This window comes from Equus quagga, chromosome 6 (assembly GCF_021613505.1).
Source record: "Equus quagga isolate Etosha38 chromosome 6, UCLA_HA_Equagga_1.0, whole genome shotgun sequence".
Classification (NCBI taxonomy): Eukaryota; Metazoa; Chordata; class Mammalia; order Perissodactyla; family Equidae; genus Equus; species Equus quagga.
In genome coordinates, this window is record NC_060272.1 from 89,299,517 (window position 1) to 89,352,142 (window position 52,626).

Here is a 52,626-nt window from a genome sequence, read left to right on the forward strand (position 1 = left end):
CCCATTTAGGCTATTTCAGCTCAGCCAGGGTGAATGCAGAGACACCTCACCTGAGATGTTTTTAAAGTGGGTCACTCTGGATTACTCAGAGACTCACACTAAGTGAGTATGGCTGAGTCACAGCCCAGTTGCTGTGAACTGTCATTTATACTTGCGTTCTGGTTAAATGTTCTGAAATTCTAAGGTCAGAAGACATTTTGGGGAGTGGAGACAACACTATAGTAGTTCTCAGCGGGGGAGGGGCTGAAGAGGAGAGGAAGATGCTCTAGATCTGAAGGGTTCACTCCTGTGTTTCTTATTTCCAGTTAAAGCTGACTACATGATGGAAACACCAATCTGTGGAGAATAGCTTTTATTTTTCTCCCCAAAGCAGAAAGTTCAGTATCTGTACTTAGAGTTCTGTTGGAGAAGTGGCTGAACTCAGAGTTGATCAGGGATCCAAGTGCAGTTCAGTGTTGATGGCTTCAACAATTCACAGCAGGTCTTCAAAGAATCCAGGCTGTGGTACCCTCCTGGGATGACCTCCCCGGGACCTGTGACAACAGTGCTGGTAGAAAGTAGAATGAAACACTTAGCTGAGCCTTAGAAGATGGAAACAGTAGATGAGCAGAAGATGACACATTAAAAATAGCATAGGACAGGGAATCTAACTTCCCCCCTCACATTCAGCTTAGGGTGAGTTAAGGACAGAGGCACCAAAGAAATAGTTTTGACTCTCAAATCCTGTTTGGCCTCAGGACTCCCCCTATTTCCTCCAGAATAAACAAAGAAACTATAGAACTAATCCTTATAAAACACTTGCACATTAAGAAGGGAAAATGGGGTGCGGATATTAATTTTGCAAATAGAAACTGTACAGGGAAGGGGTGGCCAGCATGGGGCACTGGCAGCCCCTCATCATGGCCCATCACCGTCACCGTGTTGTCAGGACAGCCTGCATTGCTTGATCCCCTTGAAAGGGAGGCAGCACCTAGTAACTAGTACTAGAGTACTAGTTAAGGGCATGGGCTCTGTGAGCAGAAAGACCCTGATTTTCTTGGGTCTTTCTGTGTTGACTGTGCTTGCACTCCTTTTGCTTGGGTAAGTGACATAGCCTCCCCAAGCCCTGATTTTATATAACGCTTAAAAAAGCAACAGTGCCTAACTTACACAGTGTCTGCAAGGTATGAGAGAGCTGATTCACACCAAGTGCCCAACACACAGCAGGGGCGTGTGAAATGCTTGAGTGACACTAGATGGCTATGGGTCCTAGTCTTAGCCGAGAAACGTCTAAATGAAAGGTGGTTAGAATTGCCACAGAGGTTCTCATATTTAAATAAAGTAAGAGTCATGAAGATTAAAAATAAGTGGATGGGGTCTTTAGGTCTGATTTTTAAATTAATGATGGATATAAAGAATTTATGATCAAGAATACAATACCTGTTCAATAAGCTCTGGCAACACGACACCACATCGGTTGTGTTTTGAGGTAAGCCGGAGGCGAAGGCATTCTCTAAAATGTGATGGCAGTTGATGTCTACAGGAGTGCTGGAGAGGATGCCTAGAAGTGGAACAGAGCGCCACTGATTTTATTAATTCATGAAGTCACTGACGTCTCCTTCTTAGCTTGTCCACCACGCTCCACACATTTCAATTCACAACGTGCTTAGCACAGCTCTGCCTCTCAGGTCTCTACGCAGCATATGCTGCATATAAAGTTGCAGGCACCGCCCCCTGAGAGCTGTGGGCACAGGGACACAGGACACAGTGGAAGCAGTACCTGCGATGCAGCCCATCATGAAGGAGGCAATGGTCCCTGCAATCAAAGCTCTCAATGCCACTGCAGTGATGTCATCCCTTCTGAAAAACGCTATAAGTGCTGGGAAATATGGAAGCAGATATGAGAGGTTAATGTTGAAGCTTATTGATTAGAATTCCAAATTCCCAACCTCTGACAATTGTTCTGGGGCTGGAGTCTCAGATCAGCTGACTTTTCCTTTTTTTATTCAAACTTAGTTGGGAAATTCAAGATTCACCAGCTTAGGGATGAGTTCCACATCCAGAGAAGTTCCCTGGTGTGGGAGGAAAAGCAGTTTGTCCACACCGACCGGCCCAGAGGCTTCCATTCTCTACAGAAGAAACAAGTCCTAAGGTTCATTCAAAGGGTGCACACGGCACATTAAGGGCACAGCAAGGCAAATGCAAGGCAAGGGAGGATCCCAAACATCTGCAACTCATCTGTCACCATCCACATCTGTGCTCACAGCAGACATCACACTAATCACAGCGTTTTCCAACTTAACTTCCACTGGACCTCAGAATCCTTCTCCACGTGGCTGTTATAAGTCTACTGGAATTGGCATGTGAAGTGAAAGCCATGTGTCACCCCTGGCTGGAGAAGCACCTGTGCATTTGGGCAAATTCTTCCTGATGTTAGCTTGGGTCTACACGGGGAACTGCATTGCAGAGCAGGGATAACAAATAGACCCCAAAGGATTTACTGTTCTAGCAGCGCCTTCTTTTCCTGACATGAATAATGTGACAGAGCAACATGGAGATCTGAAGCACATTTACAGCACACCTGTTGTTGAAGAATATTCTTGTTACTTACTGAGAGTCTTGATTGCTAATCCTAGGGCATTGGCTCTGCCAAAGCCACAGAGAGCGTAAGTGGCAATTGTCTCAGAACGAACCTGTAAATTAGCATAAAGACACAGATGCATACATGGTGTGACCCAGCTTAGTAAATCCGACATCCTAACTGGGCTTCCTATTCTGACAACAGAATCAATAGTGACAAATAAGTGCACGGTGCACGGTGTCAAACATCTGTTGCAAACACCTGTCCTAGAATCTTTTTTCCATTTCCCCTTGAATTTCAATGGAGAGAAAGGGGCTGTGTGGATTCAGAGACTCTCTACAAAGCACTTGGAATTGTATTCTGAAGTCAAGAGGTGCTGCCCAGGCCAGATGGCTCTTTCTCAGGGTGAGGGACTGACAACAGAGGCTTGGAAGAGCCAGGGCACTTCACTGTTCACTGGAGGCACACCCAACCTGGCAAAGGCACTTTCACAATTGAGGCAATTATTATTTTCCCCCAAATTTTGAAAAGTCTATGATTTAGGGCAGAGAACAAACCAGGCCAATGCAACATTCAAAACTGGTGGTGCCTTTTTGTCTTTCACTAACTGGATTTTTTAAAGCTGCCATTCAAGACTCAAGTGGTCATGGTAAGTTTTTGTTGAGAAAGTGCCTGTTCTTTCCCTGGTTTCTGAGAACTCCTTTGTTGATGTTTTCAATCAGCATGCATATAGCAGGCAGGGAAAAAAATATTTCAAGCATTTGAGCAGTCCACTGTTTCTGGAAAAGCTCATCCTCGTCCCCTGTTCTGTCTAGTGCTTTTCATTTAGTTCTATTGACTTCAAAAACAGGCAACTTATTAGGAGACCATGAGGAGGGAGAGGGCATGAAGTGCTCGAGAGTCCTCTTTCTCCTTTCTGGGGATCTGTGGAGGGGGCACACAGATGGGGCCACGTAGGGTTTTATAAGTAGAGGGAAAGGAAGCTGGGATGATTCCGCTTTGTCTTTGCCCATAAATGTGTAAGATTCCATGGTGGAAAGAACTGCTCTAGGAAATTAATAGGACATCCTACAGCTCTCCTAGCACATGAGCAAAGATGCTGTATGTACAGGGACGGTCATTGTAGCACTACTTCCAATAGCAAAAAAATCGATGAGTGTTCATCAACAGGGGAATGGCTAAAATAGATTATGGTGTGCTCATACACAGAATACTGTGTCACAGGCACTGGCATGGAAAGTCATTTGAGATATGTTATTAAGAGCAAACAGCAAGGCTAAGAATAGTGAGCATAATACGGCACAGAGAGAGGAGATAGTGCCAGAGAAATAGGGAGGATGACTCACTTTTCCCTCTATAGCTTTTTGTACCTTTTGAATTCTGTGCCATGAAATGTATTACATGCAAACAAACATGCAAAGTATGATCTTTAAGAAAGAGAAAATGAAGTAATAAAGTGCAACACACACATTCTGACCTCTTACCTTTAATGGATACCTTTAATTTAATGGATAACACGGGGTTTTTGCCTCATGTACACTTCACTCTTACACTTCAGTCACTTGGTACCTTTTCCAGGAGACTACTGGGACACCCCCACCACTTCTTGGTTGGTAAACAAAAATCGCAGGGACCATCCCCATTTTGTTGATTAGAAATAAGAAATTCGGAAAAACAAAATGCTTTTCCATCGTGAGTCATCAATTACAGAAGCCACTGAGCTCATATTCCTAAATGTCCTCTGTGCACCTGCCCCTGGTTGGGCTCACCCCCAACCTGAGTCAGCTCTACTGGCCTGTCTCTCTCCTCTTACTAACCTGCTCACAAACCTGCTCAGCACTGCCAGACCTGTGAGCCTGCTTTGCTCATTAACAAAACTACTTTCTCCTGGCAACTGGCAGTTGGGGATGAAAAACATTTCACTTAATTGAGCCTACGGTTTACTTTTGGCAGGGAAGCGAGCTGCTTTGTGCTCACATCCAGACAATGAGGACATTCGGCCAAGCCCTACTGCGTGGTCAGCTGAAGAATGAACATTTGAGAAACAGGAGACCTACAGAGCCACTGTGCACATCAGATGCATGGGTCAAATGCCCTGATTAGAACATACAAATCAACACTCTCCTGGGGTGTGCTGTTATTTTGTGTAACACGTGGGAGTAAATGTGGATGTTTGGTCTTTGGGAGGCTGGAGAGTGGGGGCTGTTCAGAGGTGGGCCATCTCAGTTAGAAGCTTGGGCAGCATGCTTTCCCTCCCCTTTCCTTTTAAAGCCCAATGTGGACCTAGGACAGTAATTCCAAATGGATTGTTTCCATGAGTCATAGTGGTGGTCAGAAATGTTCACCATTTCCCTGGGAGTTTCCAGGTGTGATAATTCTGTTCTTTAGGAAAATAGAAGCTGGAGAGTCAGCTGCAAATATGGCCAAGGAAGAGCCTCACCTGAGCTCCCTTATCCCATCCAAGGCCAAGGGGACATGAGCATCTCCTTGCAGGCTATTGACCTGAAGGCCTGACATAGTTCTAGGGCGCTTGTCTCAAAGGTTCAGACCACAGACCCTGTGCTGCTTCTCTTCCCTCATCTACGTGGAGAGCAGCGATTGTGTCTCATTACTTTGTTAAGATGTCCCGGCACTAGGTTGCATTTGGGAAGTCTCTCAGAGTTCACAGAATTCCTTAAGCTGAAAGGAAGAGACCTCCATGATCATTAGACTCTGAGCCCCATGAGGGCAGAGGCCTCATCACTTGTCCAATGCTGTGGCCTCAGTTCCTAGGTACATTGCACACAGAAGGCATTCAATAATAGTTGATGGATTGATTCCAGTCCCAGCTCATATGACTCTGGGATTGGATCCATGGTGCTCAATAGTAAATGATCACAGTGTAAAGATTAGTTATGCTTCTACACACACACACAATTATTAATTTAATGTAACTGAGAATTATGAGGTGCTCTGTTTATTATGAGCTCCATGAGCTCTGAGATTTGGGATCTGTTTTGTCCTTTGATTTATCTCAAGTGCCTGGCCTCACAGAGTCACCAGCAACTATTTGATGGGTGTATATATGTGATAGAGAAGTGCACTGAAAAATCAACCTATTTACTCACCGACATATATTGCTGCACACCATCCACAAATTTGGGTCCAGCCTCTTTCCTTAAATACACCAATTTTGAGAGGTGCTCATAGGCTATAAATTCAGTGAAGAATGTCTTATAACCTATGAGTTTGGCAACCATAAAGCAGTCTTGCCAGTCTACGCCCATCATGAAGGAAACGGGCATGAAGATGTAGGAGCATATCATCTACAAAAACCAAAAATAAATACTTCATTAGAGTAGTGATTTGCTCCCATTCTTCTGCCTCACCCTCACGACAAGATTGTTCCCACCCCTCTGTCTCCTGTAGACACAGAAATCCCTTCACATGCCCTTGTCCATCTTCATCCATTAGAAGTCAAAGCAGGAATTGGGTCATTTGAAATAACTTGGATTCTCGGGATGGAGGCAATGACTGTATGATGGGGAAATGAGGGTGATGGGAGACAGAATGAGCTGTGGGAAGATAGAGGATACATGATAGGTTTGTGCTGGTGTAAGAGCACATTAGAGGCAGTTAGGGAAGACGATTCACAAACCTATTTTATTTTTAACCAAAGATGGACAGAAACTAAATGGAGGACAAATGTGATAGAATGTACCTCAAAACTCAGTTGTGGGTAGTCAAACATGTTTCCAAACCAGGACAGGGCTGCATTCACAAAAGACACTAAGGCCAGGAAGGCAATCATATTCACAGCGATGTTTGTCACCAGAAAGATGGATGTGAATGCTCCCTGTGATGCTGCTTCTAGGAGATTCCTGGAATCACTTTATCAAAAAATAGCAATGGCAGAATTAACAAGGAGTTGTCGGCGGATGGACATCACAGGTGTAGATGTGGGGTAATCAGAGCTCATTCGGATGGAGAGACAAACACTCAGGCCCATGCCTTGGTCAAAATCCTCACCTGGATTCCATGAAATCATGGCAAGATTTATAATTACTGAGTGTAGGTGATGGGAATATGGGTGTCTAACCATTTTACTACTCGTTTAATTGGGGACATTTATAATTTAAAGATTGGGAAAAGATAAAAATACTATAGGTTTTAAAAATGACATTTAATTAAAAGTAGCTACCAGAGAATATTTGTAAAATATTCATGGTATAAGAACTAATAATTCAAGGAAGCCCTGAATATCCATCACCTAAGAAATGGAAGGCCACTCTCACATTTGAGTCCCCCTGCCCCCTAGCGCCCTTCCTAATCTCATCCTCTTTTATCTCAGAGGTACCTGGCTCCCTAGAAGTTGCTTATTCCCTTTCTGTTCAATTTCCATGTATATCTGCATCTCTAAATAATGTGTTGTGTAGGTTCACACATTTGCTAACTTTATAAGTGGAATCACACATATTCCATGTATATATTCTTTGACAACTTGCTTTTTCATTCATGGTTATGACTTTACCTCCATACAAACAAGGGGTGAATCTCAGAAACATGCTAGTTGGTGGATTTTGTTATTTAATGAAATACTTTTGAACATCCTAAGTCCCTTAGTCTTTTCCACCCTTTTCTCTTTGTTTTGCACAGGGCAAAAGAAAATCAACTGAAGAGGGGTTAAGGATACCTATATCACACCTTCCTTCTCTATTATATAAGACACTTCCAGAAATGGTCATCCTGTGGTTTTGCAGCAGTTTTAAATCAAGGCCAAATGAACACTACACTATATTTAAAATAAAATATCTACAGTGAAGTCAAGGAAATGTAATGACATTCAGGTATTTAGAAAGGTTTTCAGCCAAAGCAATCTTGAGAAAGAAGAACAAACCTGGAGGCATCACACTCTCTGATTTCAAACTATAGCACAAATCTATAGTAATCAAAACAGTATGGTACTGGTACAAAAACAGACACAGAGATCAATGGAACAGAATAGAGGGCCCAGAAATAAACCCCTGCTTATATGGTCAATTAATCTATGACAAAGGAGGCAAGAACATACAATGGGGAAAAGACAATCTCTTTGACAAATGGTGTTGAGAAAACTAGACCGCTACATGCAAAAGAATGAAATGAGGCCACTTTCTTACACCATATGCAAAAATAGATTCAAAATGGATTAAAAGCTTGAATGTAAGACCTGAAAGCATAAAACTTCCAGAAGAAAACTTAGGCAGTCAGCTCTTAGACATTGCTCTTAGCAATATTTTTATGGATCTCTTTTCTGGGGCAAAGGCAACAAAAGCAAAAGTAAACAAATGGAATTAAATCAAACTAAAAAGCTTTTGAACAATGAAGGAAGCCAACAACAAAACGAAAAGGCAACCTACTGAATGGGAGAAGATATTTGCAAAGGATATATCCAATTTGGGGTTAACATCCAAAATATATAAAGAACTCATACAACTCAATAGGACACAAACAAGAAATCCAATTAGAAAATGGGCAGAGGACCTGAATAGACATTTTTCCAAAGAAGACATACAGATGATCAACAGACACATGAAAAGATGCTCAACATCACTAATCATCAGGGAAATGCAAATTAAAACTACAATGAGTTATTACCTCACACTTGTCAGAATGGCTATTATCAAAAGACAAGAAATAAGTGTAGGTGAGGATGTGAAGGAAAGGGAACTCTTGTACGCTCTTGTTGGGAATATAAATTGGTGCAGCAAACATGGAAAACAGTATGGAGGTTCCTCAAAAAATTAAAAATAGAACTACCATACAATTCACCAGCTCTACTTCTGAGTGTTCAAAGAAAATGAAAACACTAATTCAAAAAGATATATGCACTCCTATGTTCATTGTAGCATTGTTTACAATAGCCAAGATATGGAAATCAACCTAAGTGCCCATCCGTAGATGAACGGATAAAGAAGATGTGGTATATATATACACAACGGAATATTATTCTGCCATAAAAAACGAAATCTTGCCATTTGCGACAACATGGATAAACCTAGAGGGTATTATGCTAAGTGAAATAAGTCAGATAGAGAAAGGTAAATACTGTATGATTTAATTTATATGTGGAACCTAAAAAATGAATAAACAACAAAACAGAAACAAACTCATAGATATAGAGAACAAAGTGGTAGTCACTGGAGGGAAGGGAGGTGGGTGAAACAGGTGAGGGGGATTAAGAGGCACAAGCTTCTACTTATAAAATAAATAAGCCATGGGGATGTAATGTACAGCATAAGGAATATAGTCAATAATGTGGTAACAACTTTGTATGGTGACAGATGGTTACTAGACTTACCATGGTCATCATTTCATAATGTGTATAAATGGTGAATCACTATGTTGTACTCCTGAAACTAACATTGTGTGTCAACTATAATTCAGTTAAAAAAAAAAAAAAAGGTTTTCAAGTGTTGAAACAAGACTTTTTGGAGTGAAGTCTAATAGTCATTGGGAAATTAAATTCACTTTAATCACATAATTCATTATGCTCTCTGTCAATTTTTTGCTGTTTTTTGAAAGTGAACCCGCTCCCCTCCAACCCTCCCCCGCAGCTTGTATAGTCATTAATGAGGTGAATGTATCTCACTTACCCCATTTCCATTTTCATGGCATCCTTCAGGGTTGTTTTAGGTGTTTCTGTCTCAGGCCAAAAGAGTTTAGCCACAGCCAATGACGTGGGCGCTGACATAATTAAAGCAGTTAATAAGTGTGTGGGTGAAATCTGTGATTTTAGGAGAAAGAAGGCCAACTTAGGTTTTGCTTTTCTGTTGTGTTCAGAAAGAGTGGCCCAAAAGCCTTACTAGGGAAGAGAAGGGCAGGAATTGCGTCTATGCCAAAAAACAATGTTTCTTTGGAGGCTTGGAGGAGCTCAGGGAGCCAAGCTGACATCATCATGAGAGTCAGAGGGAGGGATTTGTGTGAACTGACCACACCCCTGGAGAGAGGCACAAAACCAAAGTCTGATTATTTTAGAAGAGAATTAATCCTGTGCTGTAGGAGCTTTCACAGATCCCTCCACCTCTGTGCCGTCCTTTGGAACGTTCAAACAGTCCCTAAATCCCATATTTCATTACATCATCGGTTTAGACGGGGATGCCTGGGGCTGCAGGCATGGATACAACCCTCTCTGTCTTCCTTCTGCTCTTCTGAAAGTTTGTGCCTTTACATAACACTCCTTTACACACAGTCCCTGTGATCTGTAACCCATCTCTGCTCTCCTCACTGCAGGTCTACTTAAACTCTCTCCCCTCCCCTCCCCACACCCTTGTTGTTTCTGGATTCTCTTCCCTATCTTTTCAGAATTCCAGAATCAGCACCCCCTCCCCACTCCTATTCCACCCAGCACATTTCTGCAGGTGGTGTTCCCACAGTGGTGGCAGAGTGGATCATCTGGGGATCCAGTGACAGCGCTTCCCAATTCTGTGGCATGAAAGCTGCCATAGAGAAACAAATAGGAGTAGCTGGTTTCCAGTATAAATTCAGTTACAAGAAAAGAGCAGTGATCTAGAATTGGCCCATGGGTCATTCTTTGCTGACCTCTGGTTTAGATTGCCTTTATTAGTGTAATAGGGGTTTTTTTTTTTGTTACAAATTTATATTTTCAGCCAAAGTAGCCTCATAATATGATTGTGTTCTGCCATGGTTGGATATGATTCACATTTAGGTGGCAGGGATATAAAAGTGAAGCCCCAAAGCTCCTTTGGGCACTTCATTCAAATGCCAAAGGAACTGTGACCAGCCATATAGTAAAAAGGACACTCTTTCGGCCTCCTTAACCAGCAGCAATGGCAAAGAAAAAAAAGAAATGACAATAGCAAAGAAAGAAGAGGTTGTATTTTCTAAAAGTTGATCCCCAAATATTCTTACTCCAAAAGATATGTATGGGCCTAAGATATTTCCAGCCATGGTAGCGAACCCAGTGGTCATGATTGCATGGAGTTCAGACTTGGTGGCGTGTCGTATACACTGTCGGACCAGCAGTGGAGACTCCGTCTAGAAACAGAGAGTGAGCAGATTAAACGTTCCTTTTTAAGTCTTAGGAGGGTATGCCAATCTACTCAAAATTCCATCCTCTAAAGTGGTGTTTCTAAGAGAGGACCTCAGACCAGCTCATCAGCATTACCTGGGAACTCTTTAGACATGCAAATTCTCAGGCTTACTGAATCAGAAACTCTGGGGGTGGAGCCAGCAATCCTGTTTTAACAAGCCTTCCAGGTGGTTCTGACACATGCTCGATTTTGAGAACATCTAGGGTGTAGATGTCTGGGTCATTTGAACTCTAGGTCAGTGTGTAGACAGAATCACATGTAAGTTTGCAGTGCGCAAGGCCAATTCACACATGTCCCCCACTTAGCCTGGGACTGGACTCTGCCAGCTGGGGACACTTTTCTAAGGTTGGAACACCATTGGCCAGGTAACTCTGCCCAGTGGCCTGACCTTGAGAACTGGGGATTCCCAAGCCTCTGTGGCTTCTCATCTTCCAGCTTCATCTCAACAGACCTTAAACCTCTTTGCTGATACCACAGGGAAATAGACAGACAAGCATAAAATAAATAGCAAGGACGGGTGCCCAGAGGCCTTTTCCTAACTGAGAATCAGAGACCCTTCTTCCCATTGGGTGGAAATGAATCAGGTAGAGTGGAGTTGTAAAGGCTTGAGTGCCCTCAAGGAGGGCAGGCAGCCTGCAGCCTGGGGCTCTTCATAAATAATAGCTGAACTTTTAGCATATTAGGTATCAAATTGAGCATGTGTGAAATTTTGCAATTTTCCCCTCAGTATTTCTAATTGTTCTGTAAGTGTGAATGTGTTGAGCGTCAATTTATAGACTGAATAGGAATTCAGTACTTGAGCCCTCTTACCCCACAGGAAGGAGTAATTAATCAACTCAGGATGGTGCCCTAATTAGTCCAGAGAGATCTTACAACCGTAATTATAATAATTTGAACTCCTAGGGAAGGAAGCATGGGCCCTGCTCTGAAGCCTGTGCTCCAGGTTAGCAAGCTGGGCTGGCTGAGAAGGTTCAGCTGCCTGGAGCAGTCGTAAGCCTGGGATCCAGGGCCATGTGTTTTTCTGGGTGACTATTTTTGCTTCAAATCCAACTTCCTAAGGCAGCCGTGCTAGTGAGCACTCACACTTGGTTTCCTTGGTATGTGACTCCATTCTGCCTGAAGCTCCATGTGCAGAGTGATGAGGATGATTATTACTATTTCTCACTCATCCATCCCATAGGAATGCCACTGTTTTGAGAGGTACTCCTTTTGCATCATATTTCTTTGCTTAAATGGACTTCAAGCAAAAGAGCATTTAACCATGGGATGGAATGGGGAGTGAAAATGCTTTTGCTCATCAGCATTGTTCCTCAGGCTCAGCAAAGACAGACTGTTGGCCAGTTCAGACAAGTTGAGAATGAACTCAGGTATCTATACAGCTGCACGGTCGTTGGTGGGAGCCTTTCCTGGTCTCTTTCATTGCCCCAGCCTTACACTACAGCAGGTGAGGCTGCCTGCTACGGGTTTGCAGGCTCGAGATAGTGGTGAACTCCATGTGAGTGAATGAGCTGCTCGCCTCTGAAAAGTGGGCCAGAGGCCTCAATAAGTCTATAAACTCAGAAAAGACTGGTTGAGAATTTATGCATGAGAAGTCCGATGCTTTGACAAAATGTCTCAATCTTTCCTCCTCTCCATGAAATTTCCAGAACCCCAATGCTGCGTTCATGCACTGAGATTCTTGGAAGGGATCTCTGTCTCTCTCTTTTTCTCACTCTCTGGAACCTGGACTTTGTCAATGTTGAGGGGTCCTTATTTTAACAGTCTTCCCTCTACACTAAAAGAAATAAAACCATCATATTTTTTTATGTGGCTTTCTGGAAAGTGTATCCATTTTAGCAGGTGTTTGTTTTGTTTTGTGATATTACAACTTACATATCCAACAAATATACTGCCGGCTGCAACTACAGATTCAACAGGAGATGATCCCACAGTAACCAGCATGAGCCATCCAATCTAAAAGGGGACAAGGGATAAAGTCAGTGAAGAGCTATTTGTACACACAAAACTTCAAAGTAGGGATAAAAATCTTTGTAGGAAAATGCTGAGGCCTTCAACAACTGTCAGCATGTCGGCAATGGTGCTAACTGTGAGGACATCTTACCTCGTCCTTAGAGCAGGCCAATCACACCCTCCTATTGGAAGGGTAAGTCTGAGTCATTGTACGTACTTTCAACATCATATGAATGAATTTCTACTGAAACATTGTGGACGACTCATAAGTTGTAATAATTGCTGACAGTCATGGCAGGCTTTACTGCATTCCAGGCAGTTTCGAGCCCTTGATCTGAGCAATGCTTTAATCCGCACAATAACCCTTTGAGGGAGGTCCTAAAATTATGCCCATTTGATAGAAGAGGAAACTGAGGCACAGAACAGTTTAGCTGTTTTGTCAAAAACCACCCAGCTAATAAGTAGTGGGGTATAGTTGACATCTGGCCTTTTCTACTTAACTCTCCATCGAACAGGGTTTATGGTCCCACTTTTGTGGTGGCCATTCCAACCGGAGACTGTGGTGCCCACCTCAGGATGGGGACTTCCTGTGGCATTCTTTCTCCTTAGACATGGGCACAGTAGTCCTGAATGCTTAAATCTACAATCAGAAAATTGGAGGCCCTGGTGCTCTTGCTGTAATTCTGAATTCTGCCGGTATTCTGGTTCTCTCTCTCTCCATTTTATTTATTGACAGGGATCAAAGGATGGCTGGGGCTGTGCCCAAACCCTGAGTGCATGGCCTCGCTCTCATGTGCGTTCAAACCAGCTTACATGTTTTTCATAGATTTCTGGTCTAACATGACTGTAGGCCTCACAGTTCCTGGGGCAGCAGGAATGAGGTTAACTTTTAGACTTAAAAAAATAAATTGTGTGCCTATAAAACTCCCTGAGGAGCAAAAAGCAGCTTCCCCTTCCTGCTCTGATTCCCTAGCAGCTTCCAGACCACAGTGTCCCCTTTTGGAACCTCCTGTGGAAAAGCAGTGACTCTGCATAAAGCACAGGGTGGTCACCAAGGTGGAGGACAGTGCTGTTTTCCCCGGCAGATGTGGGACCCGTGGGAGTCAATTCTGTGGCTAAAGAAGTAATTGCTAAGGTGTCATGAAGATATCAGTGGATTGCAAGTCAAAGCCCTGTCAGAAGTACCTGAGATAGACTTCCCTAGGGACACATGTAGGATTTTTGGGTTTGAATCTAATAACTTGGGGAGGGGGTTGGATCTTAGTGTGAAGAGAAAAGAACTTTACAAAACTCTGAATAAAAGTATTTAGGACTTTGTCCCTGCAAGAATCAGCTCTATACCTCTCACCCATCCCTTCTGGTCCCGTACCTTTCTAATGATCCACTGCATCAGTCCTAGGTAGTAGAGCATGTACGTGACGGCCGTGAAGAAAACCAGCATTGGCAGGTACTGGAGGGGGAGATGGAAGCAATCGTGGGCTAACATTGGCCTCAGGAGAATTAGTAGGTTTCAGATCAGTCTCCTTCTTTCTACCTCCTTTTCCCCCTCTGAAACGTCATAAAATACTAGAATCTCTTCTGGAACTAAACAACACTTTATCAGGCAGCTGCCCCATCTATAGTCTCTTATTCTAATTTGCTCTGGATAAGCTTGAGTACATTTCACAGAAAAGTTGACGTTATTTTTCCCCTCTGCTATAATGATCTTTTCTTCCTTTACTGTCTCAGAGAAGGAATAAAGTTTTGGGGAAATTTGTAATAATTAGGCTCATTAAACTGAAGGCCACTGGCAGATGTCCTTGTCCTGATATTAAATAGACATGAGCTTTGCCACTTATTAGCAGAGTAACCTGGGTCAAGATTAAGTGCCAGCAACCTCAGATCCTTATTCAAAGTGGCTGCACAGATCAGACAGAGCATAGTAGGTCCTCACACACAGTGCCTCCTATAGAGGAAGCATCCACTCTTTCAGTTTTTAGAATGAAAATTATTTTACTTACAGAATTTTTAATCACTAAGAAAAGATCAAACTTTGGAAACCAGCTTACTTCTGTGTTCACAAAGGTTGCCCTTTCCTAGATCCTATTTTCCTGATGCTCTTTGGGTGAGTTCAATGCAGGCTGAGTGTCTACAGGGAGCCGTGTCTCCCCTGCAGAGACCACACAGAGCTGCGGTCTCAGTCCCTCCCCACCCTACCCCTCCACACCCCTTCCCCTCTGCTCCCCAGCTAAATGGCCAGGGACAAGCTGCCGGCAGAGGCTCAGAATGACTGAGGACAATTTTTACAGGATCCAATTTAGGAAACTCTATTAATACTTTATATTAAAAGACATTCTGCACCATAATTCAGAGCTCACGCACTTATGTGCTTTTCTTGGCTTTAATGGGCAGGCAGAGCCTTCTGAAAGTGTCAGGGAGTTGAAGGGGCTCATGTCTCGAATGTGCCCACAGGGATTCTGTGCTGGCAGAGGGGACAGAGGCTACTGCCCTGGGGGGAGCGGGTGGAGGATCTGAAGACACTGGTGCAGTCTGGGCAGCAAGTCACGCCTTCTTTGTGACTTTACTTTTTCCAATTCTGGATTCAGATCATGATATCAGCATATTTCCATCTCAATATGTAAACACTGAGCTTTCAGAGATGGCTTAGTTATCTCAGAACCAAAGCATCAAATCAGCAGTTTAAAAACATATCCAGCCTAACAGTTGGCCTAACTGAAACTGGGGTAATTTGGAGGTAAATTTGGAGTCCCTAAGTGAGAAGACAGTTTAGAAGTGTAGGAACAATAATACACCAAATAAAGGAAAGCTGAAGAAAAAGCCAAATGCATCTTTCTGACTCATTGACAGGCATCTGTAGGGACTTCCCAGAGGACAGTGACTTCCTGGGTCTTATGAGAGCCCCGGCAGGGAATCAATGAGGCCCTGGCATGGGGCCATATTGCCTTTCTCCTGTAAAATAACATCCTTCTTTGGCTGGGAGAAAACCCAGCCCCCAGGCCTGCCTAGGCAAAGGCTGTGCTGAAGGAAAATTGGAACAGTTTAGCACGAGGATGGTTCTGGAAGAACAGAGGCTGATGTGGGCGACCAGCCAACCTGGTTGGCCTGGGATTGATGGTTTCCTGAGGGTACACCAGTCACTGATCCTGGGCCTAGAAGCCATTAGTGGCCATATGCCTGTTCCCGGGCAGGTACCTAATGTTCTTTTCTCTGAAAACTCAGATCCTGTTGCCCCATATGATTTTTCATAAGAATCTCAGACAAAGCTACAAGCCCTCCAAAGATATTTGAACACTTCTCTGTCCTCTAGATGTTTCTCTGAATGCTATAGTAACAAAGTAAAACATTTGCAATCCACTGACTTCAGATAAAATTGCAATGAGAAAGGACAGTGGTGTGCTGTGCACCTATGACATGCCCAGCAGCTATACACCTGGTTTCTGGTAGTTGGGTTCTAATGGAACATCCACCAAGACTGAGAAGTTACTGAAAAGGACATGACTCCATAGAAAAGGGTTTGACTTTACCTTAAATGCCAAGTAGTGGTCTGTATAGTTCTCACCAAAGACAAAGGATACACCAGCACCAGTGTGCTCCAAGAAGGTCTGAGATAAAGAAAGGGCAAGAGGAGACCATTATAACTTCTGAAGTGGTGATTACAGTCCCCAGGACCCACCAGGCTCTGCAGAGGGTGAGGACCCAGCAAACTTGTTGGATAGACTTGGAAAGTTAGTTTTCTCAGCTTTTCTCCCTCCAGTGGGTGGCATGGAAGTGTAGTTTTGAACTATAACTGCACACATATTTCCCGGCATTTCTAACATTCAATCTGACTCTAGGGTACTGAAGAGTAAGCTGGGTGTGGTAATTTGCTCCAGAAGCAATAGGTGGCACATAGGTGGCACTGCTGACCACTAGATGCAAAGAGAGCTTGTTTCTCTGTTTGTGGAACCACCTTAGAAGTGTGCCACTGCTTGGGCAGGATGAAGGGGGCAACCGGGATAGGGGAGAGATGTAGTGGATGATATGGGTGAGGGGCAAGAATAATATCAATGAACTGGACAGATTAACATTTTCTACATAAAATTGTCTAACTCATGCTATAAAATTAAAGTTTAAGTCAACTCATGGAGATAAATAAACCTATTTTTGACATATCTTGAGGACTATATTCAAATGTTAGAAGCACTATAAAAGTAAGATGTTCTTTTGAACCCAACTTACGTGAATTTGTTTGCCCAACCACTGAAAAGCCCTAAATCCAGGGCCAGTCCTTAGTATTATGAGCCCAAGAAGAAACTGTAACCCAATTCCCCCAAAGACAGGCCTCCAGCGAACCTGTGGAGAAAGATGGAGAGAGACGTATCTTATTAGAGGATGAATGCTGACCTCCACATAAACGCCCAGAGCCTCACTGTTTCCTCAGAAGCTTCTCACACGTGGCTTGTGATCCACCTTCTCTGGGAGGTCCAAGCAGTCATGAGCAGACAGTCCCTTGATAGAATCATACCCAGAAATCTCAGGGTGGTATTCCCTCTTTCTAAACCTGAGTTTTAAGCCTTTGGTCTCACGGGAGTCTGTAACCATGATGTCATAATAAAACTACTCAGACCCAAAGAGTAGTCTTAGCAGGGCCATAAGGAGGAAGGATCTAGCCTTGCTGGTCATGGTGTAAATATTCAATACATATAATTATTTCCCTTTCTGGAAGATGGAGAGGCAGAACATGACTTCTCTGTGTGTCCTAGGTTCGTTGATCTGACAAACTGTAATGAATTAAGTGAAAGAAATTCCACCCTGTTGAGGGGCTCTCATTTCACTGTAAAAGGAGCCAATTATCTCTACCGCACACCCAGGGAGAGCAGCATCATGGACAATCAGCTGCTTTCATTTTTGGTGCAGAGATGAGCAGCCTGCAAAGAACTATAGGATTGGAGGCATAGAAAACAGGAGAAATGTTCACAGGGCAAAGAAGTGGATCACATTAGGTGACTTTGGTTTCTGACTAGTGCTATTTTTTGAGGGGTGAACCTTTCAGCCAGTAAAATCTTCCAGGATTTGCCATTATGAGTCATTTGTGAACTACTGATGTCTCAGAATTCTTGCCCATGTAATGGGTTACTGACTGACAGGACAAGGATGAGGTTGGAATTCAATGTGAACAAAACCGTTTAAGGACAAACTTTTGGAGTAAAATAGCCAAAATTGCAAAAGGAAATTTGATAAACTACAGCATCCAATGGTAGAATATTAGACGGTTTACTGGTCTGGGGAAATCTGGATCAAATGGATGAGTTTTCTTTGAATGTGTGTTTGATGGGGAGAGGAGGGGACACGAGTAGAAGTTGGACTTGACAACACAGAACATCTCACTGATTGTGTGACTGGAAAATCACTGAGAATGAACAATGAGAAAGTGACAGTTCTATGAAAGTTCAGGAAGAAGGGCCCCCTAGCCACTCAAAATATCATAGCAAGGTAAGAAAAATTCTGAATAACAGTTAAATTCTCTCGGACTCATTATTTTGAGCAATTTACACATGAGAAAAAAGAGAGAAAAAAACAATAAAAGATGAATTTGATACTTACTTTGGTTGGGTGCTTGGAAAATAGAAACATCAGGATAACGAACATTATGAGCCCACCAAAGGACACCAGCTGCTGTTGGCCCAATTTGCCGGTGTCAAAGATCAGCCAGAAAACAACTCCCAGGATCAGAGAGCTCCAAATCACCCTGAGAGAACCAGAAAGGGGGCATCATTTGTTATATTTGTGGCAACATTTGTCACATTTAAGTGCTAGCTTGAAAATCATAATCAGGTTTAAACTAACAAACAAAAAATATTAAGAGTAACACACTCTGGCACCAGAAGTTATGCTTCTAGAAATTGCAACAGAATCTCTTTTGTTGTGGCTATAGAGGCAAATAGCCAAAACATTAAGCAATGTGTCCCCCTCATTCCACAACTCTTGGGCCGTACAAGGATATATAAAGGGGTCAGAGAGAAGAAAGGATGTTTGGAGAGAAGTCTAGTGATTTCTTTGAGAGATCTATGGGGAGTCCTCATCTCCATTTTGGAAGATGAATGAGGCGTTACTTTCTTCCTTTTAAGGGTGAGCTTGAAATGCATTTTCTGCAGTTGGGGGACCTCACCCAAGACCCAGAGAGCCAAGTCAGTCTTTAGAGTAGATTCAACTCCCTGGGGAATCAGGTGGGCATGACAAGGTTGATTCACAGCTTGGATGGCAGAACCAGAGAGGGTGCTGTGTTGGGATTACACAACCCTGGTTTATTAGGCCAAGGATGGGTGAAGTTTCCTGGTAGATCCCAGGTGGGCCATGCTGGGGAGAATGGGTCCTGGGTCCCACCCAGCCGGGCCACCTGGAGGGAGAGGAGGTCCCACAGAGAGGCTGTGAGGAACGCCCTGAGTGGTCACCTGCAGGCCACGGGCTCCTGTAGGAGAGGATTGGCTTTAGTAATTTACAGACCCTTCCTCCCAAGGAGGCCAGCTTCACGCCTAGAGCAGAGAGTCACCTCCCCAAGTGAGAACCATCCCATCCTTGGGACAACATCTTATCATTTAGTGGCAGTTGAAATTAAGGCAGTTTGTAGGGATATTTGAACACATCTCGAATTGAGTAATCACCTTATCCAGACCTTGATTTCCTGTTTGTAAAAGGAAGGCATTTTAGCAGATTATTCCCTAGGTTGTCTCTAGCTTCAATATCCCATAAATGAGGAAGCAATTTCAGAACACAGTTTTGGAAGAGTTTTCAAAAAGACAAAGATCACTTTCAACGGCAATAAGAGAACCAACTGCATTTACCACTTCAGCCAGAACCAATGGCTGTCCAGAAGCGTTCTTCCAGGAGACAGGAGCTCTTTGATTTGATGCTCATATTTGGCCATACAGTGATCCCAGATCACAAAGAAGATGGCACCCACGGTGATCACGAAGAGAGGAAGGGCTCGGTGAAAGTTGAGGGCACACGCGGCGATCACCATAGCCAGGTAAGCTGCCAGGAATCAGACACAGATGGGGGCCATCAGCACCAGCTGGAGACCAGCCACAGCACCAATCAGCTCCACCAAGGGGGGTTCAGTCAAGGGAGCATTGAAGGCGGGAGAGCTCGTGACAGGGCTGTGGGCTCCTCTGATTATAAGTAGTGGATTTGGGGAGCTTCTGTTGTTTTTCCAAGCAAGTCCCTAAAGTCTCACTATGAATGCGAGGAGAACAGCATGCTAGGTCTTTTTCTCTTATAGAACCTTGTGAGTTCTCAAATCCTGACTCTTCATCCCTGGGCCTCTCACTCAGTACTAACCACTTTTTTCTGGCATTCAGACTTGGCAGGCGAGCTTCCATCAGAGAAAGGCCAGGAGTTGAAACAACCACTCACTAACTGTATTGATTCTCCTGGTTTGCAGCTCAGATTTGGCCTAAGCTTGAGTAGGAAAACGGGCCCACCAACAATCTCTCAGTGTCCCGGGATCTCTACAGGAAAGGGGAAGGGGTGGGGCAATTACCAAGGGGGCTGCTTTTGAAGAGGAGGTTGTAGGATAAGAACAACAAGGTTTCCTGTTAAAGGTCAGCAAACATGGTCTGCAGGTTAAATCTGGCTGCCACTTGCTTTTGTAGGTGGCAAGTACAGCTGTATTTTTGTGTTTGTATCTGTCTTCTACAAATAAAGTCTCATGGGAACACAGCCACACTGTCTGTGTGCTTTTGTCTTACAAGGCAGGGTTATGTGGGTTTCATCATATTGCGTGCAAAGCCTGAGACACCATCTGACCTGGGACACAGAAAGTTTATGGCTCTTCCCTGTTCCTGCAGTTGTGAGCACCAGCAGCCCCACCAACCTCAGGGAGCAGCAGTCTTGGGTTAACGTCCCTGGACTTGGGTGGGAGGGTCCCATCTTAGAGACAGGAGTGCCCTTTAAAATGGGCTGCAGAGCCCTTTGCTTGGGAGGGAGAAAAACTGGAGACCTGCTCATCTGTGAGGACAGTAGGGTCCTGCCTTCAGGCAAGAGGAGTGGGCTACCTGACCTCAGGCTCCTCCTCGTGTTGTGTTTGCGTAGTGTATTAATTGCTTATATTTCCCCCGCAGTTAGGTCTCTACCTTGTGATTATCACCACGTTTTCCACTTACCTGGATGTGATGAACCAACCCTAAAGTCCATATCACAGTCATAAAGCCCTCAGGACCTAAAAACTTAGCTGCTGGTACAAAAACTGGACAGGGAACCACTCTGCACAGGTGTCCCACGCCGAGAACTCCAATCAGGGGCTTCCTGATTGGTTCTCTCCCTCTCTGGATGATTCCATGAGGTCCAGGGAGGGGGAAGACTTATTTTCTTTCCACAGAAAGCTCATATTTGGGGGATCCGCGAAAAGAGACACTTCTATACCGTCCCCCTTTGTTAGTTACCTGCTAATAAGATGCCCCAGAGGATGTACCGAAGGGTGGTTTTGTGTTTCCGAAAAAAATCCCAAAGTGTACCATACTTCCTTTCCAGATACCTGTAAGAAAACGAAAGCAAAAAGGCAGGCAGAAGTCAACACCAAAATCATGAAATAAACTGGCAGCTAAGGCTGATTGGGGCTTTGTACATCAAGCAAGCAAACGACCAAACTCATGAGTGTGTGTCCTCCAATATAGAAATGAGAAACTCTTTTCATTTTAGACTAAAAGCAGCAGTGGCTTTGATCTGTCTTTACTGAATGGATGTGATTTGCTGAATTGAATGTGCCATCCCTTGAGGGGTTACAGAGATGAGAAAACTTGCTCCTGGAAATGGAGCAGGGGAGACGGAGAACTAACCAAAAGCTGAAAATAAATCATAGGACGAGGGTGTTTCTCACTGACTATGAGGGCCTCCATTAGCTTTTAAGCCACTGTCATTAAATGTTGAGATTTAAAAAACGTAAAAATCCAATGAACTGTCATCCCTTCTGGTTCCACAAAGTTTGAGGAAGCTGGTGGTTCCCTGTCCTTGCTCGCCACACTTTTTAGTGGGAGGCTGACTGACTTCACCGGGTGCTTGAAATGTAAAGTAGGATTTTGTGGATCTGAGAGCTATGAACGAGTAGGTTGTAACATAGCTTTCTCAGAAAGTTCTAGAATTGTTGGCAGGTCTTTGCTTCTGTCCAGAGTTTTGTTATGAGTATAGGGTTTGTTTATGGTGGGTATGTTTCCAGACTAAACGTGTGTCCCATTCTTGGAGAGTTAATCAATCTACACCAGAAGTAGTTGTCACATGAAGCACAAATTTTGTTTGCGGCATGCAGGAGAGAAAATGGAGACCATAGGGAATAATTCACAAAGCAATGGTTCCCTGAGCACAGGGAGGTGGGTACCTTTATTTGGGATAGGGAATGAATATTCAAAGGGGAAGTTTTATCATCTCATGTAGAGGTGGGCAGAAGCTTACAGATGCGTGGCTTGAAATCATGCATTTACATGCATCATGTGATCTAAAAATGGCTTTTTTGTCCCTCCCAGAGGAGAATTTGGGATGTTAATGAGGGCAGATTACTTTAGTACAACTCCCCGCCTGTCTGCATAGGCGTCATTCTTGTTGGTCTGGTCTGGTTCAGAGCGGTTGAGTGCAGGGCGGTTGTAACTTAGAGCTTCTTCCTCCAGCATAGCTGAAACCACAGAAGCTCAAGACGCCAAAGTTGTTGGAGAGAGGAATGTCTGCACCTGTCAAGAAGACAAGAGAATTAGGTCAAACACAAAAGGTTAGAGTTTAGGCAGGACAAGAGAAGCAGGTTACAGTCCAGGGCTGGTGACAGAATCCCTCCTCTACTTTTATCCTGCTCCTCATTCTTGAGGGGTATGGGGCAAAGGTCCATATTCTGTAATTACTTCCTCCTGAGCATGAATGTTGTCATAGCGGCTGGTAAAGGAGTAGAATTTTTCCTGCTGGTCTAAGGTAAGTCTGTGGGTCACCAGGCATGGCTCTAAGTTGTTCATATCCTTGGTTAAAGGCAGGTGGCAGTCACAGCTCTCAGGCATGGGGGCCATCTTTTTGCCACAGTGTCTAGCTGCTTTGAGAAACAGGCTATCACTCTCTTTAAGGATCCCAACATTTGGGCTAATCCTCCCAGAGTTATTCCTTGTCTTTCATGAATGTACAAGTCAAATGGTTTGCTCAGGTCTGGTAAGGCAGGTGCAGGTGCTTCTATTAGTAAGTTTTCAAGCTTATTGAAAGCTTGATCACACAGCTTATAGAATTCACAGGTGTCCATTTCTGGCTCCTGCAATTTGTCATAGAGAGGCTTAGCAATCAACCCCAAATTAGGGATCCACATGTGACAGAACCCAGCCATCTCAAGAATCCTCATAGTTGTCTACATGTTCTTGGTGGAGAACTTGATATATTACCATTTTCTTCTCTTGAGGAAGGTGGCACTGCCCTTTTGAAATAATAAACCCCAAATAATTTACAGTCTCTTTAGATATCAGTGTTTTCCCCTTAGAAAATTTATATTCCTTACTTGCTAAGAAGTTTACCATGGTCACCGTGTTCTCATCAGAGATTTTCTTATGAGGACTGGCTGCTAGGATGCCATCCACATACTGTAACACAGTCCTTTGTTTTAATTTTAATTCCCTTAAATCTCGGCCCAGGATTTCCCCAAAAATTGTAGGGGAGTTTTTAAATCATTGGAGGAAGACAGCCCAGCAGTATTGTTGTTTCTGGCAGGAGTCTGGGTCCTCCCACTCAAAGGCAAAAATCTCTTGGGACTCAGGGTCCAACGGGCTGTAAAAGAAAGCATCTTTTAAATCTTGCACTGTCAGAAACACGCTTTCCCAGGGAGATTAGGCAGCAGGTGTAAGGATGAGGTCCTACAGGATGTAGGTCTTGGACTGTTTTCTTGACAGCCCCAAGGTCTTCAACAAATCTGTACTTCCCTTTTCCCAGCTTTTTAATGGGTAAAATGGGAATGCTACATGGGGATCTATATGGCCTGAGTATTCCTTGTTTTAAAAGTTTGTCCATTACAGGAAGGATTTTTCTGAAGGCTTCTGACTTTAGGGGGCATTTTTATGTTAGAGGCCAGCAGCCTATCTACTTTAAGTCCACTTTTACAGGTATGGCAGTGACTGCCTGTCCCATTTGTCCTTGTGTCCATACCTCTGAGTTGGCTTGGCTTAGAATGTTTGGGGAATTTCTTCCTTTTCAGGTACTGGTGTGTTTTGTAACCAGGCCATGAGCTCGACTTCCCAATTTTGGGGAACTTGGATTTCTATTTTGTCTTGTTCCAAGTTTATTGAGGCCCCTAGTTTTGATAACATGTCCCTCCTGAGGAGAGGAACAGGGTATTCTGGCAGATATAGAAAAGAACATCTTAATGTTTTTGATCCTATTGCACAGGCCAAGGGCTCCAGAAACCTTCTGGTCTCTCCTCTACCAGTACTCCTTGTCTATCACATTTTCTTTTTTGAAAGGTTTCCTTTTTGGGTATTTAACATCAGGCATGTGGCTCAGTGTCAAGTAAAAATACAACATGCTCTTCTCCCACTGCTAAGGTTACCTGGAGACGAGGATCTTGTTGCCTGGAGCCAACCATGGAGCTCCACGGCCCCATCACATCTCATCTGTAGTCATGGGCAGTTGTCATGGTTTGCTCCTGTCCGAGTCCTTCCCTCTCTTGGGTTGGTTCGGACAATCCAAATGCCATTCTTGTCTATAGTTGCACACTGATTAGGCCCCAACTTCATTTGTAGCCTCTGGTCCCACAGTGGGGGTCGGGGTCACTCACCCATGGTGTCTTCTTCTCCCTCGGGTGATCTTGAGCAGACTGGAGGGCCACTGTGAGCAGAGTTGCTTGCCTCTGCATCTCCTGGTCATCTTTCATTTCTTCTGTCATATCTTGGGTGTTGAGCACCCTGAAGGCTACCTCCACTAACTGCACAGAACTGGTATCAGGCCCTATTGTCAGTTTTTGGAGTTTCCTACAGATGTCTGGAGCACTTTGAGATGTGAAATAGGTATCAAGAACCACTTATATCAGTAACATTTACCTACCTGATATAACCTATGAAGGTTTATTATTATTTATTTGATAGTTTTTATGTAATTTAATACAACAAATAAGCCTAACTAGACTAATATTGCCCTCTTTATAGAAAGAGGGAACAGGGCTGGCCCAGTGCATCATGGTTAAATTTGCATGCTCCGCTTTGGCGGCCTGGAGTTCACAGGTTCAGTTCCTAGGCTTGGACCAAGCACTGCTCATCAAGCCACGCTGTGGTGGCATCCCACATAAAACACGGGAAGATTGGCACAGATGTTAGCTCAGCAACAATCTTCCTCAAGCAGAAATAGGAAGATTGGCAACAAGATGATAGCTCAGGGTCAATCATCCTTACAAAATAAGGAGAACAAATTCTTTGAGAAGTCCTCAGGGCCCCACTGGAAACCCCTCAAAAGAAAGACTTTACTTAGGGTTTGAACCTTGGGGAAATTTGTCAAAAAATATTAAAAGGTTTTAAAACACTTGGTCAAATAGGAAATAATGTTTTGTTATCCATTTAATCAAGACAACAACAGAAATTGTCACAGGTTAACAGAGAAAGTGAAATAGTCTAAAAAGAAAACCCTAATAGAGAGACTTTGGCTTCCTTGAGCATAGCAAATTATTTTAATCAAACATAGATTTTCTGTCTTGTAAGTAGACTCACTCAAAGGTAAAGAAAAAAAAACCTTTCATAATTACTTTATCAAGAGTGGACAAAGATTTAAGATTATCCTTTTAAGACAAAGAAAGCCAAATTTTTAATTTCTTAACTTACTTTTGATATAGAAACTCATTTATTTAATTGAATTTATTTTAATTCTAGTAAACTTAACTATGTATAAAACTCTTGTCTTGGGGTTTTTACTTTTACGAACCTTGTGTCACTTGCTTCTTACATTTAGAATTTATTCCATGTCTTCCTCCTTTTTTCCCTAGTACTGTAAGACAAATTTATCTTTTTGATGAAACAAGTAAAAATATCCCTAGTCTTTATGTATCCTTTACTGAAAACATACCCTTTACTTTCCTTGAATACAAAGATGTTTCCCTTATTAACTTTTGGTAACCGTGTTTTGCTGGTAAGATTCGCCCTGTGCTACATTGTGCCAATCTCCCTCTACTTTTTGTATGTGGGACACCTCCACAGTGTGGCTGGTGAGTGGAGTGGGTCCATGCCCGGGATCCAAACCCAAGAATCTGGGCCACTGAAGCAGAGAGCATGGAACTTTAATCACTCAGCCATGGGGCCAGGCCCAACTTTTAGTAGCTTTAGTCACATATATTGGTTAGAATTTTAGCCCTTACAGACTTTGCTTTTGTTTGTGAAAACTAAGAAGTAATTACACACTGTCTTTTACATTAATATTCTGTAACTTGGCATATTTATAAATACTTTTTATAATTTTTAGAAACATGTTCCTTCATAATATAATCTTTTAATAAAATATAGGACATGTTTACTAATAGACTTGAGCATCTTTTAGTTTTTTTGTAATAAGAAGCCAGAAGCAGATTAACCTTTGCCTGATATTTTATTTTACTTAGAAATTATCTTGCTATTTAATGAATTTTTATCGTTTAATTTAATTGAGTAAAACTTCAAAGTTTTAACTTACCAAAAACATTTTGAAAGTTATTCTAAATACATATGTTATAAAATATAATTATTGTTAAAAGTTTATCCATAAAGTTTTAGTCCGCATTTAAGCCATTTGTTTTTAACGATCATGTCCAGATTACTCACAAAGTCCTTATGTGACACCAGAGCAGTTAGCCATCATTTTAAGTTGTTGTATGTACATATATTAGAACACGTGATTATTGTTAAAAGTTCTCTGCAAAGCTTTTACCTTTTTACATCTGTGCAGTTTACCTGTTTCCAAAGATTGTTTGGATGACCTATAAAAACTTTATGAATTGTCAGACAAAATTAGCTATTATTTTAAGTTATTAGTTTTGTTCACAAATTCTGTAACAGAGACAACATGAGTTTGTTTGACTCATGAAGGCAGTATGTTTCCATTACATACTATGTTGATAACTCTGAGGACATGTCTACTTTAATAAACCAACAAACTTCAACAAGTTTTTATTTACCAAAGATCATTTTAGGTCACGTTAACTTGAAAGACATCTGGGCTAGTTTTTATCACATTTGGAAATAATTCATATAAGCGCTTATTTTCAGTCAATTAAATAGAGCTCTCTTTAGAAATTAGATCATCCAGACACACACACAGAGACATGTGGACGATCGGAAACAGATCTTTAAAAATTTCAGCCATGTCTCAGGCACAAAATTTAAAAGAATGCTGGATCCAAATTGTGACCTCTTCAGGTGGCTAAAGATTTGTGTTAAAGACTTTTTTTCTTTTTGCTCTAAGGATCCTGTTTTATAGCTGGTTTTAAAGCCATTTTATCTTTAAGCAGCATCTGTGTATTAATCAAAGAATGCATGCTATTGTGAGAGGTTTGGAATCCCCTCTTTTAAGGTGGACTTTTCTGGAACAAAGTTTCCCCAACGTGGCCATTACAATTTTAAAAATATTTTAAAACTCTACCTATTTTCACTTGCTTAGTTTCAGATCTGGAATTTTGGAGAAGCTGAAGTGGGGGAGACCAGCAAGAGAGGAGGGAGGAGCAGCAGATTGGGTGTCCTTTCCCTAGCACGTTTCTTTATTTAGTAATTTTTTCTTAAAGAGGCAGTATGGGATTTTTGAACATGTTTAGAAGCCTCAAAAATCAAAATAAGCGTGTCTGGCCCAGTGGTGTAGTAGTTAAGTTCATGCACTCTGCTTTGGTGGCCCATGATTCAAGGGTGTGGATCCCGGGTATGGACCTACACACTGCTCCTCAAGCCATGCTTTCACAGCATCCCACATATGAAATAGAGGAAGACTGGCACAGAAGTTGGCTGAGAGACAATCTTCCACACCAAAAAAACAAACAAAAAAATTGAAATAGGCTTCCCATTGGTTTTTAATTTTTTATGGCCAGCTTTGTCTCCAATTCCGAACGCAAATACGCCAGTTTCAGTCAACTGAACTTGCCCCATTTTGGCCATTTTAAGGTGAGGTCTCTCTTAGCATGGTTAATTAACATTGCCTGAAGGATGGATTTATATGTGTTCACAATCCCCACAGTATAATTTAAAATATAATTAAGCAGAAGAGATGTAATCATTTTACATAGAGCCCATCATATTTACCCGGTCCTGTTGGAGCGCAAGGTTAGCGCAAAGACAAAAACAACAAAAAACCCTGACAGATCCAATACCCAGTACAAAAACTGGACCAAGTGCTGGAAGAGAAAGTACCTTGGCCCTGTCATCTACGAGTTCCGTGACTCACCTCAGATGTCTTCTCAAGTTCTGAGCCTCATTTCTTCCATGAGCAAAACCAAAGGCACCCTCTCGAGGGAGGACGGTTAAGGAGACTAAGGACTCCAGGGAAGGTCCAATCTGGGAGAGGAGAGGCCGACGGAACCTCTCCAGCAGGAAGTGCGAGGGAAAGAAGAATGGGGGCCTTGAGTTTCTCCAAGGACCGCTGGTAAGAAAACTGAAACAGAGAGATCCAAGAAGCCTGGAAGCCCATCTATTGAGAAAACAGAGAGGGATAGAGGATCCTCTGCTGGGCGTGCCCACCCACTTTGTTCCAGATGGCTCAGCAGTTAAGACTCAGACTGCAGGGACCTAACCCCGCCTTGTACCACAGTTACAAGATAAGACTCAGACTGTGAGTCCAGATACCAGCTCCTTCTGTCACTGACACAGCACAAAACACCAAAGGGCCCTCAAACGGGCTTCAAGCCCCAGCAGTGACAAACTCAAATGGGCCTCAAGCCCTCACTGCCCAATGACTAGTCAGCAGGGATTGCTCCCGTTGGCCAGAGCCAAGCATTGGTTCCTCCGGGGTGGCCGGGTCGCACAATCCTTCCAATCACATGGGGACTCTCACTCCCTTGAGCCAGGCCACCTCCAGATGGGGATCCAAACCCCAAAGCCAGGCTCCAACAAGCGAACCTTGGGACTTGAACCCAAGGCTGGGGCAGCCTTATACCCAAGGTTCAGGCAGCTGATTTTATGAGACAACTATAAGCATTACTTAAGGAAATAATGCTTATAGTTGTGCCATGGGGTTGGCGCCACTGACCCCCATCAAGAGATTCTCGGACCAAAATGCTCAGAGTGGCCGTTGGGTCTCCCAATGGGGAAGCCATGCCAGACTGGTAGCACCAACACCAAGAGGAAAGTCCCTTCCCCTGAGGTTCATCCTCCAGTGGCATGAATGGGTTCTCTGTCCGTTGGAAACCAGATCATTGGAAGAACAGAGGGACAGAGGGCCCATCTGGGTCACCAATTTGTCCAGGTAGTATGGGAGCAATGTTTGTATCTTATCATTTCTTCTGAGGAGGAAGGTGTCCACCAGTGAGTGAGTGTGGAGAGGCCACAGGGCTGTACCCACAACGATTGTCCTCTGCTTCTCCTGGGATGCTCCTGGTCCCCTCCACACCTGCTCTGAGACCTGGCTTTCCTGCAGGTGCCTCTCTGCTCAATGACACATCTAACAGAGGCCTCTCCTTCTCCCACTTGAGGCTGGATGGATGGCATTTACTCGCACTTTTAACCATTGCCACTTCCAGGCCACTAGACAGCATTTCTAAAACAAGCACTTCTCATCCCGTATAGAAGGTTCTCAATCTCCAGGACCTCACAGGACCATGGCCCTAGCTGGGACCGCCCCTGCCCTTGGTTAAGGACTCCAGTCCCCTCCTTCCCACATTCAGGCCCACATGTCCAGGTCTTAGCTCCCTTCAGGTTTAAGGTCACAGCTCAGTCCTTTGCTTCTACGAAGCCTTCTTGCATCTGCTCAGGCAAAGGCATTCTCTGCACTTTCTTCCTACTGTCTTCTCTGATTGTGTTTTCTTTTGGAGCCTTGACTGACTATAACTTCCTGGCAAATGGATGTCTGTGAGCCCTACAGCACCAGCACCTGGGACACTGAGGATGCTTGACAGGCATTTGTCAAATTACTAGAAAAATGCAATGGGAGTATACATTGCTTTTCTGGAACAGTATTTTACAGCTGTGGGTTGGGACCCTGTCGTGGGTTGTGAAGTCATACAGGGCATGATAACCCTCATTCAAAGGGAGAAGAGGACATCTCAGAGTTTATCACACAGAGTGACAGAAAGTACACTTCATGAAACTTTTGTCATTATCACGTGTGAATATGTGTACTGAGAATTAAAAACGCTATTCTAGAAGATATTGAAGGAACGTAGTGTAGAAAAGACTAAGTTTTTCATGATCTAATTTAGGAAAGGCTGGTGATGCATTATCCTCAGTCGTGGACATAGTGTTAACAAGTAGCAATGGTGAAGGGCAGCATTTAATAGGGCGCATCCACCTGCTTTAGGGTGGATGTATCGGATTTCTTAATTGCAGGGAATGTGTGTAGCCCATTACAGCAAGCTGACACTGCATAAAATAAAGTAGCCAGAAATAGACGCTTGGCCATTTGGTTTTCTAGGCTGAACACCTCCCAATCCACTGGGGGTTGTTTCAATCCCATTGACATTGGAGAAACCTGAGTGCCTCTGGCCACCCAAGAGAATCTCTCAGCCCACAGCATCAGAGACTCAGAAAGTAAAGTGAAGGTTGAAACTAAGCTCAGGTTTCTGATGTGGTAAATATTCTTGACGGTGTATATGTGATAAGAGAGTTAAGTCCTAATTCTGACCAACTCCAGAGATATCTTCTTATTCACAAAAACAAAGTTCCTCAGAGACTTAGGAATTAAATCAAATTTAAATAGGAATTTAGAATATTGGCAAATACTTTGGTGTGATGTTAGAGTACCAGACAGTCTTGGACTAGGAATCAGAAGCTGATGTTGTAAGTTAGCTTTGTTCCACTCTTGCTGACTAACCTTGGGTAAGTCACTTCTCTGAGCTTCATTTTCCTGGTCCAAAAACTAAAGACAATAATTTGCCTCTCCCACCTAATGGGTGATAAGGACCTGGAATACCTTCACGGCAATACAAGGTAAAAGCAAGTTTGTTGGGATTTAAAATGGATCGGATTTTGACAAATCAATTGCTTGTTGATTGACATTGAGAAGATGAATGACTACTTTGTATGGACTGGAGCAATTAGTAGGTAATTTACACCTTTAATTACAAGACTGGATATTAGGTTCCAGGTAGGGGATCAGAATTGGCCACTCCCAAATGTATCTTTTTGGCTTGATTATTTTGAAGAACAAAACACTCTGAAAGAAATTTTGACTTGCCCCCTAACTGCCTAAAAGAAATTTAAGATAAAAGACCTGTCCCCAGGACAGACTGTCACCATAGATAACTCTGGCTATCAGTAGACTGTGAAGGGCCTTGCTAAGCCCATTCTTATCAAAGTTCTGTTAACCAAACATTTGCTTTTCCATTTCCCTGTGAATTGCCTTCCTCTCCTTTAAGTCCCAAACCACTACCCCCAATATCCTCCTTTGTCTTTATCTGCTATTTAAGGTGGCAGCTTCAGCCATTCTGGCTGAGTTACCCAGTTTTCCTGGGTTTCTCCCATGTATTCATGTTATAAGCTCTGTTTGAGTTTGTCTTGTTATTCTCTGATGTCAATTTCATACGTAGGGCAGTCAAAAGGACCTAGAGGGTAAAGGCATTATTTTCCTCCTCCTTCTATGGACAACAGTAGTTTGAATTTACCGTGTTGATTATCCTAGAGCTCCATTAATTTTCTGAAAATGGTGTTGGGTGGGTAATGGGGAGGGGAGATTGGTGGTGGTGACTATCTCTGACAAATCATAATAAACATTAAAAGTTAGATGAGGATAAAACCACTCTGTTTAGGAGGTAGGTGTGGTTATTTCTCTGGTTGAAACCTGTACCCTTTTGGATGTGTCTCTTGATCGTCCTTTTCATCTTCTTTGTTTCCTGGAGAATCCAGCTCAGTGGTGACCTGCTCTTCATCCTGGAAATCAAACAGTGGAGCAGAGATGGAATAATGAAAATCCTGGGTGATGCGGGGTCGGTGAGCCGAGGAGTCGAAAGAAAGATTTCTTAGACTCTCAAGATCTGGCAGTAGTGCTCTTTTATTTAGAGAATAGTGTGGAATAGCATGGGGACAGGACCCATGGGCAGTCAGAGCTTCTGCTGCCGCCGCTTCTGCTGCCCCTGCTGGCATGGGGACAGAGCCCATGGGCAGGCAGAGCTGGTGTGTGGGGACAGGACCCACGGGCAGTCAGAGCTCCTGCTGCTGCTGCTTCTGCTGCCCCCGCTGGCATGGGGACAGGACCCATGGGCAGGCAGAGCTCCTGCTGCTGCTGCTGCTGCTGCAAAGTTGGGTGGAGAGTAAGGCTAAATTTAAGGCATAGGTATGTGAGTTATCTCTTTACAAGACAAAGAATATGTAAAAAAGTTAAAATGGTATCAGTGCCCCTATGGTCTGGCCATTTGGCGGTCCCACAACTTTTAGATAAGAATCAAACTGATTGAGTAAATGGCAGAAGTCACCCCTTGAATTTTCTCCTCAGCTAAAGACAAAGGAGGATTTGTGGAGGGGGGGGTCAGTTACATGAGGTTGCCAGACAGTAACCAACTTAAGTTCTTGCCTCTGGCATTGATTAAGAGCTTCTAGAGATAAGACCATCCCCCCTTCTTCCTGGCACAGAGAGGGAGGCATCTTCACAGATAGAGGTTTCCCTTAGAAATGTAAACGTTTCCCAACAAAGGTGCAAACAGGGGGTGGCCCCGTGGCCGAGTGGTTAAGTTTGCGCGCTCCGCTGCAGGCGGCCCAGTGTTTCGTTGGTTCGAATCCTGGGCGCGGACATGGCACTGCTCATCAAACCATGCTGAGGCAGCGTCCCACATGCCACAACTAGAAGGACTCACAACAAAGAATATACAACTATGTACCAGGGGGCTTTGGGGAGAAAAAGGGAAAAAAAAAAAAAGAAAAGGGGCAAACAAATTCCACTCCTTGGAGCCTGAAACTCATCTGTAGTTTTAAAACTAACCAGCCTAAAAATCCTCATCATAAGCCATTTTAAAATTAAGCAGCCTAAAAATCCTCATCACTGGCCATAATGGACCCTGATCTCTTTTGCTCAGAATTTTGGCAGAGAACTTTTAAAAGGTCCTTTTAAATCATTATGCAAGAAGATGGCTCCTACTATCTACTGCGCAGACTTTTTTTCCCCTTGTCACAAAAAAGCCAGATCTCACGTCTCTTCCTTTACTTCCAAAGGAGCCGTTGGTATTATCTCCTGTTCTTTAAGAACAGGTTCATATCTCTGTTTTTCGCTCCTGCCTCTACTGTAATCATGCAACTGTCACCCTGTTTTCAGGCAAGTGCAAAAGGAAGTTAACACCAGAGCTGCATACATCTCTCTTTATATCTGCCAGCCCCAGTTGCCAAAGGACTGAGATGAAGGCAAATAATATTTGCCACCCCAATGTGTCTGTTCAACATGAGAATTATTTTAGCTGACTATTTTTAAGAAACAAAAGACTCAGAAAGTTTTTCTTGTTACTTCCCCCTTAACTGCCTAAAAGAATTGAGGGAAAAAACCTGTCTCAGGAAGCATGCTATCACCTTGGCATAACATGAACTGGGTGGTACACAGGGAGGAACCTAGAAAAGCCTGTTTGTTGGGCTCCCTCTGTGTTCTTCTGTTTCTTTGTGGCCAAATAAACACTTGTTTTGTAAACTGTTTGCTTCTTTTTCACCTACCTGTGAATTGCCTTCCTTCCCGTTGAAGTCCCTGACTCTCCCCACGCCCAACATTGTCTTTTGTCTTTAGCTGAGGATTCACCTGAAGATAGTTACTCAGTTTTCCTGGGTTTCCCCCATGTATGCATGTTATTAAAATTTGTTACATTTCCTCCTGTTAATCTGTCTCATGTCAATTTAATATTTCTCTTACTCAGCTAGCCCTTGCTCTAATTAACTGAGTGAAGTGGATACCTGGGCCATCCATCTTTCATGGACAATCTTTCTAGGTACTGTTGGAGCTCTTAAATGTCCATGACCCATCCTACTCTTGGGATGGCCAGAGGATTTCCAACTTCCCTCCATTCTGCAATAATGTCTCCCAAAGGTCCAGCTATTACAAAAGCAATGGTGAGGGGAGGTTGGGAGGAAGAATGCAGATGTGGAGCAGTTTTGAACATGCTCCAGGAGGCAAAATGCTAAATCTCAGCTTTAGTTTTCTGTCATATTCCATGAGGCCTTTGGTTCTCTTTACCTCAACAAAAATCATAGAAATAAGTCATTAGCATGACTGAGCCAAAGGGATACTCAAAGATCACATAGTCCTTCAATGCCAAATTCCACTATATTTCTGACTTACACAGCCTTCATTTTCTCCCTGGGCCTTGGGAACTAGGAAGGCGAGGGGACAATTGCAAGAGAGACCAGCTGAGTCCGAGCTGCAGCTGCTAAGGTCACGGGAGGAGATAAGCCTTATTCATTTTCTCTCAAACACTTAACTTGGCCAATAGTCAAAGTTTGCTAAATTTTTTATTTGAATTATCATAGTTATTATTTTCTTAAAGTGAAATTCCTAAGTTACCTACTATCTGTGGAATGTGTAACATTACTATTGTTTTCTTTCCTTCTTTTTTCCCAACATTCTCATCTTTAAAACAAAACAAAACAACAACACCTTGTTGATCCCACAGTCATGGACATCTGCCCCCTCCTTCCCTTCACATCCAGGACTTCTGAAAGAGTTGCCTTTACCTTTTGTGACCCGCTTCCTCACATCCTACTTTCTCAGCCCCCTGTGATCAGGCTTCCACCAAGACAGCTTCTGCCAAGGTCACCCAAGCACCACTGTTGGCAAATCCAGCAGCTACTCCTCAGTCTTCATATTTCTGTGTATGATAGTAAAGTATCTAATTTTCGTTTTTGATTTTTTTGTGAAACGATATTAGACAAAAAAAAGCCTTTCTTTTATAGAGAAGTTTTAGGTTCACAGCAAAATTGAGTGGAAAGTAGAGATTTCCCATATATCTGCTGTCCCCACACACACATCGCCCCCCCATCATCAATGTCTCCCACTAGAGTGGCACATCTTCTGCAAGTGATGAACCTACATTGACACATCATTATCTCTCAAAGTCCATAGTTTACATTAGGGTTCACTCTTGGTGTCATACATTCTACGGGTTTGGACGAATATATAATGCCATGTATCCACCATTAGAGTATCACATAGAGTAGTTTCACTGGCCTAAAAGTCCTCTGTGCTTTGCCTATTCATCCCTCCCTCCTCTGTTGGTAACCACTGGTCTTTTTATGGTCTCCGCAGTTTTGTCTTTTCCAGAATGTCATATGGTTGGAATCATACGGTGTGTAGTCATTTCAGATGGCTTCTTTCACTTAGCAATAACATTTAATGTTCACCCCTGTCAACAATACAGAGCACCTCAACCTGCTCTGTAAACTTAGATGTCACTGAGGAACCCTAAGCCACGATGCACAAAGTTTTAGATCCAGGTCTTAGAGCCTTCCTAGTCTGCCTTATTTACCTTAAAATTGAGATGCTTTAGTTTGAGACAGTGCCTTCGGTCTTAGGATGGAGCTTGAGATTGGTAATAGTGAGGTGTCAGAGGAAGCCTGGGTACCCTCCCCATCAGAGAACTCTGAGGACAGGTGTATAAACACAAAATCTTTTTGGGCCTGTGTGTTTTCTTCATGACTCTGCCTTACACACTCTAATGACAATTTAATTCATTTCTCTGAGTGCCAGCCGAGCACCATGATTTCTGTCCCCGTAGCTCTCAGGTACTTCTTGCACAGCTGTTCCCATGGTAACGGATTCACACACCACCCTCCTCCACTATCTCTTTGTCCTTTCTATGCTCTCTGTTCTGCACAGCTCTGCTCCACACAGCTCTGCTCCTCAGCGAATTGTCGTTTGCTGATGTGTTCTGGTTTTGCGAAAGTCCTCTTCACTCCAAGAAAAAAGTACAGTTTGCAAAAATAAAATTTCATAACCAAAAAAACAAATGTTCTTTCAGTGAATGATACCTAGAACAATTTTGAGGGATGGGATGCCAAAGATGAGAAGCTTAGATGAGTCGGCTGGTTAAAGAAAGAACCAGTGAGCGGCTGGCCCAGTGACATAATGGTCAAGTTCACATGCTCCGCTTCTGTGGCCTGGGATTCACAGGTTTGGATCCCAGGCATGGACTACACACCACTCATCAAGCCATGCTGTGGCAGGCATCCCACATACAAAATAGAGGAGGATTGGCAACAGATGTTAGCTCATGGCCCATCTTCCTCACAAAAAAACCCACAAGAACCAGCGCATCTTGGCTCATGAAGACATATAGATGGGTTTTGCTTTGTTTTGTTCTGATTGAAAGATTGGTGTGGTCCAAGTTGAGGGAGAGAGCAATGAGGACAATTGCCCTCATCTAGACCATAGGACTTTCTAATCAGCAGAGCTGAGACCAGGGGGCAGGTTTCCAGTCTCCTTTCCATCACATCACATTTTATAAAATAAAACAAAATATAGTAACCCTAGGATGATAATTTCATTCTTAGATGTTGGCTTTACGGTGTGTTAAAATGTGTTGTGTTTGGTTTAAAGCAGTCTCCAGTAGTATGAGCACAGGGGAAATGCCTCCTCTTGTGAGGATGGTTTTACTTTGAGGAACTGAGTGAGGTGTGCTCTGGGAGGGGTGTGCTGACCCCCAGCTGCTTTTTCCAGATGTGACAAACACCTGGCTCGTATCCCTTTTAACTTCTTTTGGAGGGGGGTCCAATTCTTCCTCCATCTCATCCCAGCTTGCCTCTTTATAAGATACTTTTTATATGGCAACAGATAGATACATGGTGTCAGGAGGGTCCCTACATCTTTTCAGGAAATGCCCCCTGCTAGCCCTGTTGGCTGTGACCTTGTCTTTGAAAAAAGAACAAGTATATGACTTGATTTTAACTTTAGGTCTCTGACTGGCCCCAAGAATCTGGAAGAAATTACAGTTCCAACTTGTGTTGCAATTTCCATTTATTGAGACTGTTGGGGAAGTGGGAGAATTCCCCCATTTTCCTTAAGGTTCTTATTACTGGACAAATAATTTAAAAGGCAGGTTAGCAGGAGAAAATCAAACAAAGTTTAATAGCATGTATACATGGGAGAAACTCAGGAGAAACTGAGTAACTTAGCCCTCTGGCGGAGGCTGCCTGTTTAAATATCTTCGGTTACAGACAAGGAGGATGTTGGGGTAGTGATTTGGGGCTTCAAACGGGAGGAAGGCAATTCACATGGAAATGGAAAAGCGAATGTTTGGTAAATAGAACTTTGGTAAGAGTGGGCTTAGCAAGGCCCCTCCCAGTCTATCGATACCCAGAGTTGTCTATGGTGATGGTCTGTCCTGGGAACAGGCCTTTATTTTAAATTTCTTTTTGGCAGTTGTCGGGGGAGGGTGGAATGTTCTTCCTGAATATTCTGAGCCTTTATTGCCTTCAACTCTGAATAATCCACATGCCAGAGTGGCGCATCTTGGGGTGGCCTGCCCTGGACCCCATTGAAACACAAGGGTGTATAAGCGTGAATAAAATCTAACTTCCAGCACACATGTGTGGGGGGTCAGAGTGTGTCTCCCACCCCAAAATGTGTCTCTTCGGCTGATTATTTTTAAGGATAAAAGGCTCTGAAAGAAACTTTGACCTTCCCCCTAACTGCCTAAAAGAATTTAAGACAGAAGGCCTGTCCCAGGACAGGCCATCACCATGGATAACTCTGGGTGTAACAGACTAGGAGGGTCCTTGCTAAGCCCATTCTTACCAACGTTCTCTCTCTCTGGGTCACCTTGTCTATAGATGGCCCAGCAAACATCTGTTTATCAAGCATTTGCTTTTCCATCTGCATGTAAATTGCCTTCCTCTCCTAGAAGTCCCAAACCACTACCCCCAATATCCTCCTTTGTCTTTAGCTGAAGATGGTATTTAAGGCGGTGGCTTCAGCCATTTTGCTGAGTTACTCAGTTTGCCTGGGTTTCTCCCACATATACCTGTTATTAAACTTTGTTTGATTTTCTCCTGTTATTCTGTCTCATGTCAATTTAATTCTTAGACCAGCCAGAAGGACCTAGAGAGTAGAGGAATAGTTCTTCCTCCCCAACACACATAGAAGGCTTGTTGCCAAACCGCCCTTTTGTGTTACAGTTGTTTACATCTTACTTTAGCACAGTTCCTTGCACGTGGCAGACACTAACAATTACTGTTGAATTAATGAGCCATAGTGATTTTAATTTTGCACTAACTGATACAGGAATGTAATACCTCTGGGTACTTGGTATAAAGATATGACAGGGAGTGACAATATACACAGTATGGAAAGATGACAAAGTGTTGCTAATTGCTGAAGCTGGCTGATGGATACTTAGGGACTCATTCTCATTTTACTAGTCTTACTTTCATGGATGCTGAAAATTTCCTCAATAAAAAGTTAAAAATAAAACCAAGCATGAGTTGGTACAAAAACAGGACACAGGTAACTGAGGGGGCTGGTCCTCAGGGTCCTGAATTACAGGCATGATGCTGGGCAGGTCCCATCTTTCTAAGCCTCAGTCCACCCATCTCTACCACAGTTTCAGTTTGGTGTCCTTATGGTCCCTTCCAGAATCCTGACATTTTCTGGTTCCATGAGGAGCTTTAGCTTCCTGACGCTGATTATTTCTGCCACCTGGTGGCAGAATCTGAAACTTACTTGTGGAACACAAGGATGGAGCCTGCCTTGTTAAAGTTAGTGAAAGAGGAAAGGGTGTGTGTATGTGTGAGTGTGTGTGTGTGTGTGTGTGTTGAAGGGGAGGGCAGAATAAGTGGTAACAAGAGCACCCCTGGGTGTATTTTGTAACACGGAATGAGATTGTTCTACTTCCAATAGAATACATGCCTTGGCTTTTTAGCGTTTTCAAGAACAATGTCTCCTCTTAAAGGATTTCCAACGGAAATAAAGGGGGTGTTGTAGGTGTTGACTGGTGCCTGAAAATGACCATTAAGACACTTGTTTATCTGCTTCTTTTCAAATTTGAGTCACAGGGCCAGAATCCGTGGCCCATAATTGATGCCGGCCCTGATATCAGTTCCCCTACATTAAACCCAGTATATATGGGGTTAAAATCAAAGCACTCATTCCCTGCTCACTCCCTGGCTCCCTGGCTCCAGAGTCCACTATCTGCCATGGACACAAACAGCCAATGTCGCCCACCTGGATTCCTTTTCATCTCTTCCTCCTCCCTGCAAGCAGCGTCCCAAGGCCAAATGCAGGCTGGTGGGAAAGCTCCAACCAGCAAGGCCACTGATTCCCCCCGCCATCTACAATCAGCCACATTCTTCACAAACCTTTAAAACCCTCGCCTCTCCTCTTTTGGGGAGATGAGATGAAATGAGACAAATTTTAGGGCTCACTCTCACCTCCCGGCTGATGTCATCTGAAATAAAAACCCTTTCCTTGCCATAAGCCTGGGGTTCCAGTTTTTATTTGGCCCCTCCTGAGTGGGGGGTAAAGAACCTATGTTTGTAAGTGGTAACATAATTACTTCTGAGCCCATTGCTTTTTTCCATCTATTTAGCAATTCCGATTCCTCTATACCTTACTGCACTGAACTACAACTACGACCTTGTTCTGGATGCAAGTGTGTCACGCCACTGAATGGTAACAGTGTCATGGGTGTTGTGTACAGGTATTTCTAGGCAGTTTACAGCACGCCACTTTTAATTCCCCTGGTCAGCATTCATTCCTGGGTGTACTCAACCCTGGATTGAGACACCTCTAAAGGGCACAACCTTGAGCTGGGAGCACGCTGTGCCTGGGGTTTGCTCTTGCACTTTCCAAGCTGCTTGAGCAAGTGCAGATCCACAGTGGGTGTCACAGGGAGTACAAAGGGACAGAGGGCTTTTTATGAACTTCTTCCTTTCATTTAGTTTCTAAAACCATATAACTTCTAGAACACAGGAAATTACTGAAATCCCTCCTCTCTTTTTGTGATGTCCCCTTCCATAGAATTTTAGCTAAACCCATGGCCACCCAGAATAAAAGCTAATTTCCAAGCTTCACTTTCAACTAGATCCTGGCCCATGAAATGTAAATAGGAGTGGAGCCCTGAGTGGGGCAGCTCAGGGATGCTTCTTAGGAGACGGCTGGTGGGTGCTCTTTGTCCCTTTCCTCCTTTCCTCCATCCTGCTGCCTGGTGTGTGGATGGTCCCAGGTGGGCCATGAGCACAAAGTCCCGGTCCTGGTGATGTCAGAGTAGTGAGTTTGGGGGACTTGAGTCCTGAAAACCTTGAGCAGTGCTTCCCCTCCAGCTCTCTCCTTCCTACTGCCTGACTTTTATCTTCAGGAAACAGACTCCTTTGCTACTTTTGGGTTTTGCTGTTATTTGCACCTGGATTGATATAACAATTAGTACATACAAGACACTGTGCTAAACCCTTTAATGATACTGTATTTGATCCTAAGACACCTGTGAGGTGGGTACTGTGATCTCCATTTTATAGATGAAGAAACTAAGGCAAAGATAAGTAATCACTTGACTCAGCTGCACAACCAGGAATGGCTGAGATGGGATCTGAAATCAGCACTTCCAACCCCAGACTGCATCAAGCCTGTGGTGTTTGGCCCTTGGGCCAAGACCCTTTGGCCTTGGGAGTGTCTAAGTGCATAGTTGTGCACCTACGGGTTAAATTCTCTTTCAATGAAGAAAGCCTAATTCGAATTCTAGATATTAAAAGACAAGAGTAGAAATGACATAGGTGCTCAGAGATTCCTCAACTGCTTGTGGCCACTTTTAAACTCTATTTGGGCTCTGGTGGTCATTTACAAAGCCAGAATACTGGCCTTCCCACCCAATAACTGGTTTTAAGTAGAGGCTATCCATAAATAACGTGAGTGGGCATGCCTGCATCTGTGGACATGTCTTGTCTCCATGATTAGTCTGATGTTTGTTCTTCCAACTGTGTCTGCACCATTCACTCTGTCTCTCCCTCCCCTTGTGGCCCTGATGGCAGCATGTGGCTCCCATGTCTCAGCTTTTGTGGCCAGGCTTTCTCTGCTGCAGACTCAACATCACTGTGCCAGGGGAGCCCTTCTTCCATCTCTTTGTAGAAACTGCTCTGGCTGGCGTGCTCTGACTGTGGGACTGGGCTTGCTGAGGGGCACAGCCTGGCTTTGAGGCCTGGGGCCAGAACGGACACCTTCACCCCCAGGAGACTTCCCTCCTGACCTTTGGTGGGACGGAGATCGTGTAACTTTATGGGAAGACGGGACTTGTCCAGCTGGCAAATGTGATGTTGACAAGGGCCCTGAGGAGTAGCTGTGAAGACCTTTAACTAGTTCTAGAGCCTGACACTCACACAGTCTTCCTAGAAGCAGTCAGTGTGGTGCATTCTGAGAAGGGGTGATGCCTGAAATGTCACCATGGATGTCAGAGTCCCAGCACCTGTGACAAAAGTGGGCATGTGATGATGTCAGTTGGACTGGGGACTGTGTAAATCTATATTGTAGATTTCCCCCCCAGACTCTAAGCTGAGAAGCCAGAGACTCTGTCCCCTGTTCTCTGCATAGCACGGTGCCAGGCATGAAGTGCTCAATAACCATTTCTGAAAGGATGGGAAACGCATTCCTAGGGCCTGTGGAGCTGATTATAGTAGCAGCTAAAACAGCGTCTCTACAACTGAGTAGAGACCACGTGGTACAGGACAGCTTTCTCTACTTCTCCAAGACAGCTCCCTTATGTTCTAATCTTCTAAGCCTTCGGTGCCTAAATCAAGGTGTCAGAAATACATCTCCAGTTTCTGTTGTTTTTCTGAGCTTTTTCAATGAACTTTCTGTATCCATTTCTCTGGGCACAGAATTGGACTACACCAGAGCAACTGCCTCAAACAGTAACTTAAAACTCCAAAGTGCAACACAAATACGTCATAGGAAGAGCTCATCATAAACCTGAGATGACTGCTTTTTGGAATATTGATAAATTATCTATATTACCTGGTGCTCCACCATGATCAAAAGCTTGGGTTCCACTGTCCTACCTGGGTTCAAATCCAGCCTTAATTTCTTGAGGCCTCATACCCTGCTTCATGGGAATGTAGGATTCCTCACCTTCCTTTGGGGCGGGGGCTCTGGAGCTGTTCCAGGGCCACACATAGTGAGAGCTCATTGACCTTTCTGTTGATTGTATGGTTTAGTTTACTACTCACTTGCTTGTTCTGGAGGATTTTCAGTCACCTTGTTCTCTGTTGTTGAAATTTGGCTGGCAAAAGTGAACTTCTGTTTTGTGAATCTGATGTCTTCATTTTGCTTAAGATCATTCCTCTCTTTGTCCTCTTTTCTTTTTATTTACTTTTAAAATCTACACATGTCAAGGGGCTGGCCCTGTGGCCAAGCGGTTCAAGTTCCGAGTGCTCTGAACGGCTGTCCAGGTTCACAGGTTTGGATCCCAGGCGTGGACCTCCTCTACTCATCAGCCATTTGTGGAGGCATCCCATGTACAAAGTAGGGGAAGACTGGCACAGATGTTAGCTCAGGGAAAACCTTCCTCACAACAACATCAACAAGAACAAAATCTGCAAATGTCAGATATTTTAAGGCCATTTCTCTACAACGTTTCCTCCAGATTGCATGGACTTTGCCTTAGAGTGATTGCATTTTCAAAGGCGGCATTCCTGAAGGCTTTGAGCTTCCCGTTGCCCCAATCCGCCTGCTCCTGTAACTTCTGCCTCCAGTCCTGGGTTTAAGGAATCCTGAATGTGAGTTGTGGCCGCTGGCTAGACCGTTCCTCCCTGGGGTGTTCCTGCTTCTCCGGCTGGCCGGGGTGGGTTTATAGACCGAGTGAGGAGCTGCAGTGCTGTGGGAGGGAACCACCTGGTCAGCCTGGGGCTCACTGTCACACTTCCCTGGCACAATTCTCTGTCACCCTGAGCGCTCTGAAGGGAGCTTTGAATTGGGTGCAGGGAGTCAGGGCTACTGAACACTGATGACCTTCTCCCCTTAGGATCCTTGTGAGCCAGGGGCAAAGGGAACCTCTAAGTCCAGGATGTGAGGGAAAGGGGAAAGAGGCCGAGCTCTGTGCCTGGAGGAGAAAAGTGAGAGGAAGTTCGTACGCATCAGATTCACAAAATAAAGTGAGCACGCAAGTCCTCCTAGAATGTGGTTTCTCCGAGCTTGCTTGAAGAAAGCACTCAAGGAGGAACTTCAGCCAAACAAATGACAAATGGAGAAATTAGGGCAAAAGCAGTGACAGTGTGTGTTGAATCTATTCAATAATTTAAATCTAAACCAACTCCAGGGATTCCGATTCCAGAACAAATTATAAACATAACCCCTGACAATGTAGAAAAGATAATCAGAAGATTACTTGAAGGAAAAGGAAGAGAAAATGTGGCAGGTAGAGTAAGCAGACCAGTTTCCTCATCTTCCAACTTCTAGGAGCTGAAAGAGATTGTAAGTAATAGTGTTGAAGATAGAAAGGTAAACGCTCAAAGATCCACATTCAGCTAAAATCAGGTAGGGGAAGAAAAGGGAAGAAAATACTGGAAGGTGGAAAATATGCTAATTTTGTGATTACTACTCATAATCTTAAGCTAGTTATAAACGGAACCGTTAAAACAAAGCAATACAAGTCTTCAGAGGAAACCAAACAAAAATAAAGAAGATGCAAACCACACAGGGGAAAGATTTTTAAAAAGCACAACGTGAAATACGATGAGAGGAGCCAGGAACAAACAAGCACATCTGGCAAATCAGCAGTGGATTTGATGGAGTCAGATGGAGTAACAACAGCACAGCCCTTGACTGAAGATAACTCAGACGGGTAAACCTGCTGTGGTCACGATCTCAACCAACCTGAATACAACACCAGAAAAACAACGAACACGTCCAAAAAATAAAAGGTCGTGAGAAGCTTTAGGTCTGTGACAGATCAAATGGGCAAGAGTAAGGATAAGGAAGACCAAGATAAATAACATGAATTTAGTGAACATCTATTGATTTCTATAACGAGTACAGCAAATACACTGTGGCCAAGACTGTTAGCTGTCCCCAGTATCTCTTCTTCCCCATTTCTGTTAGAAATAGAACCCTGAATTTTAGCAGGGCCTAAGATTTCCCAGAATAGAGCCACATTTCCAAACTTCCCTGTGGCTGTGATTACATTCTACCCTGTGACAGAAGCTGTGTGCAACGTCTAGGACAATCAGTAGAAGCTATGGACCCTTTCAGAACATTTTAAAATACATAAAATGAAACATACATGATTAAAAGGAAACCAATCATATTAAAATAGTTATTAAAAGATTTAAATTAATTTGTGATAGAATGATGTATATGCAGCTTTATTAACACATTAAAAAATAGGAAAAACCCTCCAACAAAGTCCAGTGGGAAGTTCTAATAACTACCTTAATTTCAATGCCGTGGGTGTAAATTATATTTTGAGATATTTACAACAGATATGAATTCTTTTTACTACTTGTATGTGTTAACTCCATGCACTGAGGGTCCTTTTGCATCTTTCATGTTCATTTCAAACAAGCAGCTCCACCTCCTCTTGGTCTGTGGAATGGAATGTGCCCCTTGCCCCTTAGGCCATGTGGAAGGCTCCCCTGCCCCTCCCCCACGAGAGTGTCTCTCTTAGTTATGAAGCAACTATAAATGGATACATCTGGGAGAATATGGACCTTTTCCCTTATTTATAATTAAATATCTTGGTTTCACTTCTGGATCCATCCACTACTAGTGGAGAAAATCAATAGCCAGTAATATAGGCCTCAGCATGGTGTTCATATAGATTCCTGAAATAAATAGCAGATGAGTGATGTTCAAGCATCTTGCAGTTTTAATTGTCCCTGAGGCTGATGTCATATGATTTTTCTAAAAGTGGTCATTTTTTCCTTGGAATTCATCAGAGTCCTGGGTTATATTTAGAAGATGAAATGCAGATTAGCTTCCAACATTGATTCTGGTGCCAAAATAAGCAGGTTCATGTAGGCTGGACACCAGTGGTTGCTGCATGACATGTCCACTTGGCGGCCCCACTCCATCTAGGCCGTAAGATGCAGCTGCCACGAAGGCCAACGCTTGACCCCATTTCTGATTCTGGCAGTCTGTTGGCTCTGAAAGCAGGAACCTAATTAAAAGTATTAATACACTAAACCACGGTCTCAATTTTATATAAATGTTTACCTCATGTGTTGTCTGGGTGGTTATATCTAATGAATAAATTCAAATTTTGTCAAAAAGAATTCTAAGATCACTGGCCAAGATTGGGACAAATTGAACACCCAAAAGTGAAAAACACAAATAATGTCTGAAATTTACTTGTGTCAAAAAATAAGATGGATTGGTGGGTGGATAGAGGGTAGCATAGATGAATAAACATGTGAGAAAGCAAGTATAGTAAAATATTACTACAGGATGTAGGTGGTGTTATATAGGTGTTCACCATGAAATTCTTTCAACTTTTCTGGGTTTGAAAATTTTCATAATAAAATGTTGGAAGAAGCAAATAATGTTGGTAATTGATTACAAAAGATTGAATGGAAGAGAATGCTAGTCCATAATGACACTTAAAAAGAGAGAGGAAGGCAAAAAAGGGAAATCTATTCTTCTAGGAAGAATGTGAGGTAAGGAATTGTAAAGAAATGAAAATCATCATTTTGTAGCTACCAAAGTACTGATTGATTCAGGAAAGAGTCCTCAATGGATGCTAAAACCATTGGGTGAAATGTGTTGGGGAACTGGATATTCATACAGCCTTGAAATATCACCCCCCAGGTTACCCACTAATTAGAAAGAGAGAAATGTACTTTGATTATGGAGTGGTCTGCTCATGGCAACCCCAACCAAGTCAAGACCAATGATGGAGTTAAATTTCTCCAAGTACACTTATGCATCTTTTTAAATTTCTTTTTTACATCCAGTTTCCAGAGCCCAGGGCTAAAAGTCACATAAATGTAGAATCACACATTCCAAGACATCACTTTCCCTCTCCTGCTCAGTTGCCTTTCACTTTATGGTAGCTTTTGATATTTGTGTTGATAGTTTGAGTTTGATTTTATGCAATTATTTCAGCCTGGTACTAATGTCCTGTTATTGTTTCTTGCCTTTGCTTGACTTAGGCATGATACCGAACCTGAAGTGAGTTTGCTCACCCATTGCACAGCAAGCCAATCTCTGACACGGGGTGTGGTGGAAGAAAGTAGGAATTTTATTTTTGCACAGCACTGAGCAAGGAGAGAGGGCAGCTAACGCTGAAATCCCAAACTCCCCGTAAAGCTAAAAGGAAGGGTTTTTATTTGGGGTTTTAGGTAGGGGAGGGGGAGCATATGGCCTTGCTCGTCGGAGCTTTCCCACCAGCCTGTCTTTGGCCTTGAGACTGTTTGCAGAAAGGAGGAAGCCTGTGACCTCGCTGGTCAGCAGCTGTCCCACCAGGCTGTATCTCTTTTCAGGGAGGAGATAATCCAGGTGCTTGTCCTTGATGATGTCTGTCTCCATGGAGGATAGTGGATTCTGGAGCCAGGAAGCCAGAGAGTAAGCAGGGAACGAGTGTTTTGGTTTTAACCCCATATATGCCGGGTTTAATGTGGGGAAACTGATATCAGGTTCGGTATCAAGAACAGGCTATTGCTTCACTGAGCAAGGTAAGGCCATAGCTCAGCTTCCCCCACACAGTTTAGGCACCAGTGAAATGGATGGTGAATGGGACTCACGCTCCATAAGGCCCTCGGAGGATGTGAGCCATCCCCACCTCTTTCCCCTGACTTCTTTCCTTAAAAACAAGGTTGAGAGTGTGGTAGGAGAGCGGAGGGTTCCAGAGAGCAAGCATGAAAGGGCTACACCCTGAAGAGGGTGAAAAGCAGATTGCAGTCCTCCTGGGTCTAGTTAGAGGGGCCCAGACAAACCACAGAGTGTTCATGAGAGAAGGAGCCTGCCTGGGGGTACCAGCAAGGCTTTGTTGCTGTTGCTTTCGACACAGATTCAGATCCAGGTAGGAAGGTGAGATGGGAGGTCCATTCCTTCACCCATTGAAGTAGAGCAAAAAAGCAGCCGCGGACCATGACTCATCCCATGAGTCTAGTGAGCATGTGCTGGGGAAACACTCTTGAAATAAAATCCAACCAGAGTTCACTGACTCCTCTTCCAATAAGGTGGCCAATCACGAGGAGGGTGGCAATGGTGAGAGGCCACCATTCTGTCAGCCGCCAGTAGAGTGGGAGTTCCTCCTACCCTGTCCAGGACGGAGATTTCCCTACATGTCAGAGCACACCTGGAAATCCTCCAGCCAAGATCCAGTAATCGCCAAAGATGGCTGTTCAACTCTCTGTTCTTCCCACCACCAGAAAGTCACACACAAAGTACAGACCACGCCCAGACCCTTGCCCCAGTCACTAAGATATTGTGACCATTACTTAATCCAGTGTCCCTACACGGTAGTGGCAGAACCAGTGTTAAACAGGCTGCGATGACTTCAGCAGGGCCTTGGGCATCACACTGAGCCACCACGGGTGGAAATGTTCAGTGGGGCAGGCCACGGGCCTTGAATGAAGATAATGGCTCCGGCTGGTTTCCTGAAACCACTGCTGGGAATGGAAACTGTTTACTCGATTACTCTTCAGTCATTTGGATTTTCTCGAGTGGATTTCCCCCTGGTAGTGCTGGAAAGTCCTAGGAATAATTCCTGCACATTTCCCCACCCACCCATTTCCATCACTGACTGAAACCATGTTTGTGCAGGCTCTAATTACACAGTCTGTGGATAGTCTAATCTACAAAGTGCAGACTTGGTGAATTAACTTTTTTCTTTGACCACATCCTACAATTTATCACTAGCCTGTCTTTTGATCTTAATTCCTATGCTCTGAGAATGACTGGGATCCCAGAATCAGTCACAAACACTGAAAGCCACTGACGTGTGGGAAAGAAATTCTCAACAGTGGGGAGATATGTGGCCTGATAGTAACTGAAGTTTAGAGAACTTTAAAGTTGCCACGAAAACCTGAGTTTTAGGAGGACTTTGTGGATGTCTACAGTTGCCTCACTTAGAAATGAGGACATCATTTTACTTAATTAACCAATCAGAACTCAGAGTGCAGAAAACACACGTCTCTGGGGAAGTAAGTAACTGAATCTTTGCGCCGTGGTATGAAGGAGCCGGGTGTGTCCACGTGCCCAGATTGTTACATGTCCAGGAATTTTACAAGTGGATCGTTTAAACTTTTGCCAGCTTGAAATCAGCGATGGTGGGAGTATTTAGACCATGGGAATTGGCAAACACTACAGATCCAGTTTTTGTTTTGTTTTCTTTTCCAAAAAGCCATTTTGCCAGCACACCACTGATTTGGCCTCTACCAGACGATTTCAAAATCCTCCTTAATTCCTGAAACGTCTCTCTAGTGGATGTCTGCTTCAGAGTTAGGCCCACCTGAGTTCAAATCCTGGCTCTATTATTTACTAGCTGTGTGACCTTGAACAAGTTATTCATCCTCTCTGAGCCTCAGTTTCCTCATCTATAAAATGAGAAAGTGAAACTACCTTACACAAGGTCATGTTGAGAATTACACGAGAGAACACATATAAAGCTCCCAGCATGTAATATGACACAATAAAAGGTAATCTGTTCCCTAACCCTTTACCTGGTCCAATTTCACCACAGGAAACACTGGATCACTCTCAAAAGAGCCTCCCTAGCTCATGAGAGAAAGCAGTGTGGGGCCTAGAGAGTAATACACGTCTGGGAGAGACAATCCCAGGAGGAAGGCAGCTGGGTCAGTTAAGGGTCAGTTAATTGTCAGTTGGGATGCCCAGTAGTCAGGCAGAGTCCTGACTCAACCAAGAGTGTGTACTTGCAAAGATGCTGACAGCTCAATTATAATAACAAACAAAAAGGGAGGGGAGCAATCTAAAAGTGTAACAAAAGAAAAATTAAGTGAGTTATGGTCCACACAAATAAGTACACAGACCATTAAAAATAATCTTTATGAAGAATATTAATGGCAAGAGAAAATGGCTTTGACATTCATAATATTAAACGCAAAATGTAAGGCTGGTATAATATATGTAGAAGATGTAAGTGATTACACACATCTGTAATTATACTCACATATTCAACATAAAGATGGGAAATTTATGTAAAAAATATGCACAGTCGATATTCCTGGGTGGTAAAATATTCTATAAAAGTTTATTTTCTTCTTTATCCTTTGTGCACTAAAAAAAAAAATCATTTTTTTAATATAAAAGAGCCTGTGCCCACTGCAAGCCCATCTTGGGTGAAGAGCCCCCTGCAGGAGCACCGAAGGTGAAAGTTTCAAGTCACAAGAGGTGACAGGGCCAGAGGGAGGAGAAGGTGATCACAGCCAATCAGGAGTCTCTATGATCAGAGTCCAACCCAAGAAGCTGGGCAGCGAGGAGCACGTGGGGATGCAGGAGTCGTGAGAGAGAGAGAGAGGGAGAGAGGAGGGGACCACGGCGTAAAATATCAGCGGGCACCAGAGGGGAAGGACTGGGAGGAAATTCAGCCATGGAGACTTCCAGAACATTTAAGGACGTTCCTGAGTTGCTAAGTGGTTTTCCTGAGAGAGTCTCTCAGGAAAAACCCGTGTTCTCACATCTGTAAGAGCAGGCTGAGAAAGCACCTTTTGTTTTCCCAGTCATGGCAGCATTATCTGAAATACCAAAGACTGGAAACAACTAAATGGCCACCAACAGGATAGGAGAAAAAAGCAGCAAGATACATCCATAGAGCGGGTACTGTGGAGCCATCTGAAGGAACAAGGAGGTTCTTTATGGACTGATGGAGAAAGGTCTCCAAAATATACTGTTACAAAAAAAGGGTGCAAGGAGATAAACAGTGTGAATAGGTACAGTTTGTATAAAAAGGGTGGAGAAGCGATTGGGAGGGAGCTTCATGGTATATGCCTTTTCTACACTTTTGAACCAGGTGAGTATTGCTTATTTAATAATAAATTAAAATGAAAAGAACCTCCGTTTTACATGATTGAGCCATAGTTAATTTTGTAAGGACGGACACTATATATCTTGGTCAAGGTGATTTGTTTTTGAGGTCCTGTCCAGTGTAGAATTTCTGGAGGAGAAAAAAAGCAGATAACTATAATCAAGGTCAGACTTGACTTGTTGAGATTAAGCCACTAATCTTTGTGACAAAGCTTTGACCTTATCCGCTGTCCACGCCGAATTACTGTTAAATAAGTACAGAGCACCCTCTAGTGGAGCAGTGAGGACATTACAGAATTTTATGCCAAGGGTATCGCAGTAAAACAAATTGCCAGAATGTGAGATACAGGTAATTATGAATACATGTGTATGTGTAGATATATACATTATGTTTTACACAAATATGAGAAAGTTGATGAAAACTAATATTTGGAAATACAACATTTTAGTATAAAAATGGTAAAATCAAAAGAAACTCAATCCATGGCCTGGACATATATTAAAGATTTTCAAGGTGCTCAATGTCTGATGAATATTATTTGGTCATTATTCTTTGAATAACTGCTCTCTGCCGTTAAGCAAGCATCTTTTTTTCCAGCTTCATTGAGACATAATTGACATATAACAATGTGCAGGTTTAACGTGCAGAGCATGATGATTTGATAGACGTGTGTACTGCAAAATGATTACACAATAAGGGTAGTTCACATGCATCACCTCCATAGTTAAGCTTTTGTGTGTGAGATGAGAACTTTTAAGATCTACTCTTAGCAACTGTAAGTATAGAATGTATACTGTATACAATACAGTATTGTCAACTGTAGTCACCATGCTGTACATCGCATCCCCCGGTCTTATTCATCTTACATCTGGAATTTTGTACCCTTTGACCACCTTCACCCATTCCCCACCTCCACCCCCAATCCTGGCAACCACCAATCTACTCTGATTCTGTGAGTTAAGTTTTTTTAGATTCCCCACATAGATGAGATAATGCAGTATATGTCTTTCTCTGTCTGGCTTATTTCACCCAGCATAATGCCCTCAAGGGCCCTCCATGTTCTCACAAATGGCAGGACTTCCGTCTTGTTTATAGCTGAATAATATTCTATTGCATTATATATACACATTTTCTTTGTCCATTCAGCCATTGATGGACACATAGGTTATTTCCATGTCTTGGCTACTGTAAATAATGCTGCACTGAACATGGGGGCTGAGATATCCAGAATAATTTCTCTTCCTTCAGGTATATTCCCAGAAGTGGGACTGCTGGATCAATGGTGGTTCTGTTTTTAATTTTTTGAGGAGCCTCCAGGCTGTCTCCCACAGTGGCTGCCCCAGTTTACATCCCCACCAACAGTGCACAAGGGTTCCCTTTTCTCCACATCCTCACCAGCACTTGTTATCTCTTGCCTTTTTGATAATAGCCATGCTGACAGGTGTGAGGTGAGATCTCATTGTGGTTTTGACTTGCATTTCCCTGATGATCACTGAGGACTGATGTTGGCAATAGACTTGTTGCTTCTCTCTTTGCTGCCTTCTCTCTTGGGTTAAGTGGACTTCTCAGGTTAGAAAGGCCTTCAGGGAAAGACTCCCTCATGTCAGGAGTCATGCAGAGCATTTCTGTGACAATCCCCTGACTAGCATCGCTCTGCCAAGGCTAACTGAGCTCTAATCAGATCCCCCAGGGAGAGTTCTTCAGTCAGTCAGTCTACAGGAAAACCAGGGCAGAAGTTTCTCCCCAAACTAGGAAAAAAAACTACCCCTAAGCATGGCAGGATGGAAATCATTTCTACCTATCTCCATCTGTACTGATCTCTATCTCTATCATCCATATCTATAGCTATATCTGTATCTATATCTACCTACCTCTGAATCCAGTTTTCTCTGCAGCAAGGTTCAGAAGCTTATTAACTTGAGCCCATCATAGAAACCAGGCAATACTTCCTGGTGTCACTCCAGGTGTGGAACAGAGGAAAGAGAGAGAAAAATAAAGCAAAAGCCTCAGAAATGGGGTAGAATGGCAACAAGTGAGGAAATTGGGAGAGAAGAGAAAGGAAGCAGAAGGAATGGCCATTTACTGAGCCACTGTGTGTGCACCTTACACACATCATCTCATTTAGTCTTCACACCAGTCCTGGAAGCGACGGATCATTTTCTCTCATCGTAGAGACATGGAAAGCAGGACTCTGAGAGTTACTGCATCCATGGTTACCCTACCTGTAAGCAGCACAGCTGGGGTCTGAAGGCAGGTGTGTCTAGAGAGCCAACTCTGCCAGCCTGACTCTCAGGGAGAGAAGGGAGGAAATGAAAGGCAAGAGAGGAAGGAAGGGAGGAGAAGGTAATAGAAGGGAATGGTAAGATGCCAGCCAGGACCGCTGACTGAGTGTCAGGGTCTCTCGTATCACACGCTGTGAGCCAGAACATCTTTTCTAATTTCCCCGTGTGAGCCATGCTGATTACTGAGCAATTAATAAAATTTACTCAAGATCTCGATGAGTACTGATTAAGTGATGTCACTGAGGCTGTTCTGTGTGTCTTTGGAAGCTTCCCGTGGAGTTGCTAGCTTCCTGGAGAAGCCTGCCCATCGAATGCTCTTGAAGAGAAAGAGAGAGGGGAAACAGCTCTAATCTTTCCCAGGTTGATGGTCACTAACCTGGGATGGCCTGCTTATCACCTGACCAACCAGAAAGTTCAAGGGGGGTTCCATTATGTTGATGATTTGGGACAAATTAAGATGAGATAAATTTCAGTTATATTCTGCAGTGGCAACTCCGAAGAACCCAGAAACCCAAAAATTGACCAATTAAGAAAATTCCCTTCCCCAGGATGCTTCGCCCAGTTGCTTGAGAATTCCTTTGGTAATGGGAATTTGTTTAATGTTTCTGTTCCCTGATACCTAGTAAGAGGCAAGAACTCACTCCCAGTTCAAACATGAGGAGGCATCAGAAGAGCAGACCCCTCTTGACTGTGCAGGGACTGAGGTGCCAAGTGGGACGGAACAGGGACCCAGGGCAGCAGAGCTGAAGGTGAGGAGGA

The 52,626-nt window shown here is 43.5% G+C and overlaps 1 protein-coding gene across 2 annotated transcripts; it reads right to left on the minus strand.

The window, feature by feature from the left end:
- Positions 1-348: 348 nt before the first annotated feature.
- On the minus strand, positions 349-28,182 carry LOC124241107 (solute carrier family 28 member 3-like). Of its 2 annotated transcripts, XM_046664686.1 has the most exons (17): positions 27,952-28,182; positions 22,111-22,277; positions 21,003-21,094; positions 19,404-19,593; positions 18,166-18,310; positions 16,801-16,914; positions 16,107-16,184; positions 13,952-14,032; positions 12,505-12,585; positions 10,451-10,576; positions 9,175-9,305; positions 6,261-6,429; positions 5,668-5,865; positions 2,591-2,672; positions 1,760-1,858; positions 1,420-1,540; positions 349-547 (listed from the first exon to the last, which is right to left on the minus strand). In XM_046664686.1, exons 2-17 carry the CDS (start codon positions 22,218-22,220, stop codon positions 421-423), a joined length of 1,944 nt encoding a protein of 647 aa, XP_046520642.1. In that variant the 5' UTR covers positions 22,221-22,277; positions 27,952-28,182; the 3' UTR covers positions 349-420. The 2 variants fall into 2 exon arrangements, with proteins under 2 accessions (XP_046520642.1, XP_046520643.1); XM_046664687.1 differs by lacking the exon at positions 13,952-14,032.
- Positions 28,183-52,626: the final 24,444 nt, after the last annotated feature.

Bases quoted from the DNA above. Each gene is read 5' to 3' on its own strand.
- LOC124241107 (XM_046664686.1), bottom strand. From the start codon at position 22,220: ATGCTGGAGGAAGAAGCTCTAAGTTACAACCGCCCTGCACTCAACCGC. The intron at 10,577-12,504 runs GTAAGTTGTAAT...CTCTGTTTCTAG, and splicing joins GCAGTATATTTGTTGGATAT to ACGGAGTCTCCACTGCTGGT. The intron at 1,541-1,759 runs GTACTGCTTCCA...TTCCACTTCTAG, and splicing joins CATGATGGGCTGCATCGCAG to GCATCCTCTCCAGCACTCCT.